Source organism: Salvia miltiorrhiza, chromosome 2, assembly GCF_028751815.1.
Source record: "Salvia miltiorrhiza cultivar Shanhuang (shh) chromosome 2, IMPLAD_Smil_shh, whole genome shotgun sequence".
NCBI classification, from domain to species: Eukaryota; Viridiplantae; Streptophyta; class Magnoliopsida; order Lamiales; family Lamiaceae; genus Salvia; species Salvia miltiorrhiza.
In genome coordinates, this window is record NC_080388.1 from 22,143,234 (window position 1) to 22,215,322 (window position 72,089).

The 72,089-nt window shown below is 40.2% G+C and overlaps 4 protein-coding genes across 7 annotated transcripts; 2 read left to right on the forward strand and 2 right to left on the reverse strand.

Annotated features, from left to right (window-relative positions):
- Positions 1-7,648: 7,648 nt before the first annotated feature.
- LOC131011577 (protein METABOLIC NETWORK MODULATOR 1) lies at positions 7,649-12,377 on the forward strand. 4 transcript variants are annotated; one of them, XM_057939347.1, is made up of 3 exons: positions 7,649-9,485; positions 10,752-11,827; positions 11,919-12,377. In XM_057939347.1, exons 2-3 carry the CDS (start codon positions 10,808-10,810, stop codon positions 12,042-12,044), a joined length of 1,146 nt encoding a protein of 381 aa, XP_057795330.1. In that variant the 5' UTR covers positions 7,649-9,485; positions 10,752-10,807; the 3' UTR covers positions 12,045-12,377. The 4 variants fall into 4 exon arrangements, with proteins under 4 accessions (XP_057795330.1, XP_057795329.1, XP_057795331.1 ...); XM_057939346.1 differs by having other exon boundaries at positions 7,649-9,004; XM_057939348.1 differs by having other exon boundaries at positions 7,649-9,004; positions 11,928-12,377.
- A 1,851-nt stretch (positions 12,378-14,228) lies between these two features.
- LOC131011578 (DEAD-box ATP-dependent RNA helicase 41) lies at positions 14,229-19,013 on the reverse strand. Its single transcript, XM_057939350.1, has 2 exons — positions 18,653-19,013; positions 14,229-15,896 (listed from the first exon to the last, which is right to left on the reverse strand). Exons 1-2 carry the CDS (start codon positions 18,678-18,680, stop codon positions 14,380-14,382), a joined length of 1,545 nt encoding a protein of 514 aa, XP_057795333.1. The 5' UTR covers positions 18,681-19,013; the 3' UTR covers positions 14,229-14,379.
- A 12,922-nt stretch (positions 19,014-31,935) lies between these two features.
- On the forward strand, positions 31,936-37,547 carry LOC131011579 (DEAD-box ATP-dependent RNA helicase 32). The gene is made up of 8 exons (XM_057939351.1): positions 31,936-32,442; positions 33,247-33,522; positions 34,481-34,804; positions 35,198-35,389; positions 35,521-35,676; positions 35,870-36,294; positions 36,543-36,706; positions 37,016-37,547. The coding sequence occupies exons 1-8, from the start codon at positions 32,074-32,076 to the stop codon at positions 37,354-37,356; spliced, it is 2,247 nt and encodes a 748-aa protein (XP_057795334.1). The 5' UTR covers positions 31,936-32,073; the 3' UTR covers positions 37,357-37,547.
- Positions 37,548-55,558: 18,011 nt separating this feature from the next.
- LOC131008136 (uncharacterized) lies at positions 55,559-56,380 on the reverse strand. Its single transcript, XM_057935031.1, has one exon. The coding sequence runs from the start codon at positions 56,378-56,380 to the stop codon at positions 55,559-55,561; it is 822 nt and encodes a 273-aa protein (XP_057791014.1).
- Between the last annotated feature and the right edge of the window lie 15,709 nt (positions 56,381-72,089).

The following is a 72,089-nucleotide window of genomic DNA, read 5'->3' on the forward strand; positions in this document are numbered from 1 at the left end:
ATCTTCCAGGCAAGTTTAATAAAAAAACTCTTGTTATTAGAGAAAAAGAACGAAGACCGAGACTTTTCTTAGCACGAATAGCACAAACGCGAGACCAACTAACTGGACAAGTAGGACGTTTGTCAATCATACCAGTCCAAAGAAAATTACGACATTTTTTATCCAAGTCGTAAATAAGAGACTTAGGCCATCGATAAATCATCATCGAGTGAATGACCGAGCTTTGAATCACCGATCTAATCAAGCAAAGTCTACCAGCCATAGAAAGCTGCAAACCCTTCCACCGAAAAAACTTTTGAATAATCTGATCATAAGTAGCTATGAAGTATGTAGCCCGAAATCTACCAGTGAAAATAGGAATACCCAAATAAGTAACCGGTAATCAACCCACAGTGAAACCAAGCTCCCGAGTTACATTCCGCTTCATAGGGATCGAGACCCCTTTAGCAAAGAAAACATAGGATTTCTCAAGGCTACAAACTTGCCCAGAAAGACCCCCATAATAATCCAGAATCTCCTTAATTTTGCGCGGATTCTTCAACGAGGCCTTACAAAAAATCAAGATATCATCAGCATAAAGGAGATGAGTAGGAAAGTGAGCAGATCTGCAGAAACTCATAGGCTCAAGATGTCACGACTGCACACAATTCAAGAAAACGTGACTAAGCACATCCTCAGCAATACCAAATAAAATATGGGAAAGAGGATCGTCCTGACGAACCTCTCTAGAACAAGCAAAATAACCGGAGAGCTTCCCATTGTAGAGAATCGAAATCCTCGCCGAGCTGAAATAATAGAAATCCAACTGATAAAAACTTCATGAAAACGGTTCCCCTTAAGAACCTGAAGAATAAAGTCCCAACTTATCGTATCAAAAAGCTTTACGAATATCAATTTTGCAGGCCATATTGGAACCACGACCAGATCTGTTCATACAATTAAAAACCCTCAGATCCTAGCACAATACAATCATAAATAGATCTGCCACTGATGAAGCCAAACTGATTAGGGAAAACCCCTTCCGAAGCCACGAAACTGGGCGGAGAAGCGAGAATCTTCGAGATGATCTTGAAGAAAAAAATTGACAAAATAATAGGCTGAAGGTCCGTAACAGTCTCCACCGACTCCTTCTTAGGGATAAGAATCAAGCTGTTAACATTACAACCAGCCGAAAGATAAGAATTCAAGAAAAAAACATGAACCGCAGTAACCACATCTCCCTTAATAATAGACCAACCACTCTGAAAAAATCGCCCCAAGAAGCATCCATGCCAAAAACAGAGGCGGTAATTTTCTCCTCTTCAGGAATACGCGTGAGACAGACATTCTTCTCATCCGTGACCCAAGGATCAATAGCGGCCTCCAACTCCGCCAAATCAACACTACACTGCCGATCTTCAGTAAAAAGATTAGAGAAGAAATCAGTGATGTGTTCCTCAAGAACCGAACGATCATAGACCACCTCATTACCAATTTTCAGATGGCCAATAGGATTAGCCCTGCCACGAAATTTAATCATATTATGGAAGAAGTTCGAATTACGATCTCCATCCACTAGCCAATTAGCCCGACTTTTCAACTGAAGCAGACTATTCTTCCTAGAAAGAAGAACATTGAGGGAAGCTTGCAAAGCAACTTCTTCATCAAAAAGATCATCCGTGTATCCCGAAGTAGAGATGTGAGTCTAGACATCCGAAAGAGAACGCTGACTATCTTGAATAGTCGTATCCACATGACCGAAAACAATTTTGTTCAAATACGCAAAGCCCCACAGAGACGGCGCAATTTAAACATCACACGGTAGATAGGGCAAGTAACAACAACATCCTCGTTCCAAGAAGGTGCCACCATGCCATGAAAGTCCGGATGCAAAACCTACATGTTAAGAAACCTGAAGAAACGCTTTCCAGACAAAGAAGCCAAACGACATTGAAACATCAGAGGCGAATGATCAGATTATAAGCGAGGAAGAACATGAGTGTTGATGGAATCCCAAGAGCTGGCAAAACCCGAGGAGAAAAGAGCTCTGTCTAAAACAGACTCAATGTGGCGGGGGAGAAAACGACGACCCGACCAAGTGTACTGCAAACCAGAAGTGGCAGACTCCAGGATCCCAATAGCAGCAATAAACTCATAGAAATCCTGATAACAACTACGGGAAGGCCGAACACTGTTAATTCTCTCGCTAGCTCCTTTAACCGCATTGAAATCCCTAATAAAAATCGTATTTCCATTAATCAAATTCAGAAGGTCATGCCAAAGCACACGACATTGGACCTGATCGTTCGAACCATGAATCACCGCAGCCCGAAAAGAGAAATTTTGCCACAAACAATCCACCATAACCGTCTGAGGAGATGAAAAGACAACATTAGTGCCCACCGAAAGATGAGCCAGAACCCAAATATTGGAATACTGCGGCAACCTGCAGTTCTGATGACGAGGCATCATATATTTAAAGAAGTCCAAAAACTCTTCTGGATATTATTAAATCTAGACTTAGGCTTAATAATATCAAGCACCAAAGGAGAGAATGAGCGACATCACTCCTTAAGTAAGCGTTTAGATTCGTCCGTTAAACCACGAACGTTCCAAACGATCATATTCATCAAAACTAAAAGGAATTCGTAGAATGGGTCTCACCTAACTCCACCTCATCAGCCCAGCTCTTAGTCACAACATTGTTCATAGCCTACAGACTATCACGATCACCACGTTCCACCACATAGGCACTCGGCTTATGCCCCGTATCCACAGATTTGCAAAGTCTTGCTTTGATGCTTTCCTCCTGTTGATGCAATGCTTTATTATGATTATGCACTACTTGTTTAGTTTTAGGAGGCCTTCCCCGTGGCCTTTTGACCACTGAATCCATACTTTGCTGCCCAATAGTTTGCTGGAGTCGTTCAGTTTTTATATCATTCTCAATAACCGTCAAATTCTTGGCACGAGCATCCACCTTAGAATTGGATTCAGAAACCTGAAGCTTATTCTTGCCAATCAATTCGGACCGTCGCTCTCCACGCTGCTCACTCTGACCCTCCGCAAGGCCTCTAGCTTGCTGCTGAACCGGCGTTGGAGAATGCGCATGCACCTTCGGAGTGATGGATTTGTTGTTGGACAAATTACCAGTATCACGCTGCTCAAACTGACCCTCCCCGACTCCCACAGCCAGCTGCTGAATCATCGACGAAGAAGAATGATGCACCGGCTGGTGCACCGGTTGTTTGAACGTGTTGCTGTATTAAACCTTACCAACATCCTGAGCAGCCATAGCTTCCTCCTCGGCATGACGCGCCGGAGACTTCTGACGCTCAAGAAGAATCTCTGCCAAAAACTGCTGCTCTGGAAGAACCTCCACCGAAGGCACCAATCTTGAAGCTGGCGAGCGACGCTTAGAAATGAATTTCTTGAGCCATTCGACTGTTGGTCTGATCAGGAGAGGCCAACTGCTTGTCCTCAAGACAATCTTCAACAATTCCTTCCTCCAAGTAAACATCTTTTTGTGCTATCACCAACGGCGTATTCACCGGTGTCAAAATTTTCTCAAGAAGATCCGGTCCAGAAAGAGGATGAACCGGAGACGATTCCAAATTGTCATTCAAAACAACAAACTAATTTCGACCAGAGAGAGGATGAATCGGAGGTAAATCCACATTGTCATTCAAAACAACAAAATGATTCTCCTGTGAGATAGCGCGACTAACCCACCCACCGACTGCCATTGCTCCTTAGGCCTCTGCTTATCCGGCCCCTTAACAGCCGCTTTAGGCCGCTCTGTTAACTGCTCATTCTCCTTCTCGCGAGCTTGATCTTGAGAGATCATTCGGCACTTATCCACCGAATGACCAGTAATCCTGCAACGAGGACAGAAGAGCAGGAAATTCTCATAACTAAATTCCATAGAGAAAGAGTAATCACCTCCGTCGATAAGGATCATTTCCGGCAGCGGGTAAGCTAAATCAATTTCAATGAGGACTCTGGTGTACTGCCCAACCTCCCCACTCATAAAAGCATCGTCCACCCGAAGAGGTTGCTCCAGAAGATTGCAAAAGCCAGCTATAATTTCCGGATGCCAATATTCCACCGGCAAATAATATATGCGCACCCAGACCTGAGCCAAAGAAAAAACAACCTTGTAAGGTCGAAGTTTCAGACCCAATCAAGAATACGAAGCTGCCCAAATGACATATTCCATAAAGCCTTAGAGCGAGCAAGAGTTTTATCCTCATTATTCGAAATTTCAAGAGTTTAAAATTATTTAAGGCCATTATCTTAGGGCTATTTGCAAAAATAGGCCACTATTTTTCAGACTTGCAAAAATAGGCCAATTATTTTAGTTTTTTGTATTTTTAGGCCACATGTGTACCCAATCAGGCTATTTTGGGCCACATTTTGACCCCAAAAAGTGGCCTATAAATGCCGAATTGAGTTCAAATGTGGCCTAAAAATGCTAAAAACTAAAATAATTGGCCTATTTTTGCAAGTCCGAAAAATAGTGGCCTATTTTTGCAAATAGCCCTAAAATAATGGCCTTAAATAATTTTAAACTCAAATTTCAAAGTATAATAGCTCTTCCCCATCGTAATGAATTGCCAAGGAGCCGAAGGCTTCCAAATTGAATTCAGTTTAACCTTTAGCTCAAGAGAATTCTGGGGCTTATCACCCTTATTGAGTAACAGCCTGCCAATCAGAGAAAATTTAAAAGTTGCAACTTGATGCATGTATAAATCACATGGAATAGTCAGAGAGAAGGACTTCTTTCGTTTTTTTTCAAACTAAAATTTTATTTCATCAGTAAGACAGAAGGACTCCCCATGCTTAATCGGCTTTAACGCATGATAACGATGTAGAGGGACGTCGGGCTTGCGTAGCGGCTTCGGTGCAGTGATCGCAGCATAGGAGCGTTTCGGAGAGGCAGTGTGCGCCGTCTCCAACTCAGCCCTAGAGGGTTCATCATCAATAATAGGTTCCTTCCCGGTCAACCTTTGGCGCGGCGATGAACCATGATTATTTGTATCAGAAGAGCTTCACTGATTAGGAAGGTCAAGGGCATGCAGAGAACCGTCTGCTGGTGAAGCGGTGGGTTACAGCCCTCAACACCACCCTGTGGAGACGAGGTGGCTAGGGTTTGAGGAGAAGCATCATTACGTGGTCGCTCAAAGTTGGATGAAACGTTCGGATGATTAAGACCGCCAAGGTCAAGCGTAGCACGGTAGGAGGTGTCGGAATCCATGGCCGGCGTCAAGAACAGCGGCGCAAGAGAACTAGGGTTTCGAATGTTTTCTTGAGATAGAGGTCATGCTTTTTTTAAAATGCATCAAAAAAAAATATGGAACATTTGTAATAGGACATCCCATTATAAAAAATAGGGCATAGAGAGTAACATTTAATTGATAAAAGTAGTTGAAATTAATAGTATAATTTTAAAATATACTCCCTCCGTTCGTGAATTAAAGCCCCATTTGGAGTTGGGCACGGAGCTTAAGAAAGCTGAAAAAGGTGTTGTAGGTAAAAGATAAGGGTAGTTGTTTACTTTTTGCTAATCTTTACTTAAGAGAATACTTTTATTTTATTGACTTTAAGCTTTCCATTTAATTTTATGTTTCAATTTAAGTCTTAATTTTATGTTTTATTGATTAATTAAAGACCGCCTGATTTTCAGCCCCCCCCACATCTCCATCTTCATCCACCGCCCCAGATTTTCACAAACCAGTGAGGGTTTCGATTTTCATCCTCAAAAATCAAATCTTGATCAAGAAAGCCAGCATTTTTTGCCAGCTTCCAAGAATCAGCATAGGTCCAAGACCGCTCCTGCCATGGCTAACATCAATGAAATTCAAGATTTTTCCGAGGCGGAGCCGCCGCAGTTTGGTAAGCAGTCGGTGGTGAGGCAGGGTGTGGTGCTGTTGATTATGTATTTGAGTCTTGGCGTGGTGATATACTCTCTTAGTAGGGATGATTTCAAGGGGAGTGAGACACATCCTGTTGTTGATGCTCAGTATCCGGCAGCAACCACGGCGCCGCTTCAGCTACCGGCGACATCTGCTCCGATTCAGAGAGAGGGAGACGAGCCGCTTCAGTATCCGGCAGCAACCACGGCGCCGCTTCAGATACCGACGTCGTTTTCTCCGATTCAGAGATAGGAAGGTGCGGCGGCTCGGTTTCAGCCAGCAACCACGGCGCCAATTCACAGAGATCAGAGGCCGGGGTTTCCGGCACAATCAATTCAGTTTCACAGGGATGATCCATGGAGTAACACAACAATGGTAGAGAGAGAGAGAGGCGACTGCAAAATGAATTGGAATTCTCTAGAATTCCATTTGAGAGAGAGACTAAATTAATAGACATAAATTTATTTTGCATTAATTAAGGATGAATACTTAAATCTATAATTAAGTAGGTTAAAAAATGAGAATGGATAATTAATAGCAAAAGGTAGTTATTTTAGATAAAGTAGGAGGGTAAAATGGTACAAAAAGGCAAATGGGGCTTTAATTCGCGGACAAATATTTAGAGACAAATGGGGCTTTAATTCGCGGACGGAGGGAGTATCATTTATTTAATTGAATTTAATTAAATTAATTATAAAAATAATTTATATAAAAAATATTTAATGTCATTACCATAGAAATAACATAAACTAATTATAAATTATAACGTAAAATATTTTTCCACAACTTTTATTTAAATATATAAATTATAGAGTGGATTTTGAAAATAACTTATTTCTTTTAGTAAACTTAAAATTTGTCTACTAAGATAAAAATTTTAAAAAATAGTCACACTTATCATTTTACCCTTGCATATAAAAATTAAAACATTACCTTTTAAAAAATTCGCGCATTTCACAACCAGTCGAATTCACAACCACGATTTATTTTGGTTGTGAATTCAAGTAGTTGTGAATTTGAGTTTCAAAATTTGAATTCACAACTAAAAACATTAGTTGTAAATTCACAACTAGAAATATTGTTAGTCGTGAATTCAAGTTTTAAAGCTTGAATTCACAACTACGAATATTATTAGTCGTGAATTCAAGCTTCAAAACTCAAATTCACCACTACTTGAAGAGTTGGTTGTGAATTCGAGATTTAAAAATCGAATTCACAAATAACACTAGCAATTCAGTCGTGAATTCATCAAATTGGTTGTGAATTCGAGAATTCACAACCAAAACAACTAGTTATGAATTCGAGTTTTAAAACTCGAATTCACAACCAACACTAACGATTCAATTGTGAATTTATCGAGCTGGTTCTGAATTATAGTTTTAGATGTGAATTCATAGATCTGGTTTTGAATTCCAGAATATTAAGTTGTGAATTCATAGATGTGGTTGTGAATTCAAAAACATTAAGTTGTGAATTCATAGATCTGGTCGTGAATTCAAGAACATTAAATTGTGAATTCATAGATCTGATTGTGAATTTATAAGTTTAGCTGTGAATTCAAAAACATTAAGTTGTGAATTCATAGATCTGGTTGAAAATTCAAAAATATTTAGTTATGAATTCATAGATCTGGTCGTAAATTCAAGAACATTAAGTTGTGAATTCATAGATCTGATCGTGAAATCAAGAACATTAAGTTGTGAATTCATAGACCTAATTATGAATTCAAAAATATTAATCAATTATTCAAAATCTCAATTATTAAAAAACTCACTTGAACTAAAAAATCTAAATAAAATTTAATGGACTTAAATTTTGTGATAATTTTTTTTAATTTCCTCACATTTAAAAGTAAAGAAGTGGCATCGAAAATTGCTCAAAAAATCCACTAACTATCAAAACTAAGCATATCAAAATGAAAATGTAAACTCCAAAACTTTTTTCTTTCAAAAAAAAATGTGAACTCCAAAACTAAGCACACGAAATTTGCTCTGAAAATCCACTAAGCACATGAAAATGAAAACGTAAACTCCAAAAGTAAGCACACGAAATTTGCTCTGAAAATCCCCAACTATCATCCACCACCTTCAATTTTAATTATTTTGCAGACCTCTCCAGCGCACATCAACCGCAACTCGGCGAAGTGGATTGGACGTGCCGCTGGAATTTGGATGGTCAGCGTCGTCGTCGACGCTGCGATGGAAGAGATCGGCTCGATCTGGGAAAAATCAGCGAAATCGTCGTCGGGATTGGACGCGCCGCTGGTATATGGATGGCCAGCGTCGTTGTCGACGCTGCCATGGCGGAGCTCCCAAGTGGATACAGCAGCGAAGTCGAGATCTGGCTTCTCTTCGCCTGACATAACTCGGAGGAATTGAGGTGAAGTATGGTGAAATTTGTGAGCAGCGAAGATGTGTGTGTGTGTGTATGAGAGAGAGAGAGAGAGAGAGAGAGAGAGAGAGAGAGTGAGTGAGAGAGCGGAGCATAAGAGAGAAAGAGAGACGAGAGGAGAGAAGAGATTTTGGTGTGGCTAATTTTTTAATTTTAATTTTAGGGGCAGTTTAGTCATTTAGTATAAAAATTAGTTATTATTTAAAATTTTTATTTGAATAACAAATTGACTAATTTAATATATTAACTCTAAATTATATGGTGATCGTGCAAGACACGGGTGTACATTAATTAATGTAAAACGATTTTCTAGAAAACTATGGTACTCTCCTGAAATTAATAATAAAAAAAAAAAAATGGCAAAACAAGATGTTTATTTATCCTTTTGAGAGAGACGACGACAGAGACGTCAAACCAGAAAACTGAGTAATTAAAAAATTAATTATGAAAATTCAACAAAAAGAAAGAGCGTCTGCTTCAGATTTTTAGATTACATTACTTCTCCGCAAAAACCCTAAACTCAACCCTTCTCCCCCAATTTACTGAAATAGAATCGGTCGAATAACCGGTATATCAACGATTCCGGCCGATTTGTTGAAATATAACCAACTCCGGCGATAATCGAAGCAGTGTTGTGTCCGAAGATAACTTTCGTGGCTTCGGTGAACTCTCAGTCTGCTGAATTCGGGAGGAGAGTGGCAGCAGTGTGGATTTCTAAGGTCAGTCCGGTTTTGAATTGACAAATTTGTGTTTGCACGTGTTTCGGTAATGGAAGTAATGGGGGAATCGAGTGCTTTATATGATTTCAATGTTTGTTTTTGTGAAGAAGGTTTGCTGTTTGGGAATAATTTCAGTGGAATGATGGTGACTGTTGTTGATTACTGATTTTGTGCTTCGTTTGCTGTTTTTGTTAAATTTTCTGTGTTTGGTAGTTTCTGGTTGGTCAGGGCGGGGAGTCTGAGCTAGATTTTGGAAATGCCGGCCCGAAATCAACCGGGCCTACCTGACCCGGCCTGATAGGCCCGGCGGGCAATTTTTATTTTAAAAAATAATTTAGAAAAGCCTCCGTTAATTCTTAGGTCTAAATCTAATTTAAACTCCTCTACCTTCCCACCCATCCAAGCCGCCGATACAATCAATCCCCACCGGCTGCTGCAACTCATTTGACGCCCCTCCACCCTCCGTTTCCACCGCATAAAGGTCAGAACAACACTCCAAATTAACAATTAAATTTTATCTAAGTTTAACCCTCGCAAAAACACGTGGGAGTTTTTCTGTGAGGATGTTCAAATTCCAACTTTCTCAGTTTCTCTTCTGCATGTTCCATTGGCAAGTTCAATGTGTATTTCATATGCAGTTTCGCTTATTTACTACTCTCTCTCTCTCTCTCTCTCTCTCTCTCTCTATATATATATATATATATATATACAACTATTTATTTTTTTGGTTGGGGGTAGGGGGACGGATTAGATTGAACCCTAGACCTCTCTGTCAATGCAAGGTCTTCACCATGTGGATGTCCCCGAAGGGACATATAGAACTATTTTATTAGTTAGATTTCAGGTGATTTGTTTTAATCTTTTATTAGGGCCTTCAGTAGATGTTTTAGAAAATGGAAGTCCAACTCATGTCAGTTAATTTTGCTTCTTCAAGATGGAAACACAGTGCTTAATTAGGATTGATTTGGAGATAGTAATAGAATACTTATGTTATTTTTCAAATAAGTAAATTTTTAATTAAGGGCCAAAGTGGTCCACTGGCTGCTGGAAATACCTGAGGCGGCCTGCGTATAAGAAATATGGCCAATCAGTATGCAGGCCGGCCAAGTCCAGCCTGAATCTACTGCTTGGCCTGATGGATTCGTATCGAGTCAACCCGGCCTGGCCTAATTGCCGGCTCTACTGCTATGCTCATATGCACATTTGTTGGGCCCATCTATATAAACATGAGAAAATAAATACTCTGAAGGCCTCACTTGGAAACAATTTATGTGGTGAATTTTTTTCTTGAAGGTTGATATTTGATTGTAATTTAAAATTTGCCCTGTATCTTTTGTCCGAAAACCTGAAAGGGTAGATTCTTTTCAGCATTTTGACCTTCAATTTATTCAGTTTGTTCTAAATGTATATCTGTAGAAATTAAGAATATAAAGTACACTGGAAGCATTTACCTTATTAATTTCACATATTACTGGCCCGTTCAGCTTATTTGCTTCAATATTGTAACCATAAATTGTTTTGTTGCGTGCTTTGGCTGAAAAATATTTAAAATTCTGGATTAGATGGGAATGTATTAGCACTTCCTGAAATTTTTGCTTAAAGCTAACCTGCTACTTATTCTGCTGTCCAAGAATAGTTGACTCAACCCAGTTGCTTTGTGTTAACTGTACCATCAACCTTCTATGCATAAAAGTCTTGTATAAGAACATTTAACCTAGTAAATTTGATAAATATTTCTGTTTGGCAGGAGCCAGGACTATACGAGAGTTGGCTAGCAGGTGAAACTTCATTATATTTCTTAGGATGAATCAATATAACCAAGGGGAAGGCTCAAGTGGCCTTTCTATCCTTCCATTAAAGCGTAGACGTGGTCGTCCTCGCAAAGATCCGAGCTTAAAACGTGCACAAGCTGCTCATGCACCACCTGGTTTTGAAGGAGCTAAAGAATACCATCCCCAGAGAGCTGATGGAGTCAACAGTATGGTGGGCCAGGCAGTAAGTGGTGTTGTTGAGGCCACATTTGATGCTGGTTATCTGCTTACTGTTCGAATTGGAAATTCCACTACAAAGTTGAGGGGAGTTGTTTTTAAGCCAGGACATTATGTTCCTGTCACAGCTGAAAATGATGTTGCTCCTCATCTTCAAATGATTAGAAGAAATGACGTCCAGCTCCCTGCTGAAAAACATGGCTGGTCCCGTCGCCAGAAACTTGCTATCCAAGCTGGAGCTCTGGTGCCTTCAAAACGCAAAAGCAGAACCCAACTAGCAGCTCCCTCTGTCCCCCCAGTGGGTGCAAGAGGCAGTGTTGTTCCTGTTGTGCTTCAACCCATTAGTTTTCAGAATGGAGTGACCTCTAACCAAATGCCTTCAGATACATCCAGGACCCCTCATGTGATGTCTTTCGGAGACAGAGATGTGCATATGGTTGAACCATTATCCATGTTGCCTCCGGATAAATCTATACCTGTTAGCCAGTTATTTCTAGGCACACAGCCCCACACGAGGCATCAAAGTTCCCAAGGGACTGAGCAGAATGACAACAATCCATTTATTGGAGGTGGCACTTCTGAGGTCGGACAAGGAGGAAAGCTAAATCCAACTGAATCAACTGAGAATGAGAACACTGGCTCTTCAGAATCATCAGATACTCAAACTGATAGTGGCAAGGAAGCAACTAAATCATCAGCAGAAGATTCAGGCGCTGTCTCGAAGCAAGACACTGGAAATACTAATGAGCCCTTCTCAACTGAGTCTGTGCAGAGTGCTTCTGTGACAAAACCCTTCTTCAATTATGGAACTGGCAGGATGACCGAGCTCTTACAGGTAAGGAAAGCAGCAAGTTGCTAACATCTTTGTTAAAATGATTTGAAATATAAATTGTGCATGGCTGCTTAAACTCAATGCCCTGTGTTAGGCTGTACAGGAGAATATGAAAGAGAACCAGGTGCAAATTGCTGAACATCCACCTTCCGGTTCAAATAAGGATGCCGATGTTGAAACTGACCCGAAACTAGAAGCTAGTGCTACTGCTGCTCCATGATCGATATGTTTAACATGTGTACCTGATTTCCTTACTTGTATAGCATAGTTGTATTGGAACTCTCAGAGCAACGCAGCGGTCAACATCCCAAAAGTGTAGAGCAGGTGATGGGGTTTTTAGTGATGACATTTAGGGGATATGTTTATTTTGTGTTGTAGATGCACAGCCTTTGATGACCATTTTGTAACTTGCTGTCCAAAGTTTCTTCCTTCTTTTCTTTCGCTCTCATGACCATTCTATAGCTTTCATCTTTTTTGGGGAAGTATCTTCCTTCATATTTTGGTGGCATGCACGTCTTTTGTGCCATACCCATATATTTTTTCCCAAGATGAATTTGTTTGTTTTTTTTTTTTTTTTTTTTTTTCCGAATCTAGGATGAATTTATATACATGTATGTTTTAATTCTCCTGTGTACGTATGGACGTTATTTTTGTGTGTGACCTCTGAATTGAAATATTGAACCATAAGCAGAAATAAATAACGAACTCAAAAAAAAAACTTATAGATATTTTGAACATAAACAATGGACCACAAAGGTGACTGCAGTCTGCAGTGGCAGGTAATTTTGTATGTATTGGGGAAAAGAGAAAAGCTTTGTGAATTAATTTATTTTGTTAAACTCTCTATTTAAAGCAACTGTTCTAAAGCTTAAACTTTTAGTTTAAAATTGGAAATATACAAAATTCGTCTTCTAACTTTAAACGGTGGTAAAACTAGTCTGGCAAAAAGCCTAACCTACTACATACGTTATTTGGTAATCTCGTTCAACATTGCATGTGTGCTATTAGTAGGGATGTCAATCGGGCCAGCTCACCGGGTTTTCGGACTAGCCCTATCGGGTTCCGGGTTAGTCGGGTGCGGGCTAATCGGGTTGTAAATCTTCAACCCTAACCCTAAACTTTCGGGTTTCGGGCTAGCCCATCGGGCTAATCAGGTTAAAGGCGTAAAAATAAACTTATCATTTGTATTTTATTATTCCTAATGATCTAATGTATAATGTATAAAATATACATAGATATTAAAGATATAAATTATATAGCAAAGCATGAAATGCAAAAATATAAGATATTCAAGATTACATATTAAAATGAGATAGTAAAATTTAACATGTATCAATGCACTAGAATCAATCTGAATAATTAGTGGATTTGCCATGCACGTCTCATTGACAGAAAGAAAAAAATGATATCACTTTAAAATGAGATACTAATAATTAATTTCTAACTAATGAGATACTAATAATCAATTTCTACAAAAAAATCCGTAATTAATTTCACTTTTTTTAATGAGATTGCACACACACACACACATATATATTCTAACTAATTAATTTCACTTTTTTTTAATGAGGCTACATATATATATTTAAGCAAATACCATAGATCTAAACATAGCAGAAGTTGTAACTGGATGCATCAGTCACAATTCCGTCAGCCCACCGGGCCAGCCCATCGGGTTTTCGGGCTAGCCCTATAAGGTTCCGGGTTAGTCGAGTGTGGGCTAATCGGGTTGGAGGTTTTTTCGGGTTGCGATTTTTCAACCCTAACCCTCTAATTTTGTCGGGTTATTCGGGTCGGCCCACGGGTTTCGGGCTGCATTGACATCCCTAGCTATTAGCCTATTATGTAGAATTTTACTTTTATTTATTTTTTATTTTTTCCCAGCAGGTAGGATTATATTTAAAGGATTGAGGAAGTTTCTCATTCCAAATATGTTTAGAGTCATTTAGGAGGTAGTGCTAATCGCTGTCATCAAAGTAACCTAACAATTACCGATTCGCAAATTATTGGGTACACTCCAGTCGGAAAGTTTACATTTCTTCACAATAATGTTTACTTTTATTCATAAGAACTTTTACTTTTAGTTATTTTCACTCATTAATACTTATATTCTTAACTATTTGATCAAATAATCATTATAATAATAAAAAGTAATTATTGTTTTAGTCAAATGTAATTTTTATAAAGTATTACATTTATTCACGATAAGTGTTACTTTTATTCATGAGAATTTGCACGAATAAATGTATATCTTATGCTTATTAAAAGTAACCGGTCGCATACTATGCGACCGTGTGCATGCAAGACCAACCCTTACCAATTAATTTAGACGTCGGATTTAATTAATTTAGAAATTAAACTTGATTTCATAATTAATCAAGTAAAACTAAACGAATCGCGCCACTTTGAAACAAAATATCGTATTCTATTGAACATCAGTAAACCAAAAAGATGCAGATGAATGCAATAAAACATAATATTTGTCCAATCTCCTATCAACATGATATACATAACCCTCAAGCATAAACCTATCAAAATATTACAGAAGGAAAAGACTACCTTGAGTTAGCATGCTTTCTTTTCTTTTGAGGCTTGCTGGCTGAGAAAGAGCATCGTGAATTCGCAATAGCGAGCTCGCGAGGAATCGAAGCACCGTTGGATTTCAAGAGTTCAACCAACTCCGGAAACAGTTTCTTGTCCTCCTCATTCACAAACACTATAGCTGCGCCATCCTCTCCCATCCTCGACGCCCTCCCAATCTGGTGCACGTATTCTTTCATGGAATTCGGCATGTCAAACACGATGACCTGCCTCACGGACAGCAGGTCGATCCCCCGTCCCAACACTCCCGTGGCTACGATCACACTGAGCTCTCCAACCAAAAATGACCTCAATACATCTCTTCTCTCCTTCATGCTTTTCTCTCCATGTATTGATACAGCTTTCACCCCAGTTTTTATTGTTATAGCTTCAGAGAGGAGATCCGCCCCGAGCCTAGAACCCACAAACACGATAACCGGGGGCTTGAAATGCTGCTTGCTTGTGAGTATGTCGAAAAGCTTTTGCTTTTTCTTGTTTGATTCTACCCATATCGCTAGCTGTTTGATGGCCTTGCTAGGTTTGCTGGGCTTGCCAACTGATATAACAGTGAGATCTTTCACCATCGAACCAGCCTCCTTCTCGACTTCTTTTGAGATTGTTGCGGAGTACATCAATACTTGGGGCCGGGACAAAGCCAAGAAAATCTGCATGACTTGCTCACGGAATCCCCTCTCGATCATGCAATCCACTTCATCGATCACTAAAATTGATACAGAATCCAATTCAAAATTATGCTTGGTGAGAAGATCAATAAGCCTTCCTGGTGTCCCCACAATCATAGACACTCCCTGCTTGATTCGATGTACTTGTCCCGCCATGGTGTCACCACCGACGACCAGGGCAGTTTTAAAAGGTAAACCTTGACCGAGTAACTTAGCTTGTTCCTCCACCTGTATACAGAGCTCTCTAGTAGGTGTTAGGACCATCGCTAGTGGAATTTGTGGGTTGTTATTTACCTTTGCACAGTAAGAGATAACTGGAACGAGGAAGGAACAAGTTTTCCCAGAGCCGGTCTCAGCTGATACGAGCAAGCTCTGACCTAATAGTGCAGACGGGATTGCCTGCATTTGGACAGGAGTTAGCATTTCATATCCTGCTGTTTCTAGATTTCGAAGGAGCTTCTGAGGAAGATTACAAGAAGCAAATGACAGAACAAGGTCTGGCGTATTATCTCCCTGTACGGATATTTCGAGCTTTCTCCTGAGCAGCTCAGTCTGACTGTTGCTTAGATGTATTCCATCCCGAACATAGAAGCATTCATCTGTTGCTGGAAGTTTTGTAGATGCTGGTTGAGCACGTGAAGCCTTTGATTTTGCTGACTGGCTGAGAAGAGACTGCTTACACTCGAGACTGCAAATATCATCATCAGTCTCATCACAAATGTATTCACCATAGCGGCCGCATACAACACACACAGGCTCTCCAGCCAAAGCTTCTCTTTGATCCCAACATCTTTCTTTGACTTCAGCCTCTGCACGAGGAGAACACTGATTAAGATGAGCCAATAAACTCACGAGATACTAACCACCCAATTCTCACAAACCCATAAGGTTGCGTTTACTTTGATGGATAAATTTATCCATGGAAAATGATGGATAACAAAAATTTATGCCTTTAAATGTCTCATTTCTTTTCCAACATTTGACACAAAAACATTTTTCCTTCCTTATTTTCACTTCAAGGGTGGATAATATTATCCCTCCATTTCTTTTCCAACATTTGGTGTGATAATATTATCCACCTTTGAAGTGAAAATAAGGAAGGAAAAATGTTTTTGTGTCAAATGTTGGAAAAGAAATGAGACATTTAAAGGCATAAATTTTTGTTATCCATCCTTTTCCATGGATAAATTTATCCATCAAAGTAAACGCAGCCTAAGGAAAAAAACAAAGAAACCAAGATATGAAGACTACCTGACTCTAAAGTTAATACGGCCGTACGCATTTCTATGTTGACAATTCAAGCTGAGAGCTTAAATCAAGAAGCATTTATAAGAATCCTTCTACCGTTTTTCTCATTAAGGCAATTATCGTGCATCAAGCGGATGTAAAAGGACCCCAGGCCATAAGCAAAAGGGTAATTTACACTATGCACTCTCCATATAGATCCAATTAGAATACTGCACTGTGAAATTGGGTAAATTACGACGGAAATCTGCCAGTGCTTGGCATTTAAAAGTTGAACGAAAGAACTTCAGTAGCATGCGTACACAATGGGAAGGGATGAAGGAATCTTTTTTGTTACAATGGAAACACTATTAAGCACAAACCATAGAATTGGAATGGCATGAGCTACCGAAAAAAAAAGAAAAAAAAAAAGAAAAAGGAAAGAGTGGCTATAACACCATCATGGTGGGTTCATCATTCAGACATGAATGAACTTTATCACTTTGGGGGAAGCCAAGGGAAGGTGAAAGTTTCATTTATTCAGAAGAGGACACCATCCATTTAGCTACTATCTTGAAATATTAGAATCATACTCCCTCCGTCCCACTATAAGTGGCCTCTATTCTATTTTGGGACGTCCCACTATAAGTGGTCTGTTTCCATAAATGGAAAAATTTAACCCTTATAAAAGTGTAGGCCCTACCACTTTTAACCAATTTACATCTTCTCCTTAATTTCCGTGTCGAAAAGTTTTGAGCCACTTATAGTGGGACGGAGGGAGTAGTTGCTAAAAGTGCAGTTGTTTCATGGCTGGTAAACTATGTTCCTTTAATGATATATGTTGCGAAAAACAACAAAGGTATTATTCAGGCCAGACGTCTAGTTCCTACAGCCTGGCACAAAATAGGGCTTGTGGCAGACCCTTGTTACCCCCCTACTAATTTAAATCCTTTATTATGCTTTAAGCTATTTTTCACATGTGAAAGCATCAAGTTTCAAGAAATGTAAATTACAAATTTCTGATCTCAGAACTCAGTTTGAAAACATAAAGCATCGGGCGTTTAAGGCACTGTTTAGTCCTGCTTCAGACAGACGCGTAGCAACATCGATTACACCAAAGGTGGGGTTGTTAGGCTTTGTGTAGCGCCTACCTGCCCGATTTTTGAAACATTGGTTTCTGTTTTTATCAGTACAAAGGTGTAGGGGTACTCATTACATGTTAAAAATCAGAACAATAAAATTGATATAACTGATAAATTTTAAGAGGTTTGTTTTTGCCAAAAGGAGTCCGTACATGTCTTGAAGGCATATCCCTCATTCTTTGTAAATACAAGCTCATTAATATCCTTTTTCAACCAGCTAATTACCATTACATACATGTCTATCTAAAGATCCTTACTCTGCTGAATAGCTTAAATTTACTTGTTTTAATGTGGCTAATCAGCTAATGAACTCTCAATTTTTTTTGCCTCAATAGGACAGGGAAATATGTAAAATCTGCTGATAACCAATTCCTAAAAATCTTCTGGTTGAAAATATGCAGCTGAATGGTTAGACAATAGTGGGACATGCTTAACATGCTACGTTCAATGGAGGAGGTATAGTGCTTCCATGTATTTGATGTCGTTTTCATTTCATGAAGAGATAAAGATTAAGAGGTTGGTTTCTAGACTTAAATCCTACTCTCCCCACTGAGAAACACTTACACAAATAAGCTCACTTAAACAAGATGTAATTTCTCACGACTAAAATTGTCAAACCCACTCAAGAAAGTGAGTCTCCTTTGGATAATCAGTTACAATATTCAACATGTTGGTTGAGAATTTTTTTCATCTTTGCACAAATTGTCACAAAATGAAGAAGAAACCTCAAAAAGGAAAGATGGAGCCAATTGCCAACAGCTCAGGCATTGCCATCAATGAATTTTTCGATCAGGTCAATTAGGATGGGAACATGTTCATGTTGTAGGTTCCATCAAAACCATATGGGCGAAAGTTGAAGTTAATCCATGCCTAACAGAGAACTACATAATTTTGCAAGCAAATATGGTTGCACTATCAAGATTTTTAGGAAGGTTACGTATTCTGTCAATCATAAATAAATTTAAGTATTTCCCAGTTACAAACAAGTTCAGAATTTTCCCTCAACACTATAATACCAGAATGTATGAAATTAAATAAATGAGAACAGCTGAAACAGTCATTACAAAGACCAGAGAAGTATATGGTGAAAGATAATATTAGCAACAAAGCAACTCACGAGATTATAAACAAACAAAAATGATTCAGAAAAAAAGGCCCTCCAATTTCCAGAAACTGCAAAACCCAAAAGGGATAAGCACCTGGGGATTGATTGTCATCAGTAGTCATTGAGATTTCCACATGGGGCGCTCAGAAATTCCCGATCTTCAGTAACCTTCAAGCTCAAATTTGGAATTTGAAGAAAATTAAATTTGAAGATGGAACTCTCCTGTTGCGTACGATCTTGACGATATTTCAGGAACTGCCGTTGGCGGTCGTGGGGGAAGTAAGGGGCTGGGATGCAGTAGGCGGCGCACTCTCGGTGCTGGTACTTGCAGGCGGTGGTGGTGGAGGAGGAGGGTTGCGGGCGCCGGCGGAGGCGGTGATGCTTTTGCTGTCCCTGAAAATGTCGTTAAATTGATAATTTGTGAGAGGGGAATGGGGTGAGGTGGAATTAAAAATTCAATTTAGATATTTCTCAATATTTTATAAATATCGTTTTGATAAAATTGATGTCGCGTCAATTGTTATATCAAATTTTAATTTTAAAATTTGTTACACAATTATGGAAAATTCTCAAGATTAGATTTTGAAAATAGCCTATTTGTTTTAGTAAAATTAAAAATTATCCACTAACATTAAAAATTTTAAAAATGGCCACTATTACCATTTTATCCTTTAAACATCACTCCTTTAAAAATTCGTGCATTTCACAACCAGTCGAATTCACAATCAAAATTTTTTTATTGTGAATTCATAACCATAATTTTTTGGTTGTGAATTCACAACCAGTCGAATTCACAACAAAAAATTAATTCACAACCAAAAAGTTTTTAAAATTTGAATTCACAACTAAAACTAGAATGTATTTTGGTTGTGAATTCATAGATCTGATTGTGAATTCAAGAATATTAAGTTGTGAATTCATAGATGTGGTCGTGAATTCAAAAATATTAAGTTGTGAATTCATAGATCTGGTTGTGAATTCAAAAAAATTGCTTGGGGACGAGGGGAGGGGTGGAGAAGTGAAAAAGAAAAATAAAAAAATGGCTTGGGGGTGGGTGGTCGGGGGTAGGGGGAGTAAATTTTTTTTTTTTTGGCTTGGGGGGAGGGGTTGGAGCAGGGTAGGGGGCAGTAATTTTTTTTTTTTTTTTTACTTTGGGATGAGTGGCTAAATTTTTATATTTTAATATTAGGGGTAATTTTGTACTTTTGCTCAAAAATTGGCCATTTTTTAATATTTTTATTTCAAGGGCTAGATTTTAATTTTACAATATGAAAGTGGACACTTCTATATATTAACTCAATTTTTAATGTCCATGCGAGATAATCCTCAAAAGTTATAGATGATTTATCAAGTTCCTATCTCATAATTTAGATGAGACGATGTTCATAGTTCAGTCTAATAATCTAGATAAGATGATGCTCATAATTCAAATTTAGCCTTTGAATCTCCATATAATGCTCAGAACTAATTTGTGACATTTCAAGATAAGATAATACATAGAATTAATCTCAAATTTAAATTAATTAATATATATAGTAACTATTGCATATATTATAATTATAGAAATAATATAAAACAATTATAAACTACGATGTAAAATGATACTCCCTCCGTCCCTGAAATGGCTTCCTCTTTGGGGACGACACGGGTTTTAATAAAAAGTTGTAAAGTGTATTGATAGTGGAGAAAAAGTGATATAATTATTATTGGAAGTTGTGAAAAGTGTTATAATTAGTATTGAGAGTGGTGAAAAGTGAAAAGTAAGAATAAATAAAATATTATTAGTGGTGGGGTAGGTTTCCAAAAATGGAAAGAAAGAAAGAAGAAGTTATTTGGGGGACGTCCCAAAATGGAAAAAGATGAAGTTATTTTAGGGACGGAGGGAGTATTTAATAGGTCACATGCTAGTCAAATTCATTGGTCCAATTGTCCTATCAACTCTTCCTCTTCTCCCATAATGTGTAAAATATACAGTTGCTTATCTTTATATTCAATATATAATTGGTGGACGTCGTATTCCATCAAATAATTCCTGCGGAATTATCAAGAACTAAGTAGTATAATGACAAGCAGGGTCGATCCCACAGAGAGCAGATAAACTCATTCAATTCCCTAAAATCTATAATTTTGGTGATGCCACCACGCCTTAATTTTGAAAAAATTAATTATAACTAAGAAAGCAAATTAAATCAAATAAAATAACACTAGAAAAGAATCAAAGAAAAGTAATTCGGCTCGAATAAATCCATATCAATTTAAAGCTCTGATCATCGACGCAAAGATTAATTAATCCCTATCAACCAACCAGTTATAGGATACCGTGAAAAGCAACGGACGTACCCCAATTCCTACTTACTGTGTCGATAAACAGCTCAAGACGCCAGACCTGCTTATTTCCCTTATTAAAATATAACCTAGCTGGAGACGTCAGACCTAGATTTAATATTCTAATAGCATTAAGATGAAGGAACCCAGTTTAAATAAATTATCCTAGATACGCTAGTAATAATTCATCCACCAATTTATTCCTACTACGGACATGGTAGCTTTATCACTAATCAGTCATATTCCAACAATTATGGATTGGGGGAACCAATCGATCATGGCGACACTTAGTGTTACCCCCGACCTAAGATCAAGGATTGTTAGTATGCAAAGAGAGGATGAGAAATTGGAAAAGTTGCAAGTAAAAATCCGTACCGAGAAGCTTGATTCATACCAAGAAGCCACGGATAGTGCATCGATGTTTGAGGGAAGAATCTGCGTACCCGACAATGAGAAGTTAAGAAATGAAATCATGAGCGAGGCTCATGACACGCCTTATGTAGCACATCCAGGAGGTATGAAGATGTACCAAGACTTCCAGTTGGGCAACGTTTACTATTTTTCAAAAATCTTAACTTCCAATTGTCCGAAACTGCCGAATATGGTAGACTGTGGGAAAACATTCATATCTCTTAAACCACTTTGAGTTTTTCAATCTACTTTTTTTTTTTAAAATGAAACTAGACTCAAAGAGGTTTCCAACGGTATAAGTCTTGAATCCAGGAGAGTTCTAAGATGAAACAGTTTATTCTTTAAAGACGAGGCAGTGCAGAAGTAGTAAGTTGTAGGTGTTCGAAATTTCTTACTTTTGATATTATATTGAAAATTTTAAAGTTTTGGTGATGGTATACACCATATTATTTCATGAAAATGCTACTGAAATATATATATATATATATACCCCATATATATATATATATATTTAAGAATTTTTGAAATTTTTCAAAAAGGATTTATGAGATTTAATTGTTACAATTCTTATAGAAAATGATTGTTTGGACTTTTTAAGGTTGAAAAGAAGGTTTGAGTGGAAAAACTCTTTTATATATATATTCCATAGCTTACATAAAATATTTGAGAATTTAGTTACAAGGGAAAAAGATTTTCAAGTTTCATAGAGTGACTTTTAAGTCATTTTACAATTCAGATAAATTGTGAAAATGTACTATGTGGAATAATTAATTGATTAATTTGAAGTATGAATGACTATGTGAATTATTTTAGTGTTATTTACCTATAGGATTGAGATTCTTTTTGGATAAGATATCCAATTACTTGGGAGGTCCAATTGGGCAAATAGTGGAGAAGTTATAAGATGAGATTAAGCATATGATGAAAGTATAAGTATTAGATATTAGTTAGATGAATTTCTAACTAGAGTTTATTTTGTCACATGACAATCTAAACCACGTGCGCCACCAAAGGTTCGAGTGACGGTCGGCGTTAGTACCACTCTGAGCACTACGTCATCGACCCTTGAGACAGGTGGGCTTTATTCTAACTCTATTATGGCAAGCTACCATGATAATGAGTTCAAATGCAATTTTATGAAAATGAAGCATGTTGAAGTATTATTGATGAGTATTATGAAAATTGTCAACTTGTCATATTTACTATTGATGAGAATGAAATGTGGTATGTTGCCTCTATGAAAGACATGATTATGATCACGATGCAAGATATCGGCCTTTAACTGATTTATATGACAGTAAAGGTTTTGTGCGCAGAGGTGATCGTGAGCCGTCTCTAGTCGGCCGGTCACGGTGATTTGATGGAGGCCTCCTTCTCTTCACCTAATATATATGATGATATATGAGTTCTCATAGTTGGCACATACCTTGAATATATATTGTCTGCAGACTAATGATATTATTATGATTATGCAAATGAGTTTATGACAGAAAAACATGAACATATATTTTTAATCTCGCTTAATCCTGTTGATGCATTGAAAAGGGCAAGGTTGACATATAGCTCTAACAGCAACATTGCAATTATTTCCGGCATGAGTCCACTGAGTGTTTTTTGGTACTCAACCCTGCATATATTTCTAAATGTGCAGGTCTTGCTTGGCGCGAGGATGGGTGAAGGCTGTTGGATCTGTCAATTGGTCGTGTCTTCTTATGTCTCACACTTATCTTTATACGTTTTGACTCTATAAGTAACTGAACTCCTTGCTATATGTCTTCACACATATAGTAACGTATCTCACTGCATAACTCTGATGAAACTCTTTTATTCAATCTGCTTATGTCTGTAATATCCCATAAGGGAGAATACTTTTCAAACCCTTGCTAAGTCTCCAATTGCTTATTTATGTTACACCCAAGTATGGAAATATTTTGGTCTTAAAATCTTTCTTGAAAATGAGTAAAGTTTGAAAATGCTTCTGCTAAAACAAGATGTATATTCTGTTTCTTTCACCATTTCTTTTATTAGTCGTATGATACTTGGTATACGCTATCACTGGCTATATCGAGCTGCGACACCCTCTCTGAACTCTCCCTCTAATTCATCTCTGCCCCGACCATCTCTCTCTCTAGCTCGTTCCTCTCTTCCTCGAAAACTGGACACAACAGATGCCGCACAACGCCGTCACCGCTGACCTCTCTATCGCCGACGGACTCACGGCGATGAACCGCTACTGCCGCCGGCACCATTCAAGGTAAACCCTAATTTCCCCCCTTTTTGTTTCCTTCTTTTCCTTCTCATTTCTCTTTCCTTAATCTCTTTTTTTCTTTCAAATAAAAACTGAAAATCTTTCCCCCCTCCATTTTCTCCCCTTGACAGATTAGTGACAATGGCGGTTTGCCGCCACCGGCGAGCCACCGCGGCTGCCACCTTCTACCCTCGACACTCACACACACAGATACACAGGGGCTCAGCTCCAAAATCTCACACAAAAGCTTGGGCAGAGAAACAAGAAACCCCCAAATTCTAGTTTACACATAGAAGCAATTAAGGTTTTCAAAATGTTCTTTCTCTCTTTTTTTTATAACAAAAATCAGATCCTGAAATCCTTGTAACTGTAATAGTTAGGAAATATAGTGATTATGCGTGCGTATGTATTTGTTGGTGTTTTGATGCTTGGTTATGAAATTAATGAAAGAAAGAAAATACTTGGTTTTAGGAAAAACATTGAAGTTGGTGGTGTTGATGATGATAGGTTGTCTCTGTTGATTGTTTTGTTTCCAATAAACTGTTAGAACTCAGAATAAGTATAATAAAAAATTAATGGAGTGAATAAAGTCATTACCTTAATCCGGATTAGGAAGAATTTTGAGGAGTCTATATATATATAAAAGTAAAATAAGCTCTATCCTACGTGGCGTAATAGAATCACTCCATTCTAATTTTCTTCAATTCTCATTTATTCTTATTTATTTATATATTTCTAATCAATTTTTACATTATAGCAAAATAAATCATATCCTACGTAGCATCGTATAATCACTTCATTCTAATTTTCGTCAATTCTCATTCATTCTTATTTATCTATAAATTTATATATATTATAGCAAAATTCTATTCTAATTTTCCTCAATTCTCATTCATTCTTATTTTTTCTAAATTTTTAATCAACAAATTTCTATATATCTAATTTCGAACCTATTATCAACAATCGTATAATCACTTCATAAAATAATTCCCGTCAAATTTCGACGGGTTAGACACTAGTAAGAAAGAAAAAGTACAATGAGCTAGGAGTGGTCTTTTTTTTTTTTTTTTTAAGTGAAGTGAGAGAGATAGCATAGTGGGTAAGCTAAAAGTTGGATAAGATTGAGTAGATATTTAGGAGTTAACTAATATAATAATCCAAGTGGATGGATAAGGGTAAAATCAATATTAGTACCCATGGTCTTTAATCATAGTATAAAAATGATCTTTGATAAAATATTAGTAATAAAATCCTTGATCACTAAAACAAATATCCAATTTAATTAAAAACTCATGAATTCATGCATAAGCAAAATCAATGTGATCCATATAAATATACTTAAAATCAGTAATAAAAAATTGGGTTATTAGCCTGTAAATACACGAACTTTTTGCATTTTCTGAAATTTAACATGACTTTTTTTTTCAGCCCACAAATACACGAACTTAGCGCCTTTTCTGATTTTTGACACCGAATCGGAAAAACGATAATTGACTGCTGACGTGGAGGCCGGAATACATGACGTGGACTAATCGGACGATATAAAAAACGACACCGTTTTGGACTAAGCTAAACGACGTCATTTGAACCTCAAATTGAAGTTAAATTTAAAGGCACGAAAATTAGGGTTCGCAGACACCATTCTCTTCTCTGAATTTCTATCGTCCATTCCTTGCTACTCTTATGGAGCAACGCATGTGCAAGTGTGGTTTGCAAGCGGAGTTGGAGACATCTTGGACGGACAACAACCTTGCAATGCGTTTCTTTCATTGTTCGAAAGATGTAAGAGTTGCTACTTTTATCTTGTTAATTCGCTCTATTTTGCTTTTATCTTGCTGATTTCGTTTAATTTTTTTCGCAGGCTAAGCCATGTTCGTACTTTGAGTTTATTGATCCCAAGCCCACCTTGATGCAAAGGAACTACATAGTTAAATTAAGGCGTGAACGAGATGCATTAGAAGCTGAGCTTAGAATTAAAAAATGGGAATGTAGCGAACTGAAAGAAATGGGTTTGACAAATTCAAATAGTTTCATTGATTAGTCGCCATTTGTTGGGGATTATTCAAATGGGTTTCACGATTTGTGTTTGGGAAGAAAACAAATAGGATTTTGTTTGGGAAGAAAATAAATTAGATTTAAACAAATGGGTTATGGGTTATACGGCCTCGTTTGGGAATTGCCAGCGATCGAATTTGGGTTATTCATATTTTTTTTAAATGCCAGCAAATTTTTCCAGATCAGAAAAATAATTAGCCATGTAAGCAGTAGATTACACGTCACTGTAGTAAGTCGCCGGATTCTTTATCGGTGTCAAAAATCAGAAAATGCGCTAAGTTCATGTATTTGTAGGCTGAAAAAAAAAGTCATGTTAAATTTCAGAAAATGCAAAAAGTTCGTGTATTTACAGGCTAATAGCCCTAAAAAATTTATCCAGCTTATACGTGGGAAATCCTTAAAATTTCTAATGAACTCATATTATATACACTGCGCATCAATCACATATAATAATAAAAATAATACATTGAATAAATGAAGCTTGTTTTATTAATGGATGCAGAACCATAATTAACAAAATTAGGGTTTTAATCAGTAATTAAAAGTCGGGGCATGACAAAACTAATCAGCCAAACAAGGCCCTTATTTCGAAAATAACTAAGCAGCTATCAAAACAAGCCCAAACAATTTGAAAATAACATGGGCTCGAAAATAACAAGGCTGAAAATAAATAAATAAAGTGTTGGGAACTTAATGAAATATCCTATTCCTAGTTTTGATGATACCAAAATTAATAGGCTTCACTTGTAATAGACTAGAACTGTTCGAACTCAAGTGTTAGAGTTCTTTTTCTAGTTTAGTCGTTGTTCTGAAGACTGAAGACTGAAGACTGAAGATGCCGACTGATGTAACGTTTAAGCCAAAGTCAAATACTGATATTTGACTTATCAGTCGAATGATCAATTTCGACTGATTACTTAATGCGCGCCACGTGGATTCAGCGGACTGATACTAAAGTCAAGTATCAGTTAAACATTCTTCCACAGACTGAACCTTTAAAGTTTAAAGGAAGCCACCCACTCCAGAAGTACAGCCGCATTAAATGCAGAGATCTCAGGATCGTCCTTTCTCTGCAGAGGCCATTCCTTTGGTGATTACCTTTTCAGAGATGTCCTATCTCCTGCTCCTCAAAGTAGCTGTTCTCACCAAACAAGGAACCTCGAAGATTGAAGCCTCAACCCAAGTTCAATTTACTCTCTAACGGAAGAAATCTTGAAGACCATCTCTGCCAACGGATCTATTCAAGACGTATCCTATAAATCGCGCTCGAGGATCACTTCAATCTTCACCGATTCAACTACACAAGCTGAAACGTTGCCGAATTCGTTACTCAGCAAAACCAAGCCTCCTCAAAGTTTAAATCGAAGAAGAGAATCACAAAGCCAAAATCAGTCACTGCTGATTACATATATTCTCTTAGAACTTAGGCAAATATTGTATATCCAAAGCCTAAATAAAACTGACTACAGAGAACTTGTTCTTTGTGGTTTAGTTGGCAAGTTTTCAAACCTCTTTTCAACGGACCGAATTGAGAGTTTGTGTTGAAAAGGAGTTCAGGCCAGTGTCCTGTCTCCGTGAGATCTTAGTGCTCAGCGTGCGCTAGGAGTGAGAAATCCAACCCAGTGTGTTGGTACTGAAGATAGGCTCTTCAGTTGTTTCGGTTTGTTGTGCACCCGTAAGCACATGTTCAGGTTTGTTGTGCACCCGTAAGCATACGCATCGGTTTGCTGTGTACCCGTAAGCACATGCCAGTGAAGTTGTTGGTCTGATCAACCGACCGTGGATGTAGGAAGTATTTTCCGAACCACGTAGAAATCTCTGTGTTATTTACAGCTTTCAGTATTTACCTTCTTACTTGTGCTCCTACCTACTTAAACTGAAAACTGATTAATTGCAAAGAGAAACTTAACTGCTGGCAACGTGATTAATTTCACAGGCTATTTCGAAACAAAAGTTTTCCGCTGCGTGTGTTATTAGTCTAAGTGATCTATCTTCAGATAGTCAGTAAGATTCATAACATCTCTCTGTTTAACAAACTCCACTGAAGCCTTACGTGTATCAGTTAAAGTCTTTGACTTAATTGATAACTCTTTACTGAAGAGTATTCAGTATCAGTCGTCAACCTTGTTTTGACAAAACTCTTTTCACTAAAAAGGTTGAGTCAGTTTGTATTTAAAGTTTCATTTTCAAAAATAGCCTATAGGTGTATTCCCCCCTCCCATACGCCTATTCGAGACCCTCCGGACCTAACATAAAGTCTTCAAACTTAAGCTCACTCGCACGTAATAAGATTAATCAAACTTGAGCCCAATTCGCCAACTCCACCATCTCCAATTAGCTTCTTCATCAACTCTTGCTTTCAAACTTCTTGGACTAAGACCATCAAGCTCTCCTTGAACTTCTTAGCTCGTGCTCTTGTAACTGGACCAACAGGAACATGCACCGGGTCTTGCATTAATGAACCTTGGGCTGCATTATATTTGGACTGTGTTTCTCCTCGTTGTAAACATCCCTAATACGATCCCAAAAAAATTATTTTCTTTGGCTTATTCCCGTTTCTGAATCTTGAGATATCTCCACATACACACGACAAAGATGTTTATCTTCATCAATTGTGTAATTAGGCTGTCGGAAAGAAGTCATGGAAAATGAAATAACAGCTAAAGAAAGACAAGTTGGTACAAGATGGAAGAGGGTTATTGTGTGTGAAAGTATGAAAAAATAGCTCATATATATAAAGGATGATTTATTGATAAGGTATAAATAATAAATGGTGTAGATTTAATGAAATCTGGTTGGACGGTGGTGATTCAAATGTGTAGATTTTCAGATAAGATTGATTAAATCGAAACCGCATTATTTGATATGTAGGACCAAATGTTTTATCTTTTTCTTTATAACATGTGTAGGTACTGCTCTTTATCAGATGTGTAGGTACTGCACTTTATCTTTATCACATGTGTAGATTAGTGTTGTCAAATCAATGCTTTCATACAGTAGGGGAGTGATAAGGTGGATGATGTAGATTTAATGAAATCTGGATGGACGGTGGAGATTCAATATTTAAGATTTTCAGATAAGATAGTATTGGAGAATTTTTATTATTTAAGGCGTACACGATTTCAATAACCACCACACCTATTTCTTCTCTTTCACTCGTAAAATAGAAAATTAAAAAATATGAATCATCATAATATTGGTTCTTCTTCACTACTTTCTCATTCAAGTTCAAGCTCATCTGATGATGAGCTTGAACAATTAATCAACGAATATGATGTTGAACATTAATTGATGAGTCAACATATTTTGAATAATAATCTTATTGTAGCTCAACTGGCTGAATATCAAAATGCTATAAGAATTCACGGAGATTCAGTTCTTGGTCACAAGGTAATCCATCGTGACCAAGAAGCAACAGCTCATCGTCTCTTCAACGACTATTTTTCTGAAAATCCAACATTCAACGAAGGAATATTTCGTAGTTGCTTCCGAATGTCTCGAAGTCTATTCCTTCGCATTGTTAATGCTGTCAAAAATCATAATGATTTTTTCGAGCAATGCATGGATTGCACAGGAAGATGGGGCTTGTCCACACTGCAAAAAATAATAGCTGCCTTTCAAATATTGGCATACGGGGTACCAGTAGATGCTATTGACGAGTACATAAATATTGGTGAATTCACTGCAATTAAATGTGTCAAGAAATTCTGTCGTGCAATTGCGGAAATATTTTCTGGTCAATATCTAAGATCTCATAATGCTAGTGATGTTGCTAGACTACTTTATATTGGTAAACAACGTGGATTTCCCGGAATGTTAGGTAGTCTTGATTGTATGCATTGGAAGTGGAAAAATTGTCCAACAGGTTGGGCAGGCTCGTATGCCGGTCGTAGTGGCTTTCCAACAATTATTCTTGAAATCGTTGTTGATTATGACCTTTGGATATGGCATGCATTCTTTGGTATGCCAGGATTCAATAATGATATTAATGTGTTGGAAAGATCTCATCTTTTCAGTGACCTTGCTAGAGGTATCACTTCATCCACACATTATGTCATACAAGAAAAAGAGTATAATGTTGGCTATTATTTAGCAGATATATATACCCCAAGTGGTCCACACTTGTACAAATTTTTCATGAACCACGCTCTGTCAAAAAAAAGTTTTTTGCAATGAGACAGGAATCGTGTAGGAAAGATGTGGAGCGTGCATTCGGAGTTATTCAAAGCCGATTTGCAATTGTTGCAAATCCAGCCCGCTACTGAAAAAATAAACATTTGCATAATATAATGAAAGCGTGCATTATCATGCATAATATGATTGTTGAAGATGAACGTGACATGTCTGCACCAATTGAAATTGCAAGAGAAGTGCCAATTCTAGATTTTGAAACAATGCTAAATGAAACAAGTCATTTCCAAGAATTTCTTGGACGCTATAAAAAATCAAAGATAGAGTGGCTCACTTTGCGCTTCGTGATGCATTAGTCGATCATATATGGGAGGAGTTTTCTAATTTAGAAAATTAGTTGGTTTTATCATGTAATTTATGCTTTGTTAAATATTATGTAATGTTTAATTCTAAGAGTATTATGTAATTTCAGTTTTTATGTTGTTGAAATAAATTAATCGTTCTACAATATTTAAATATAGCACTTTATTAATCAATTTTTCTCAAAAATATTTAAATTAATTTATATTTGAATTTGAATTTTAATCACATTTAATTGAATATAAATATAATTATTTATAAATATATATGACATATAATGATTAAATTGATAAAATAATTTAATAATTTTTAAATTTTTTTTTGTTACAACTAGGGATGGCAATCGGGTACGATGGGTACGAATAGTGATTATCCATACCCATATCCACGAACTAAATGGATAGTGGTTTTTAACCACGAAACTATCCATTGATATCAAATGGTATTCAAACCCGCTACTCACGGATACCCGTTACCCGTCGCGTATCCGCGAACCCGCTATCTGGCGGGTATCCGTCACCCGCTATCCGTCGGATACCCGCCATCTACTATCCGCCGGATACCCACGAAACAGAATTTAAATACAAATTTTTAACACATTTAATAGAAATAAAAATCAATTTGCCAAACATATAATCAATTTGCATCCACTGTTGACAGATTATTCAATAAATAATATACTCAATTTGCCAAATATATACTCAATTTACTCAATTTTCAGATTAATTAAAATGCCAACATATGTAATCTTTAACAGATTTCAGTTTAATTGCTAGATTTCAATTTAAATGACTTACTAAATTTTAGTTTAATTAAATAAACTCAAGTTAAATACCTTTAGTGGCGTCTAGACTGGACTCTGAACGGCTGGGCAGCGCCGGTGCGCGGAGGACAGCGGCTGGGCGGTGCCGGTGCACGGAGGACAGCTTGAGAGTTGAGAGGAGGGAGTTGAGAGAAGAGAGGAGGGCGGAGGTCAGCGGCTGGAATGGCGACGGCGAATGGCGTTGCTGGAGGAGGGCGGAAGAATGGCGTTGCTAGACGAGGTCGGCGGGCGGCGAGTGGCTGCCGGCTGGTGGCTGGAATCGCGATTCGCGGGAGGGCTTAGGGGAAGAAACGACTGCGTTGTTGGACGAAGGCAGACGAATGGCGTTGCTGGACGAGGTCGGCGGCCGACTGGTGGCTGGAATCGCGACTGCCACAAGGATTGCTTAGGGGAAGAAATGGCTAAGCCGCTGAAGTTGAGCGGCTGTGTTAGGGGCTTTGGAGAATTAGGGTTTAGGTTTAGATGAATTAGATTATTAGAGTTTGGGCATTACTTCAGTTTTATCTGGGCTTATTTTAAGATATAATATGCTAGCACATAATCTTAAAATATATATTCAAAGCCTATATTTTTTGGATTTTTTTGTGGATATTTGACGGGTAATTGACAGGTAATTGGCGGGTATTTTTAGCGGGTAAACAGGTTTTGCGGGTATGGATAGTAAGTATCCAAACTCATACCCACGAACTAAATTGATAGTAAATTACAACCACAAAACTATCCGTGGATATCAAATGATATCCAAACCCACCTTAATAGGTTCGGGTTTTCGCGGATATCCGTTACCCGCGGGTAAATTGTCATCCCTAGTTACAACCAAAAAAAGAAAAAAATTCACTCGCACTCTAGCTCATAGGGTGAGTCAAATCCCTGATCTATTAGTTGGAGGAGAAACGTCTTACCAATAGACTGTGATTCATTGTCACAAAATAATTTAATAATAAAGAGTATAAAAATAAATATTTCATCATAGAGGGAAATATAAAGTTGATTGTTGAAAATGAAAATTTAAAAATTCTGCATTTCAACTCTACGAATTGCAGTTGGAGATACTCTAATATAATATGTATGTACCTATAAAGGCATAGTATGTACCTATAAAGGCATAAACCCTTTCCCCTCCAAAAATTCCTAAAACCCTAACCCCTTGATCGGCTGAACAATGAGAGAACCTAAATCCAGGAAATTCAAGCTCCAGAAACGCCTCACAGAAGTCCAAGAAATTGAGCTCCTCGAATCATGGATTGATTCGTGCAAACCCGACTCCGGCTCTAACCCGCTGTCCCTTTCTCCACCGTCGAAGAAGTCGCCTATCGGCAGGCTTCCTGACGGCTCCTTTTCTCCCTATGCCGGCGCCGACAAGTTTTTCCAACTGCCGCTATCGAAGAGGACCAAGGATGGCTTGGTCGCCTCTGGTTTCTCGAAGATGACCGACATTCAGAAGGCTTCTCTACCCCACTCCCTCTGCGGCAGAGATATCTTGGGAGCTGCTAAAACTGGCTCCGGGAAGACTCTGGCGTTCGTTATCCCGGTAAGTTATTAATCCATATTTCTTTAAAGACTAATGAATTCTACAATATTGAATTAAACAAATTTTCGTCGTTTTCGAATTATCTGATGATCCATTGATCCTTAAATGTAAACTGATAGTACTAGTTTCTTTATCTCACCTTTCAAACAAATAATTCTACTCTCAATAAGTGAAGAAATAAAAACATCTTGATTTTCCAGCTCAATCTCACGTGAAATCTCCCTTGGGATCTGACGCGTTCTGCAATAATGTGTCACAATATGTGAAAATACCCGACTTGTCTTTATTTTCTTGATTTTTGGTATGAGCTGAAGCCTGAAAATAATCCTATAAAATGAATTAAGGGATTCAAAGTCTAAAGGCGGTTATCTCTTAACCACTCTCATTTGTCTTTCTTTTTTCTTTTCTGCTTTGAGTTGAGATATTTGATCTAATCAAAAAGTGATTTTAGGGATATTCAAAGTTTAAACTGGTAGCTCTCTTATTCAGTTAAATTCTTGAAAAAATTGTTTGGGCGAAACAAATTACAAAAAAAAAAAAAAAACTTGCAGATAGGTAGAGGTTGACCATTCATTCTTGAAGGCATTCCAGCAAGGGGTCAATAATGTGTTAAACATGCTGTCTTTATTAATATCTAAGTCTAAGCTACGAAATGTCAAGAGCTACCTCGCTTTTTGGGTGGCATTATCTAGAATTTGCATTGATCTGTTATCTTCTATTTTCTTGTGTTTTTATGATATTTTTTTAGTTCACGAAAATTGAAGTCCATTCATTCGTGAAAATCTGTTGTGTATTGTTCATCAGGTTTTAGAGAAGTTATATCGAGCTAGATGGGGTCCAGAGGATGGGGTTGGATGCATAATCATGTCTCCTACAAGGGAATTAGCTGACCAGCTTTTTGAAGTTCTAAAAAACGTAGGAAGGCACCATGGATTTAGTGCTGGACTTCTAATTGGTGGTCGTAAAGATGTTGATGATGAGAAAGAGCGTATAAACGAGTTGAACATTTTAGTCTGTACTCCCGGAAGACTTCTCCAACACATGGATGAAACTCCAAATTTTGAATGCTCACAACTTCAGGTCTTTCTTTCGACAAATTTGCTTATTTTGATTTCTCTTTTCATCCATTGTGGTTTTATGTTGTGTTATAGGATTTACTGACGGTTTTATGTTGTGTTATAGGATTTACTGATGGGGTGGATTCTTTTTTAAAATTATTGGATGAAATGTCTTCAGCTTTGTGCTTGCCTCCGATGACTGTTTTGTTATGGAGCAAGTAAAAGTGAATAATGATTTTAGGTTGTTTCTTTCTCAACTCTAGGGGCTCGTTTGGTCCGGTTGGGTAGGGTGTATAATCTATATCTTGTTTGGTACAAAACACATGGCCCTTATAAATAAAAAGCCCGAAATATTATAAAGATTTGGGTGATTCTATATACCATCTGGGGAGATGGTATACGTAACCAGTAATAACTTTATATTATATATCACACCTTATCCCATGCCACGTACCAAACGAGCCCTAGGTGTCTTACTTCTAATTAATTTTTGTGTCTTCAAGTTTTTCTTGTAGTTGCCTACTTGTGTGTGCTATTTTCATTTGTTTTCCCTCGCTGTTACCTTTTATTAGGTAACATTTTCTGCTGTAATTTTTTCCTCATCTCCATTGAAACTTGTGCTGTGGATTCAAGCTTCTCACAATTTTGCAGTGTTGATCATGTGTGTGTAATGCACCATATTCTTACATTTATATTCTCTTTTTGGTACTAAAGATATCCAACAGTTTTACTTGTATTTAGCTAGGTTGTGGGGATGATTAGATGACTAAGAGGTACTCTAGTTATTGTTTAAATGAGCTTTTGCCTTTGTTGTGCTTATGTTAGCTGCCTGCATAAAGTTTGGGGTTTGTTGTGCTTATGCTAGCTGCCTGCATAAAGTTTGGGGTTTCTGATTGCTGGGTCCATTTATTTTCCCATTTAAGTCAATTGTGGAACAGATGTCAGCAGTTTCTGACTTAAGTTTCCTTGTCGGTGAACAGGTGTTAGTTCTTGATGAGGCAGATCGTATTCTTGATGTGGGATTCAAGAAAGAATTAAATGCTATAATATCTCAATTACCAAAACAAAGACAAACCTTTCTTTTCTCAGCCACGCAAACAAAGTCTGTTCAAGATCTTGCAAGACTCAGTCTAAAAGACCCAGAGTATCTTAGCGTGCATGAGGAGTCTACTACTGCTACTCCGAATCGTTTGGACCAGACTGCTATGATTGTTCCCCTTGACCAAAAGCTTGACATGCTTTGGAGTTTTATAAGGACACACCTCAATTCAAGAATTTTGGTGTTTCTTTCGAGCTGCAAGCAGGTAACTTTTCAATTTATTTCTCAATAGGTAAGTTTTCAATTTATTTCTCAATAGTTAGAGAGCTGATAGTTGAAATTTAATTGTGTCACTAAATTTTCAGTATCTAGACATGCGATTTTATGTCCATCGCTATAGTTTACAAAAGGTCATTTACCTCTTATTACCAGGGAGATGCATTGAATTTTGTCTAGTTTTTATATGTATCATCTCTATCCCCTCTTCGCCCGGGATTTATGGTTGCATAGTTGATATTATTTTGCAGTCTACCATTTACATATGTACTCCAAATCTTAGTTGATTATAGATTACTGAAGCTTATCTGCATTTATAATAAGTTAACGAGCTGTCCTTTGGACCTTCATTCTTTTTTGGTTTATTTTTGTATCAAAACAGGTAAAATTTGTGCATGAAGCTTTCAAGAAACTCCGACCAGGAATTCCGTTGAAATGTCTTCATGGAAGGATGAAGCAAGACGGACGTATGGGAATCTATGCATCATTCTGTGAGCAGCGGTCCGTTTTGTTTTGCACTGATGTTGCATCTAGAGGCCTTGATTTCAACAAGGCTGTTGACTGGGTTGTTCAGGTTGGACTTCGCCACATCCCCCAAAATTATATTCCAAAGTCTATTCAGCAATTCAAGTTTTACTACTTTTCAGTAATAAAGTGCACTGTTAGAGTTCTGAACCATAGATTTGATTACGTATGCACTTCCAGGTAGATTGCCCAGAAGACGTTGCTTCTTACATACACAGAGTTGGGAGAACTGCTCGTTACCATTCGGGTGGAAGATCTGTCTTATTCCTTGCCCCCTCAGAGACAAAGATGCTTGACAATTTGCAAGAAAAAAAGATTCCTATTCGGATCATTAAGGTCTGTCATGTTTTCCAATGTTCTCCGAAGTTGATTACATGAGTTATCCACTGGTCTCTTTAATTGACAAAGCAACTGCTTTTGTTTTATTTATTTTATATAAATTGGGTTAAGTAAACCAAATTGTTTTCCTATGTCCATTGCAAATTTGCAACTCATGAAAATGACTAAATTATTGCATCATTCCTTGCAGGCAAATACAAAAAGATTGGAATCTGTTTCTGGTTCATTGGCAGCTTTGTTAGTCAAGTATCCTAATCTACAGAGTCTGGCTCAGAGAGCCTTCATTACTTATTTGAAGTCCATCCATAAACAACGCGATAAAGACATTTTTGATGTCACTAAACTTCCAATTGATGAATATTCTGCATCAATAGGTCTTCCCCTGACTCCCAGAGTTCGGTTTCTAAAACAAAAAGTTAAGGGTAAAAAAGTTTCTGAAGATCTTGCCCTGGTGCCAGAAAGCCATTCTGATGTAAATCCTTCTGAACTCTTAAGAGGAACTACGAATGCTGTGAGGCCGGAGAAAGCAGAAATTGAATTGGAAGAGAGTTTTCTTTTGGAAAAGAAAGCACAGCCTTTAGGGGATGAAAATGTAACTGATATTAGGGATGATATGTAAGTTGTCGTCATTATTTTGAATTATGTTCACATGTTTGAATTTCATTACTTCTACTTCAGTTCAAAAATTATAACGGGTGCTGTTCTGGTCGTGGGTGGAGAAAGTCACTGTATTCTTGTCTGCCTTTTCTTTTCACATTACTTCACTTGAGAAATATTACATTTAAAGGTATTCTTGCTTTATAGTTTTTCTGGTATTTTTCATTTCATAAGTTTGAGGTTTTCGTCTCTGGTTGTTACTGTAGGTCTGCTACAAGGGTCTTAAAGAAAAAGAAGTTGAAGATCAATGTGCACAGACCTGTGGGTACTAGGGTTGTATTTGATGATGAAGGCAACACCTTACCACCTCTTGCAACACTAGCTGACTCCAATACTGGATCTGATTCCGTCAAGCTGGACAAGGACAAAGGTAGATCTGATGCTTCCATGTGTTTTTGTTGCCTTGCAATATGCTGTTTCGAAGAGAAAAAAGTTAATATTCTTATTTGGCTTTCCAGTTTTACAATTCTAAACTATATGCTGGGGTATATCTAGTTTTGGGCTAAGATTGATATCAGGCCTTATGCTCCTCCAAGGCTTCCGATATTTTGCCCAGTTTGTGTGGAGATTCAAGGATGGTTTGAACATCCGTGAAACTTCACCTGAAAAATTCATGAAAACAATTAATTAATGTATAAATTTTTTCGAACTCTATAATGGTCCCTGTCCCATCTTGCAGTAAGTCAACGATATGCAGAGTTGAGAGAAATGATGAAATTGGTTGACAAGGAAGATAAAGCCTTGGAACACAAGCGTCGGAAAGAAAAGCGTATCAAGCAAAAGATGAAGTTGAAAAGAGGTAGAGAAGATGATGATGATGATGCAGTTAGTGAAGATGATCTATCTGGTTCAGACGGAGAAGCGACTATAAACAGACCAAATAAAAAGGGCAAGAAATATTTCAACAGTGATAGTGATAATGATGACGACGAGAGGAGGAAAGGCGAGAACAGCACAACTCCGATTACACTGGCGGAGCAAGAAGAACTGGCTCTTAAACTGCTCAGTTCAATGCAATAATAGAAATGAGGGCCGATTTTATAATGATTGTTGTATGCTGTGAGAAGTAGAAATTTAAACTTTATATTTTCCTGCCTAAAGAGTAATACTATGCTCAAGGCAACAAATTTTGTGGTGCAGGTTTCCTTTGTAGAAGGGTGCTTCATTATTAACGTTACAAAATTAATTTAATCTTTGACTGTATAGTTTTACACTATTATTTAACAACTATATATAGGCAGGAGACCTCATGGTTAACTATTGAATTATGTTGGATGTTTTTCTGGTCAAGATGAGACCTTTCGGAGGCTTTTAAGCTTTTATTATTATTATTATTATTATTATTATTATTATTATTATTATTATTATTATTTGTTCTAAGCTGCTCGTTATAATTTATTTTTGGTTCAGACACATTAAAAGTGGCGTGGCTTCCCCTTTGTTAGACGATGGAATTAGCATGTGCCTTAAGATTTGATCATTCAATCTCTTGAATATTTAACTAATTTTTCTTTTCTCCGTATATATCACTAATGTTCTTTTCAACTCAATCATAGTGTAGGCACACGATTTTTTACTAAATATTTATTGATTTTATATTTTATTTATTTTGAAAATCTTATGAAATTTAATATAAATATGATATATTATTGATAAAGATATTACCATATTACAAAGATAGAGATCAATTTCTTTGGCAGCAAGTCAAATCTTAATATTGATATATATCAATCTTCAAGAGCCAATAGGATCGTGTCACGTCAGCCCTAGGCCCATAATCATGTGGGCTCGGGCCCAAAGTCTGACTCTTCCTACAATTATAAATAGGGGGTCTCTATATCAGTTCTAAACACACCAAATCATAATTCAAGAGCTCAAGAATTGGAGAAGAATTCTCGACAACAAACTTCTCTCCAATATTCAAGGTGTCCCATCAAGGTTCAAGGCGTTTTTCGTGGAAGCAGCCCAAAGCTCAAGTCAAGCTCAACGTTTGACTCAGAAATAAGGCGAAGGCCCTCTGCATCAACGTTATAAAGCACAAAGCTCAAGATTCAAGGATTCTTCGTGGAAACAGCCCAAAGCTCAAATCAACCCCAACTTTCTATCCATAAATAAGGCGTAGGCCCTCTGCATCAACGTTCTAAAGCCCAAAGCCTCAAGTCAAACCCAACGTTTATTCTGAAAACAAGACGAAGGCTCTCCACATCAACATCATAAAACTCAAAGATCAAGTCCAAGAAGATTGGAGGCATATTTCTCCAACAAATCTCAAAGGCTACTCAAAGACCATCAAGAATCAACTTGAAGAGAAGAATCAGAGGATCAATTAGAGATAGCAACCCGCACAAATACATTTGATCTACAAATATTAAAGTTGTAACCAATTTTGTATTTATTAAATTAAATGCATAAATTTGTGTTTACACATAGTTATCTTTTTAATTTAACAATGATCACTTCAAACACCACCAACAACAATACTACATATAATTATTTTATTATTCTCAAACAAAAAGCTAAAAAAAAACTTACATTCCATTTTTGAAGAATAAAGAATCAAGAAGAGGGACCTACATGTTCTCCCTTATAATAACAGAAATTTAGATCACCACAAGCTTCAAACGATGCACCAGACAACAAAGCCCTACTTCCAATTAACAAATAAGCATACTCTCCTCACGTGCGACATTGCAGTAAATTGACCATAGGAAGAATGCTTGAGGAAGAAAATAAAATCATATCGCGGGAACGAATGCTTGAGAAAGAAAACAAAACCTAACTCTTATGATTTTTCTCTAAACGACGTCGTTCATGATTTATGTAAAAAGACGTCATTTCAAATTTAAACAAATTAATAAAAGAATGCAAGAAAATTTGTCATATCAGCAAAATAAATTGACATGTGTGCAATACTTTACACGTCACTGCATGTAAGTCGTTGAATTACTTGTCGGTGTCAAAAATAAAAAAATGCGCTAAGTTCATATATTTGTGAGTAGAAGAAAAAATCATGTTATGTTGGAGTTAATTTTTAAACTCATAAACTTCCCTAGTTTTATGGGATTTAGTTATATTATTTTGCTTTCTTCACGTGTTTGTTTTGTAGGATTTTGAGGTTGCAAAAAACGTTGGTTGAATATCTCTACAATGGAGTAGCTTAGAGATAAAGGAGAGAGAAAGAAGAGTGTAGGTAGTTTGTTCCTACAAACATGGAGACTTGGTCTAACCCTAACCTCCTCAACGCCCACTTTGTGTAAACCTAGTTGCCACGTTTTGAAGCTTGTGGAGTAAGTTGAAGAAATTTATAAAAGCTGAGGAAGAGTCCTCATAAGTTGTGGAAGCTGAGAGAGAAAAAGTCTGTCTCTCGTATGAGTGTTGCTCTGCATGTTCAGTTGACATATCATGTAACACTCGTTGTTTATATAAGGCTTCAGAGATTAGCTTTTGAGCTGAGTTTTGTAGTTTAGTGTGAGAGTGTCTGTTGTTCATTACCTTGTCCTTGTAAAGGTAGTGAACTTGGTTTGTACGTCATTCTCATTTTAGTGAAGTCTTGTCATAGGGCCTCTACAAGTTATGCTTTATAACTTGTAGAAAATTTATCTCTTTAGGGTACGTTTACTTTTATAGATAAATTTATCATTGAAAAATGAGGGATAACAAAAATTTATACCTTTAAATGCCTCCTTTCTTTTCCCACATTTTATACAAAAGAGAAGTTCACAATTTTTCCTTCCTTATTTTCACTTCAAGGAGGGATTAAAATTAATAATTGATCAAATTAAAATTCTAAAAAATATGTATAAAATTGTAAAAGATAAGGATAAAGATGTGGGTCCATGTTCAAAAAAGAAAGGTGTCATATTTTTGGTGGACACCCGAAATGAAAAAAGTGTCATACTTTTCGTGGACGGAGTGAGTAATTACTATGAATTATTAAACTCAAATTATAATAATTAATAATTAAGGGGTTAATGCCCATAAATCCCATAACTATTTGTGTTTTCGCATTTTGCATCAGTTTCAAAATTTCTGCCATAGTATATCCCAACTAAGCATCCGAGCGGTTTTTGCATCCGGCGAAGAATTCCGGCGACTTAACTTAATCTATGTGTCAAATTTTTTTATGACAAGATGAAATAAAGTCCACGTGGCTTAAATTGGTTGACGTGTCAATTACATGGATTATTTGTTTATCTATTAAATGATGTGGCTTCCAAAACCCTCAAAAGGATGTGGCTTCCCTTCCGGGGAGAAGCTGTCGGCCGGGTCTTCCCTTCCGGCGAGAAGCTGTCGGCCGAGTCACCAGTCGACCGCTCTCTCTCCAGCGAGATTGTGACCCTCAACCTCCATCTCTCTCCCAGCCCCAAAAGAAAACCCTAGATCCCCAAATTCCACCATTCTCCTTCAGTTACCGGCGACCGCACAGCTATAGAGCCGCCACCGCCGCCTAACCCTTGCCACCCCTCTGTTGTGGCTCTCCACTGCTGAACCCCGACCACCGTCGCTCGTATCTCGAGCGGTAGTGCCGCCCCCTTTATCTCCTCTCTAAACTCCGGCGAGAAGCCACCCAATGGAGCACCCCTGCCCTCAGATGAACAGCAGCAACAACTGAGCCACCGTCGTGTACCCGAGCCGTTACTCAACCGGCCCCTCCAGCTTCTTCGTCTCCTAGCCTCACCAGATCTAGCCGAGTCTAAATCGCCTTGACTTGGGCCGAGTCCCGAGCGAGTCGGGCCAGCATGAGTGTCTTGTAGTTCTTCTCCGACATTTCGCCGATTGACAACCATCCATGGGTGGAGGTCAAAACTGAAGGCAGAATGGAAAGAAATCGTCGGCCTCCCGTGGTGTACCACGTGCGTTGAGGACAGTACGCTTCTGGAATTATGCGAGAACAAGCCGCCCTGGGTCTTGGAAATCATGGCAGATGCAGCGAGGAAATTGGGGTTGGAGTTGATTGGGAGTGTTTTGGAGAGCGTGGAGGCCGCGAAAACAGAGAAACGTGTGAAGAAGACGAAACAAAGTCGTTTCATGTTTAATAATTTCAATTAAATATGAGGCAAAACGACGTCGCTTTGATTATCGAAATTAAGTGACACATAGATAAGTCCGGCTGCCAAGTCAGCTTCAATTTTGCCGGAAAACTACATAGAATGCAAAAATCGCTCTAATGCTTAGTTGGGATATACTGTGGCAGAAATTTTAAAACTGGTGCAAAACGCGAAAACACAAATAGTTATGGGATTTATGGGCATTAACCCCAATAATTAATTATTATTAATTAAATTATTAGAGTTTTGTTCACTAGAGAGTTGATCTTAGGAGATGATATATTGAATATAATTCCACATTTGATGAAGCTCTCTCAAGCTTTAGACGAAATAATGCTTATAACTCAATTTTAATTTTTTGTGTTTCAGATGAGATAATGCTCCCAAGTAAGAGGTGGCATGTTAAACTCCAGACGAGACGACTATAACTCAATTATGGTCTTTCAACACGAGTTAGTTATAGTCTTTTAAATTCATATAAAATAATGCTCAAAACTCAATTATGGTATTTCAAGTTCTAAATAAGATGATGTTGAGAATTCAATTACTCCCTCCGTCCTTATAAAAAAAATATCCATTTCTAAATGGTAAGGAATTTAATAAAGTAATTGAATGTGTGGTGAGTAAAGTAAGGATCCCACTTTATTGTGAATGGAAAACTTATCAAAAATAGAATGGACACGTTTTATGTGGACGGGCGAAAATGACAAATTTAAAACATTTTATGAGACGTAGGGAGTATGATCTTTCAAGTTCTAGACGAGATGATACTCATAAGTTAAAGTTGGTCTGTCAAGCTCCAGGTGAGATGATTCCATAACTTAATTATAGTTTTGCAAACTCTCAACAAGATGTTGTTCACAAGTAAGTTATTGCCTTTCTTTAAGCTCTAGACGATATGATACCCAAAAGTTAGATGTGGCATTTCAAGCTTAATAAGAGATGATATTTAAAAATCTAAAGCACAAAATTCAGATGTGATATTTCAAGCTCCAGACGAGATGATTTTCAAAAGTTTAGATCCACCATCTAATAAATTTTGTTTTATAGATTTTATTCTACACACCGTATGCCACGACTTTTATGTGAAGTATTAGTCATATTTTCTTAATGACTATAACGTTCATTCGTGCGATGCACGACGAATATCGAAATTAAATGACATGTTTAAATAATAAAAAATATTAAATAAAATTTAAATATAAACAAATAAAAATATGTTTAATAATAAAATAAAATAAAATAAAATAATCTACATCAATTACTCAATAAAATCTTGAATTTCAAACGTATATTTTCAACTTTGTATAAAGTATAAAGATAATTATAGTTATTAAATAAATTTAAATTATTTGATAATGAAAATTGTATTACACATCATCATCATCATCATCATCATAGAGTATTAAGCGTCATAATAAATAAATTAATATTTTCATACAAAATATAAATAAAAAGTTGTAAATGTTAAGGAAGAGAGAAAAAATAAAATATTTTAATTTTTAATTTTTTCATAATTTTTTTATTTTAAATTCATTTTTGATGTTTTTTTATACCATATTAAAGATCTTCTCACAAACTTAAATTTAAGATGTAGTATATTAAGTTTATTTTTCATGTATTAAATTTGATGATGTTTAAAAAAAATTAGAGAGAAAAATAGTGAAAGAAGAGAGAGAGAGAAAAAATGGAGGGAAAAATTGAAGGGAAAAACTCCTCTTTTATATATTATTATATGAGGTATTGGCCTGTAAATACTAGAATTTTTCCAATTTTCTAGTTTTGCACATGAATTTTAAAATCTACCTATAAATACCCGAACTTTGTATTCTTTCTAATTTTGCACCCAACGAATTTTAATCCACAAATCGTTGCTAACATGGTAGCCAGATTGACATCTCAAATCTACAATTTCATGTTCTAAATCTCACATTGACAACAAACTTCTCTGTTTCGTTATGAATTTCAAACTTTCCTCTCAATCTGACTGCCATCTCATTAACGATTTGAGGGTAAAAATTCGTCGGGTGCAAAATCAGAAAAAATACAAAGTTCGGGTATTTATAGGCAAATTTTAAAGTTGAGGTGCAAAACCAGAAAATGCAAAAAGTTCGGGTATTTATAGGCTAATACCCCTATTTATATAGATATAGATTAGTGTGTAACCCGTCGAAATTCGACGGAAAACCGCTTTATATAGTAATTATCATTGTACATTATTTTCTTTATAGCATATGAAATAGTCTTTATATAAATTATTTTTAAGTTTTAATTTTATTTGACCAAAATAAATTGTTGGTACAGTTCAGGCTATTATAATCTCAACAACTTTCGCCAGTTATATACTCCCTCCGTCCCCCAAGTAACTTCCTAATAGGGGACGATACATGTTTTATGGAAAATTTGTTAAGTGTATTGGTAGTGGAGAAAAAATGTTATAATTAGCATTGAAAGTGGTGAAAATGTATTATAATTAGTATTGAGAAATGTGAAAAGTTAAAAAGTAACAATAAATAAAAGAGTTAATTGCCGCTAAATCCACATATTTTTTGGTTTTGGGGTTTTTTACTATGACCAAATTTTTTTACTTAAAAATACATGAATTGAAAAATTGATAGTGAATTTTTCCCGCATTCTTTTTTCCCCCAAATTAAATCCGAGCTGAGAGTTGGAAAGCCAGCGTGTACTAATCGTCCGATTATTGAAACGACGTCGTTTGACATTCAACTAAAACAACGTCGTTTGACATTCATAATTACGCATTCATTAATTTATAATTTACATGTATGATGTGTCTCGAAATAAATAGATAAAAGAGGCATCCGATTAATTAACTATAGTTTAATTAAAACAAAAAAAAATCAACTAATAATGACATAAAAATAAAAGTTAATTGTATTAAATTAATTTTCCGCCAAAATCAGAAGCTGAAATTGTTGTTTGTAAGAGTCCTTTTGCAGCTACAACTACTGCGATCACTATATATACCCATGGTGAATTAATTTCTGCCATTAATTAATGTGGAGAAAATCTAGTAACTTAAGATTTCTCCTGCATTTTTATCTCCTGGCGCCAAGAAAAATCCAAGCCCATCACCAATCTCTACGTACAACAACATTGCGCATGCTTTGGTTTGCCTCATAATTTGCATTCGTTGAAGCATGACTGGATAATAGATATGAGATGGATATATAGAGTATATTTTATCAACGCGGACAGGGGCGGAGCCAGGCCCCTAAAGACAGGGGGGGCAAAACATGATAAAAAGAGAAGAGACGTAATTTTTACAATAATTCCCTACGATTACTCATATTCTGAAAGCGACGTAATATCAACTCATTGTCAATTGTCTCAAAAATTTCTTTCTCAATATAAGTAACTAAATAATTATTCATCCAACGATCACCCATTCGATTTCGAAGCCGGCTTTTGACAATCTTTATGGCAGAAAAAGCTCTTTCCACTATTCAGTGACAGGAACTTATTCTTGAGGAGCTTTTTCTATTTGACTTGCCTCTTCATTCGTATTTGATGATTTTCTTATAATAAATCTGTCTATTGCTATTTGATGACAAATTAATTAAAACATTTAGAGTTAATAGCCGAAAAATACACGAACTATCACTGAATTTGCATATTGCACATGACCTTCAAAAATAGCTCTACAATACATCACCTTTTAATTTAATCGTGATTTGTACACGACGAAAGTTCCGATTACTCTTAAGTTTGACCGGCGATGATGTGGACAGTATTTAACATTACATGGTAGCCACGTGGGCAAAACAATGTTGTTTTGCCCAGAAATTAAATTTTCTTCTCTTCTCTCTCCTTCTTCCATCTTCTCTCAAATCTCTGTTCTCTCTCTTCTCTCAAATCTCATGCACACACTCACATACATGCACACCCTCTCACATCCTCACACCCACGTCGGAGTTCCTCCCATCCACGCCGTCTGCTTCCCTTCGCCGGCGATCGTCTCCCTCTTTCGGCCGGAACATCAGCCTAACAGCCACCGCCGCAGCCGCTCTTCCCTTTTCCAGATCTGGCGCCTCCCAACCGCCTCATCTCTCCCCCCTCTCTTTCTCGGCCAGGTCAGCACCGGCAGTAGCGTCGCCGCTGCTACTCCCCGCAAATCTGTTCATCCCTCTCTCGGCTCTTCCCATCAGAGTCCACCGCTGCGAAAGCTCCATCTCCCTCGGCCTCTCTTCTCTTCTGACGGCGACGAGGCCGCCGGTTACCTCTCCCTATCCCAGTGTCATCGACGTCCTCTTCTCTCTCTCTAATCTGTTTCTCCACCTTCAAATCTCCAATCTCTGAATTTTTGGGTGGATTTGATGTTTGTAGATTTACATATCTAGGGTTTTTTTGTGTGGCTGAGGATTTGGGGATTTTCATTTTGATTTGCAGATCTGTGGTGGTGTTGCGGCGGTGATGTTGTGGTGGCCGGAGATTCGTGACCACCTGGCACACCTGCAGCCGGCGGTTGGTCGGGGGCGTGAAGCAGCAACAATTTTTTCTTTTTATTTTTATTTATTTAAAAAAGCTTGACAAAACGACGCCGTTTTACATGATTACCGGTGCGTCCGCGTCTGCAAATTCCGGGAGACACGTCATCTAAGATTTTAGAGATGGTCAACGCATGTGCAAATTGCAATTAAATCAAAAGGTGGTGTATTGTGGAGCTATTTTTGAAGGTCATGTGCAATATGCAAATTCAGTGATAGTTCGTGTATTTTTCGGCTATTAACCAAAAAATTTAACAATACTATGTAATAACAAAAAAAAAAAGTATTTAAAGTAGTTGATTTTGTATACCTTGTAATCCTCAAGTTGAAAAATTGATTGTAAAGATGAAAGAATTCTCAACTTGTTGATGAATATTTTTTTTCCATTTTTATTACAGTAGAAGACAGACAGAGACAGAACATAACCTAGAGTGAAAATACGGTAATTTATAAGAAGAGAATACCGTTTCATATTTTCTTTTGATAAAAGGAAACTTGTGGAAAAAGATAACCACAATTTCTCTTTCATATATATCTTTTATTTATTTATTTGTATCTTCCTCTCTGTAAGGTGTATGACCAAAAAAAAAGAAATCAAATTTTATTAAGTCCATTTGCCAATCACACGTGATTGCCCCTTTTTCCTCAAATTTTTGGTGGGGCAAAAATATACATATTTTTATAATTATACATATATACATATACTAAAAAAAAATTTAGGAGGGGCAATTGCCCCACTAACCTATAAGGTACGTAGCTCCGCCCCTGAACGCGGATGAGGACAATAGACATGAGAAGAAGTTGGATAATTGTTTTGAGCACACCAACATTAATATTCTTTTTCAGTGTGAATTTATAATTTTTTTCGATAAATTTAAAACTAAAATGAATTAATTTTTTAATGAAATAAATTGAATGAGGAAAATGACATAAGATGATATAACAGTTTAAGATTTTTTTTTTTAAGAAAGTAAATGATTTTTTTAATAATTCAATGAAAAATGAAATTATTTTGAATTGACATTTTCTCATTCTTGCTTTCACGATTCATAAAAAAAATCGATCATCTTCATAAGTTCAAATTGTAATAACGAATTTAATTGTATTCTAAATTTTTTATTCCTGCTCAACTCGTATTTTCTACTGAAAAATTATGAAGTTGATAACAAATGTAGTAAACCACTTGTCTTGATTGAGAGCTGCTACTCTATAATGTCCTCAAAATTTTAAAGGTGAAAATTTAAACTTTTATGTTTGTGCATGCGAGTGACAAATAACTTTTAATAAACTAATTTGATCGCATATAATATTAATATTATGAATTATTTTGTTTAAACAATTATAATTTAGAATATTTAGATATTTTTGCCCCTTCCATATCAGAGAATATACACTCATATAGTCATATTGAGTAATGAAATTCAATTTTCGGCCACCCATCTGAAAAATACAAATTATGGTTATTTTTTACAATTTTGGTCCAAAATACCCTTGACCCCGCGAATCCTACTCTAGTTATCCCAACCTCGTACACATGACTCTCCCTTTGTCTCTTAAATGCCCCTTGCCCCCGCGAATCCTACTCTACCCATCCCAACGCAGTTGTTAAATCTGTAATACATACATTTACTAAATACTCCATACATCCCCTAGAAACATACATTCGCCATGACCACTCAATGAGGCCCTTCACAGCTCGAAGAACATGCGGATTTCTCCTACTAGCTCTTGATTTATCTGAATTCCCATGTCGTTTAGTCTTTACCTCTGCCTGCACCACTAAAACAAAACAATGGTGTTGCGGCAGTGTGGGGGAATCATGTAAACAACGAATCAAAATTTGTCGACTTATCAAGACCAAACTTTATTCCTCAGCAGCAACAACATTATGAATATTAATACAATGAGACCAATTTTCCGTATATGGAGGTTCCAGCATTCATCCTAAAACACCTAGTGGATGGACTCGAATTTATACGAGGTCGTCCTAGGGTGGTAAGGTGACTCAAGTCGTCTCACAAGGAAGACTTAGCAGGGCTCTAATCGTGTTGCTCACAAGAAACTGAAAGGAAACCTAAACACTCTAATCGGGTAATTGGGTCTGTCACTATCTCGCTCTCTAATCACCAAAGCATAAACAGAAGGAGCAATACACATTAACTAATGCAGTAGAAAAGAACAACTTAAGAACACAAGGATTAAACAAGAAAACTATCAACTAGGGTTTCAATCTCGAACTCTAAACCAAACGAACTTAAACTCATGATCAACAATAATTAATTATTATCTAGGCAAGAAACTAAATCAAGCATCAAGTTCAAATCCAAGAAAACTTCAATCACCATAAAAGAGATTATTAAATATTCACCAATAAGATAAATCCGGAAGCAACAATAGCAATCCAACGATTCACGTAAATCATCAAGATCCAACGTCGACAATCTCAAATCATCACATTCATCAAAGCATAAACGAAGGAATTCAAATAACCAATGATGCAAATAAACTAAGAGAATCGAAATGAGTTCTTACTAAACGTAGCAATCCATGGAAAACCAATCCGATGAAATGTTAATTGACATCCAAAGCGATCCAATGAATCCACAAACGAAAGTAAATGTTTGAAACTCTAAAAACCTTAGGAAAAATGTGGAAAATCGCCCTAGAGGCTGCTGTGTTCGAGAGTATGAAATAAAACCCTAAAAATCGGTTTTTATATGCTGAAACGTAACTGCCGGAATTGCACAGGGGCGGCGGCCGCCGTGAGACGGCGCCGCCGTGAGGGTGCTTCGCAGTTTCCTTCAAAGAAGAGCACGGCCCGCGCCGTAGGGCTGCGGTCGCCGTCTGAGCGGCGGCCGTGAGTCTGCTTCCGAAAATCGCTCGAAACGATGCTGAAAATGCTAAACGACACACGAATCCTGCACACGACAATAATACACCAAAACGATCATCGAGCACGTGAAAAATAAGGCAAAGGGGTATAAAAAATGCTCGAATGCACGGTAGAAACACTCGCAAATACTGCCTAAAAATGAGGTAAACAACCCCCCCACACTTCAATCCTTGCTTGTCCTCAAGCAACAAACACAAAATCGAAAGGAAACCCACCAGCGATTCTTCTCACCAAGCAACACAAGCCAATCCAAGTCCTTCAAGAAATCAATGTCCCCCAATCAAGTGTTCAAAGCTAAGATTTAAAAGTGCAACATCAAGGTGATACAACTCAATCCGATCAGACCCAATTCTCCGCTAAGGGTGAATTTCCTAATGCAATTTCCTTTACAATCATGTCTCATTCCTTTTTCATATTCTTTCACTTTTCACATTACACTTCTCTTTTTTTTTTTGGGTCAAGTTATTTTCGCTCTTAATAGATGGGCCATAATTCACGAGATTGCACTTTTGGAGGTGATCCAAAATGTTCTCGTGTGGTTTCCCATGCTCATAATGAAATCATTAGAGGAGCAGAGACCCAGACTATCAGAAACTCAACAACCAACCAAACAATTCAAAACAGAGACAGATATTAGGAAATTGCACTGAAAACACTCCCCTTAGCTTCTACCGGACAAATCACGTCAAGAGTTGCTCATCAGGGTGTTGCACCAAAACCTTAAACTACTTACACTTCGTTGGGAACAAATCAATCAGGAAAACAAGGACAACAAACCAAACAGACACAATCCAGAATCGCCAGTGAATCACCATCAATCATGTGATGTACTTAAAAACATGCAAGAAAACAATAGGAGGGGACCATTCGCCCCAAGACAAGCAAACAGGACACCACAACCAAGCATGCAACGTAGTGATAACACATCAAAAACTCCGCATGCAGCACAATCAACAACACCACCAAGACAAAACCATAAAACCCCCACAACGCATAAATAACGCCCCTCCCCCACAGAGAAAGACGTGCACTGTCCTCAAGGCACAAAAAGAGAAAGTTTAAGAACATCCCTGGATAGGAGTGTAGCCAACACGGCGACGGCGGTAGAGAGGGCGGCGACCACAACCTGTAAAACGAGCAACCATAAAAACCCACAAAAGAGGACAGCATAAAACAAGAAAGAAAAGAAAGCAAAGAAAATATGTACAAAAGTGGGTAAAAGGGACGCTCAGTTGGGGCCCCGAGGGGGGCCCGGGGGAGGGTGCCAAAACTGGTCCTGGTTCTGCAAGGAGAAGGGGGCCCACTGCCTATCGAGGTCGGCGATGTAGTAGTTGGTGTTAGTGAGGCCCTGGTTGGCGTCGGTGAGGCCCTGGTTGTAATGGGCAAACCGAGCATCATATGCCGACACTTGGTCACGCAAACGCGTGACGTCCTCGCCGATGGTATTGACACGGCCATAGATGTCGCCCAACTGTTGCTGCATGGGCGTCACTTGGCCACCAAGCTGGTCCAGATGACCATAGATGTCGTCGATCCTGTTGTAGATGCCGCCCACCGAGTCCTGCACTGTATCGAAACGGGAGTAGACCTCCTGGCGGAACTGGCCAAATAACTCGTCAAAGTGGGCCTGAAACTGCTGAAAGGCATTGGAAGGGCCGGCCTCAGGATCATAAACGAAAGTAGGTGGTGGCACGAGCTCCTCCTCCTCAGCATCATTGTCCTCATCATCGTCATCTAAAACATGGCGCGCCGAGGATGACGTGCCCTCGCCCCGGTTAAATTGCTACAAGATTGCACAAACCTTGGGGCGTTTGGCCTGTGGAGTGATGGTGAAATCAGAGGCCACAAATGTCTTTAGCTCAGAGCGATCAATCGTCCTTGTCTCAGAGGCGCGCAGGTGGGCGGGGACCTGGGTCGGCGGGAAGAGGCGGAAATGGAGGGCCAGGGCGGTAGAGATAGGGGTCAGGGAGGGCTTGAAACCCCCGTACCGGGCCATGCTGTGAAGCTGGTTCCAAATGATGGTGGTGGCGTCAATCGTCTTCTTGCGCTTTGCACACCATAGCATATAGAGTTCGGTCGCATTCACTTTGTTCGCCTGTTCCTTGCCCACAATGCAGAAGGACAAGAACTTGTGTAGCACGCCGATGTCGGCGTCTATGAGTTGATTGCTCGGGGCACCCTGGCCGGTCCAAGTGGGCAAACCCGTAAATTCTTTCCAAGCTTTAGCGGGCACCCACATATCCGGGATTCCCTTCAAACGCCTCGGGTGAAACCCAAAGACTTCATTCATGATCCGGTAGGTGACGACGCATGGCGTATTGAGCATGCGACAATGAAGCTCGGACTTGTCGGCGGTCATGTTGAGAGTGCAAAGGAACTCCAGATGTAAAGGGAGCAAACCCGGCGGCGTCGTTTGTGAGAACTTGAAGAGTCCCAGGTTCTTCAAATGTGTCTCGATGGCTTGGTCGAGCTTCAACCTTCGGAGCAATGGCCAATCGAGACAGCGAGGTTGGGTGACTTGCTTCCCTTTAAGTGCCTTCCACCGAGTACCCTCCCAATCTTCAAAGATGGCGAACAGGGCATTGTAGACATGGCGGTTGTCCGTTGGTGGCGTGGGAGGACGAGGAGGGCGGATAGGCGAGGCCGGCTGACGGCTAGAAGAGGCCGGAGGGCTAGGTGGGGCCTCATCCTCGTCGTCGGCGACTATGAGGTGGCGGCGGCGCTTGTAGGTGGTGAGATTCGCCATGGAAGGAGGCGGACGGAGGCAGCTGTGGTGACGGCGACGGCCGTGCAGACGGCGGGCTGCTATGGAGACAGCGGCGGCCGTGAAGACGGCGGCGGCAGTGGAGCACGGCGGCGGCCGTGGTCTGCTGAAGGTGGTGGCGGGGTAGCGGCAGGAGGCGGGCTGCCGGGCTGCTGCTGCTGTGCAGGGCGACGGGGAGGGAGGTTGGTGGTGGTTGGAGGCGAAGGGAGAGTGGTGGCGGAGGTGAGTATGGGTGGCGGTGTTGGACGGAGCTGTGTCGGCAGCTGCGGCTGTGGGTGTGTGGCGGAGAGTGGCGGTGTTGATGGTGGGTGTGGGCTGGGCTGTGGTGGCTGAGGGTGGTGGAAGTGGTGGTGGTGGTGAGGAGTTTGGGAAGGAAAGGAGAGAGGCGTGGGAGAGAGAGGCGGGAGGTGGGTGTGAGGCAGCTAGGGTTTGGGTCTTTAAAAAGCGGATGGGCCGGGCCGGGCTGAGTTGGGTTAGGGCTGGGCTGGGTTTGGGGAGAGCGACGGCGGCCGCTGTGGCACGGCGTTGCCGTGACCTCCCTTCGGGGTTTGTGGGATATGGCAACTTTAAATGTGGCGGCGCCCGCCGTCCCCCCCCCTTCGGCGTTTTGTGAATTGGTTGAAGATTTTGGTGGTGTGCAAGTGGCGGCGCCCGCCGTGAGGCGGCGGCGCCGTGAGACGGCACCGCCGCCGCCCCCCCTTCGGCCTTTTGCTGATTTTTGCTATCCAGCAGCCAAAATCACATCCTTCAAGCTCGGGGACAGTCCGGTAAGCCTATTTCCTGCAACACCACAATCGAACACCAATGAAAACCTAACTAAAACCAGCAACAATAGGATACAACACCTCAAGGACTCACTCCACACAAAACAAAAAGGAAAATAGAAGAGAAGAAACGTGGGTTGCCTCCCACGAAGCGCTCTAGTTAAGGTCGAGAGCTCGACGGTATTAAGCTTGTCAAAACGTTGGATCGTGGAGTGCTTGGGACTCCACTACAACGGCAACCACTTCATGCTCCAAGTAGGGCTTCACCCTATGCCCGTTGGCGGTAAACGTCTCTTCATTGTTCTCCTTGCTTAATATCACAGCGCCATGAGGGAGAATCTCCTTAAGAATAAAAGGGCCACTCCAACGAGACTTGAGCTTGCCCGGGAAGAGTTTCAACCTTGAGTTGAACAAAAGAACCTTCATTCCGGGTTGGAGATTCTTTGGCACAATACGGCTATCATGCAACCTCTTGACTTTATCTTTGTAGATCCTTGCATTCTCGTACGCCTCGTTGCGTAATTCATCGAGCTCTTCCATTTGCAATGCTCTGTGCTTCCCCGCGGTTGTAAGGTCGCAATTTGTGGCCTTGATTGCCCAATATGCTTGGTGCTCAACCTCCACCGGTAAGTGGCATGCTTTACCGTAGACAAGGCGGTAGGGGCTCATTCCCAGGATTCCTTTGAAGGCGGTGCGATACGCCCACAAGGCATCATTGAGCTTAAGAGACCAATCCTTACGGGAGGGTTGGACCGTCTTTTCCAGTATGCCCTTGATTTGCCGATTACTTGTTTCGGCTTGCCCCGAGGTCTGGGGATGGTAGGGTGTGGCTACCTTGTGAGTGATGTCGTTTTTCCTCATAAGCTTCTCAAAAAGCTTGTTGCAGAAGTATTTGCCTCCATCACTGATTATGGCCTTGGGGAATCCAAACCTACATAATATGTTCTCCTGCACAAACTTCAAGACGACATTAGCATCACATGTCCTTGTGGGGATGGCTTCAACCCACTTGGACACATAATCGACGGCAAGCAAGATATACTCAAAACCGTAAGACATAGGAAAGGGGCCCATGAAATCTATGCCCCACACATCAAAAATCTCCACAACAAGAATGCTCGTGAGGGGCATTTCATTCTTGCGCCCAATGTTCCCAACTCTTTGGCACCGATCACAAGCAAGATAAAAAGAATGAGCATCTTTGAAAAGAGTGGGCCAAAACAAACCGGATTGGAGGACCTTATGAGCCGTCTTTTGTCCACCAAAATGCCCACCACAATGGGCTTCGTGGCAAAGCCTCAACACTTGTTGTTGCTCCACATCCGGGATGCATCTCCGAATCACCTCGTCCTTTCCCAACTTGAAGAGGTAAGGGTCTTTCCAATAATATTGCCTGCAAGTAGCCAAAAACCTTTTCCTCTCTTGGGATGTTAGATCGGGTTTAATTCCCCACAAGCAAGGTAATTGACGATATCAGCAAACCAAGGCACAGAGGCAATTTCATAAGTATGTTCAAACGGGAAGGACTCATGTATGACATCTTGACTCGATTCAACCACATTATGCTCAAGTCTAGATAAGTGATCGGCAACGGAGTTTTCACTCCCCTTCCTATCCTTAATCTCAAGATCAAACTCTTGCAATAATAAAATCCAACGGATAAGGCGTGGCTTAGCTTGGGACTTGGTCAACAAATACCTTAGTGCCGCATGATCACTATGGACAATTACTTTAGAATCAATAATATAAGCACGAAACTTGTCTAAAGCAAAAACCACATCAAGTAACTCTTTCTCAGTGGTGGTATAATTCACTTGAGCACTATTCAAAGTCAAGCTAGCATAGTAAATTACACGCAACATTTTATCAACACGTTGACCAAGAACGGCTCCCACAGCGGAGTTTGATGCATCACACATAATCTCAAAAGGCAATGACCAATTGGGTGCAACAACAACAGGTGCCGTGCTCAACTTAAGCTTCAGCAATTCAAAAGCATGCATGCAAGTTCCATCAAAATCAAAATTCACATCTTGAGCAAGCAGACGACATAAAGGTTGGGTAATCTTAGAGAAATCCTTAATGAAATGCCGGTAAAACCCGGCATGACCTAGGAAACTCCTTATTCCTTTCACATCAATTGGCGGGGGTAATTTTTCAATCACCTCCACCTTAGCCCTATCAACCTCTATACCATCTTTTGACACAACGTGGCCAAGAACGATGCCACTAGTCACCATGAAGTGACTCTTTTCCCAACTAAGAGTTAACCCACTCTCTATACACCTTTTTAAAACCAAGTTAATTTTACCCAAGCAATCACTAAACGAATTACCAAACACGGAAAAATCATCCATGAAAATTTCAACAAAATCACCTATCATTTCTGCGAAGATCGACATCATGCACCGTTGGAAGGTCCTCGGTGCATTGCACAGCCCAAATGGCATCCTCTTCCACGCAAAGGTACCAAATGGGGTGGTAAACGCCGTCTTGTCCTGGTCCTCCGACGCGATTGCTATTTGGTAATAACCTGACAAACCATCAAGGAAACAGTAAAAATCATGACCAGCTAAACGATCCAACATTTGATCAATGAAAGGAAGAGGAAAATGATCCTTTTTTGTGACGGCATTTAGCTTCCTGTAGTCAATACACATACGCCAACCCGTTACCGGACGGGTCGGCACCAACTCCTTGTTGTCATTGAGGATAACCGTGATACCTCCCTTCTTGGGTACCACATGCACCGGGCTTATCCACTCACTATCGGCGATAGGGTAAATGATCCCTTCCGCTAATAGTTTGAGTATCTCCTTGCGTACTACCTCCATGAGGACGGGGTTTAGTCTTCGTTGACCATCCCTCTTAGGTGTTGCTCCATCCTCGAGGTGAATCCGATGCATGCATGTGGCGGGGCTAATGCCACTAATGTCGGCAAGGCCCCAACCAAATGCCAACTTGTTGCTCCTTAGCACTTCCATCAACGCCATTTCTTGCTCATGCGTGAGCTCGGCGGATATTATCATGGGCTTCTCCTCTCCTTCTTCCAAGTACACGTATTTGAGGTGTTTGGGGAGATCCTTGAGTTCCAATTTGGGCTTTTTGCACTTCGTGGCATCGTCAAGCACCACAGGCTCATCAATGGAGAGTTTGTCTCTTTGTTCTCTCTCTCTTTCCTCGGCTTCCCGAGCAAACTCCTCCATATCCGCCGATCCTGCAAAGACCTCCACTATCTCTTGTTCCTACACATAAACCATCTCGGCGAGGCCATCAATAACATCTATATAGGAGCATTCATTAGTAAATGAAGATGATGGCAAAGCGCGACTATGATGCACAGAAAAAGACACGGACTCTCCTAACACGGTCATTTTTATTGTTCCATTTTTCACATCAATCAACGTGTTAGTGGTGGCCATGAATGGTCTTCCTAGCAGTAAAGTATGTTCCTTGCCATTCTCATGCACTTCTCCTATTTCAAGCACAACAAAATCGACAGGGACGATTAAACCACCCACTCTAACTAAGATATCCTCAATGACCCCACGAGGATACCTAACTGATCTATCTGCCAATTGCAAGCACATTCGAGTGGGTTTTAAATCACCTAACTCTAGTTGTTTAAAAATAGAGTACGACATCAAATTAATTCTTGCCCCCAAATCAAGCATACCCGAGGCCTCCTTACCATTCCCTAAAGCAATATTGATAACAAAACTACCTGGATCTCGTTGCTTGGGTGGCAAGGGCTGTTGCATGATGGAATTGGCAACCTCGGACACAAGAACCTTCTCGTTGTCAACAAACTTCCTCTTCTTAGACGCCAGCTCCTTGAAGAACTTCACATAGGCTGGGACATTTCTGATCACGTCCAGAAGTGGCAAGTTGACATTCACCTTTGCCAACATGTTGTAGAAGTCGGTGAATTGTTGATCTTGCTTCTCATTCCTCAACCGACCTGGGTACGGGATCGGTGGTCTGTAAGGCTTAGTGGCCTTGTGAAGCTTCACCGAGGGCTCTCCTTGCTGCTTTTCTTCTCTCGGTGGGGGTACTTCTTTCACCATCTCCTCCTCACAAGTTTCCTTAGGGGGCTCGTCAGTAGGGATCTCCACCTTGTTGTCCACCTTTTTTCCACTCCGTAGGTGATTTATGCTTAATTGTTCTAATTTTAGGGGTTTGCATGTGCATATTTTAAATTAAATCTTCTGTAAATTAGTGCGTTTTATGGTTTGTTTGATGCTTTGCAGGAGATTTAGGTTTATAGATGGAATAATGCAATTTTGGAGATTTTTGGGCTAAAAATGGTATTTTTAGCAGACATCGACATAGCAGAGCTAAGTGCCAGAGTCAACTTCCAGCGCTGACCATTTTCAACTCAACTCATTCTTGCCAGCGCTGACCATTTTCAGCTCCGCCCATTCTTGCCAGCGCTGACCATTTTCAGCTCAGCTCATAACTGCCAGCGCTGACCATTTTCAACTCAACTCATTCTTGCCAGCGCTGACCATTTTCAGATCCGCCCATTCTTGCCAGCGCTGACCATTTTCAGCTCCGCCCATTCATGCCAGCGCTGACCATTTTCAACTCAACTCATTCTTGCCAGCGCTGACCATTTTCAGCTCCACCCATTCTTGTCAGCGCTGGCCATTTTCAACTCAGCCCATAAATGCCAGCGCTGATTACTTTCCAGCTCCGCCTATTTCGCCAACGCTGACTACCTTTCCCAAGCATAATCATAGGAGTTCACTTTCCAGAGCTATGTTTATTCTTTCCAGCTCCGCATATTCTTGCCAGCACCATTACTTTCCAGCTATGTTTATTCTTGCGAGCACCGATTACTTTCTAGCTATGCTTATTCTCATCAGAGCTAGGTCTATAAATAGGGTTTCATTTCTATTGTAAAATCATCTATCTTTTGCTATAGTTTTAGACTCCATCCTTGAGATCTCTTGGCATCCGAAATTTAGAATTTATTGCTTTCATAGTTCTTTTTCATAGTATTGAAAATTCATTGTTTTTAGTTAGTTTTCGATTTAGTTAAGTTTTAGTTATTTATTGGATTGTGATTGCGTGACACAATTACACGTTCAAGACATTTACGGTATTTCGTATTTCAATTCAATTTATTTTCGTTTAATCATGTTTATGTTTTTAGTTCATGTTTATGCTTTCTTTTTAATTATGCAATTTAAATTATGCACTTTAGTTTCATGCCTAGATTAGTTTTATTTTTAATTTACAAGTACTTAATTTCTTAAGTTAGATTTTATTTAAGTTGTTTTAATTCTGCCTAGGGTTAATAATTTAATTCGCCTAGTAATTTTACAATTTGGTTTTAATTCAGTTTTAAGTTTCAGTTTTAGATTAATAATCAAACTCTTTACTGCTTTCTTTTATTACTTTTTCCCACGATACTACTAGAAGCCCTTTAAGACTTTCCTTGAGAGATGACACTGGGTCAACTTACCATCACTAGAATGTCCTTGTTCTATTGCAAGTCAAACTAGAGGTGTTCTAGGTTGAGTCAAATTTTGGCACCGTTGCCGGGGATAGTTTTAGGCGTTTTAGTTGTGTCGTTTTTACTTGCTTTATTTAATTTCCAGTTTTTCTCGGTTTTGTTTTTACGTTTTTTCCACTCGGTACGCGTAATCTGTTTGTTCAGTGTTATGCATGCAGGGACGCCGTAGTCTTAAAGGCAAATTGGTGTCTCCAACTGACGATTTCTACTCTGGCTCTGAATCTGAACCTGAAATTCCAGAGCACATCGTAGAGACAAAGGAGGAAGAAGCCAGCCCTGCCTTCAAGGAGGAAGAGGCCAGCCCTGCCTTCAAGTTCTTCGCTGCCGAAGTCAACGCTGCCAGCTCTGCCGAAGTCAACGCTGGCAGCGGTGCTGAAGTTCGCACTGCTAATTTCAGCACAGACCAAGCCAGCCCTGCTAACTTCCGCACTGAGCAGAAAACCACCAAGGAAGAAACCAGCTCTGAACAGGACAAAGTTGAGCAGAATTTAAACGAGGAGAAGAAGGAGATGGCCCAGAACATAGAATACATGGGAGACTTCACCAGACCTGTGATTGGAGATACCAACACGTCGGCAATCGTGCTCCCCACTGCTGTGAGAAACTACAATCTCAAACCAAATGACTCGAGTTTACTGCCGGTGTTCCACGGGATGCCAAGCGAGGATGCTCTGCAATTCATCCGGGATTTTTGCACCCAAGTGCAAACAATTCCTTTGCTTAGTCTCACGGAGGACCAACTCAAGCTCAAGTGCTTCCCCTATGCACTTAAAGACCGGGCGAGGACGTGGATGCTATCTCTGCCACCCAACTCAATCACTACGTGGGGAGATGCTTGTGAAAAATTCATGCTGAAATACTACCCAAGCCATAAGACACAGGAGTTGAGAACAAAAATAATGGAGTTCACCCAAGGAGCGGACGAGCCTTTGCATGAAGCTTGGGAGAGATATGAAGAACTCCTCCGTCAATGCCCTCAACATCAATTCACTAATGTTATGTTTATGCAGTTCTTTTACGATGGGTTAGTGCAAACTGCCCAATTTATGGTGGATAGCACGGCAGGAGGTAACATAGCTCGGAAGACAGCAACTGAGTTAAAAGGGATTTTCAAAACTTTAGCTGAGAGCTCCCAACAAAAATCCGTCCGTGGAAGAAGAGTTGAAGCCAGCGCAGTGATGAATCAATTTGAAATACAACAACAATTGGCTTCAATCATGCGGGACGTACAACAGCTGAAGATGGGCAAGATGGAAACACCTTCCGTTCCGGTGCAGAATTCAGCTCTGCAGAATGCAGCGCTGCCGACGCCAGCTCTGCAGAATGCAGAACTGCCGATGTCAGCTCTGCCGAACCCAGCTATGCAGAATATGGAGCCTTGTGGTATTTGTGGAGATTTCAGCCACGGAGCTAATGAGTGCCATAGAATGGGAGAGTTTACTCCGGAAGGACAAGCCGAGGTCTATGCGGCACAAGGATTTCAAAGCTATAATCAAGGGCTAAGTAGACCATATGGGCAGAACATGAATCAAGGGCAACAGAATGTCAATGGAGGATGGAGAAGTCAACCGAATGCTGGATGGGGAAATCAAAATTTTGGGGGAAATCAATACCGTCGACCACCCCAAATGGGCTACCAACAGCAACCACAATATTTCCCTCCGCAGCAAAGCTCCTCTCAACCATATAGACCGCAATACCAACACCAACAATCAGCCCTGCAGCAGAGTGCACAGCCCATGCCACCACAGAAAACATCCCTAGAGGATACCTTGCAAGCTTTCATGGAGATTAGTAAGCAAAATATGGAGATGACTAAGCAGAATATGGAGTCCCAAGCATCTACCATAAAAAGGCTTGAAACAACTGTCGGTCAACTTTCCGGTACTTTGAATCAAATCCAACAACAACAGCAGCCCGAAAAGTTTCATGGCCAACCTGGTCAGCCGCATCAAGCTCTAGCTGTAACTGTTCTTCGTAATGGTAAGATGGTGGATAACAAAGTGGAAGTGCCAGCGCTGCCAAGATCATCCCTGACGAACTCAGCATTACAGAATCTCTCAAAGTCAAAGTCAGTGCTACTGCAGTCAGCGCTGCCGAATCCAGCTCCGCCGATGTCAGCGCTGCCAAGTCCAGCTCTGCCTAATTCAGCTCTGAATAGCTCTGCCTTCACAAGAGCAGAGATGCCGAGCTCAGCTCTGACCAGCCCTACCAATGGAGAGAAGGCAGATCAACAAAAAGATGGAGAGATGGAGGAAGAAAAGGAGAATAAACTTCATAAGTCTACCACACCCTATCGACCTCCGATCCCTTTTCCTAGCAGATTGAAGAATGAAAAGCTGGATAAACAGTTCGCCGACTTCTACGACATGCTTGTCAAGGTGAACGTGAATCTTCCTCTCCTTGATGTGATCAGAAAAGTACCGGCGTATGTGAAGTTTTTCAAGGAGTTGGTTTCCAACAAGCGAAAGTTCGGGGACAATGAGAAAATTTTAGTCTCGGAAGTAGCGACCTCAATCATGCAGCAATCCTTACCACCAAAGCAGCGCGATCCAGGTAGCTTTGTGATTAATATTACTTTGGGAAATGGTAAGAATGCCACGGGTATGTTAGATCTGGGAGCGGGAATTAATTTGATGCCTTACTCTATTTTTCAACAATTAGAGTTAGGTAATTTGAAATCCACTCGCATGTGTCTACAACTAGCTGATAGGTCCGTTAGGTACCCCCGTGGGATAGTAGAGGATATTCTGGTTAGAGTCGGGGGTTTGATTGTGCCTGTTGATTTCGTAGTGCTTGAGATTGGGGATGTGCATAAGAATGGTAGAGACCACACTCTACTATTAGGAAGACCCTTTATGGCGACCACTAACACTTTGATTGATGTTAAACATGGAACTATTAAAATGACGGTGTTAGGGGAGTCGGTGTCTTTTTCGGTGCATGAAAATCGTGCAATGCCTTCTACGAATTTCATAAGTGAATGTTCATATATAGATGCTATTAATGGCTTGGTTGAGAAGGTATTTATTCAGGAACAGGAGTATATGGAAGCTTTTGCTGGATCGGCCGACATGGAGGAATTAGCTAAGGAAGCTGAAGAATCAGCGCTGCCTGAAGAGTCAGCGCTGCCGCAGCCAGCTCTGCCGATTCCCGCGCTGCTACAGTCAACTCTGCCGAGCTCAGCACCCTTCAGCCATACCGAGCTGCCCTTTGATGAACAGATGGAAACCAAGAGGTCAGCGCTGGAACTAAAGGAACTCCCTGCCAATCTCAAATATGTATTTTTAGAAGCAGGTGAGGAGAAGCCAGTGATCATATCTTCCACGCTGACTTGGGAGCAAGAGGCAGCGTTGCTCAAGGTATTGAAGAAAAACAAGGCAGCTTTGGGATGGAGCCTGGCAGACATTCGTGGCATAAGTCCAGCCACATGCATGCACAAAATTAACCTAGAGGAGGGAGCAGCACCCAAGCGAGACGCTCAGCGACGATTGAATCCTATTCTGATGGATGTCGTGCGCAAGGAAATCCTTAAGCTGCTGGCCGAAGGGATCATCTACTCTGTCGCTGATAGTGAGTGGGTGAGTTCCGTGCATGTCGTGCCAAAGAAAGGAGGAATGACGGTTGTGCGCAATGACAAGATGGAGTTGGTACCGACGCGTCCTACGACGGGATGGCGGATGTGTGTTGACTATAGGAAACTCAATGCCGTCACCAAGAAGGATCACTTTCCTCTCCCTTTTGTTGATCAAATGTTAGATCGTTTAGCTGGGCATGATTTTTATTGTTTTCTTGATGGTTTATCAGGATATTACCAGATCGCGATCGCCCCGGAAGATCAACTCAAGACTGCCTTCACCACTCCTTTTGGGACGTTTGCATGGAAGAGGATGCCGTTCGGGTTGTGCAATGCACCCGGGACGTTTCAACGATGCATGATGTCCATATTCTCTGAAATGATTGGTAAATTCGTGGAGGTTTTTATGGATGATTTTTCGATTTTTGGGCAGTCCTTTCATGATTGTTTGACGAAGATTGATGTAGTGTTGCAAAGGTGCATTGAAAGTGGCTTAACCTTGAGTTGGGAAAAGAGTCATTTCATGGTTACACGTGGTATTGTCTTGGGTCATGTGGTGTCTAAGCATGGACTAGAGGTCGACAGAGCTAAAGTGGAGGTAATCCAAAAGTTACCACCCCCTATTGATGTTAAAGGAATTAGGAGTTTCTTAGGTCACGCCGGTTTTTACCGACGTTTCATTAAAGATTTCTCTAAAATTAGCCAACCTCTATGCAAACTGCTAGCTCAGGACATTCCGTTTAATTTTGATGACTCTTGCATGAATGCCTTTGAAACATTAAAACTAAAATTGAGCTCTGCCCCGGTGGTGATTGCGCCTGATTGGTCATTGCCCTTTGAAATTATGTGTGATGCGTCTAACTCTGCTGTAGGAGCTGTGCTAGGTCAGCGTGTGGATAAGATGTTACGTGTAATTTACTATGCTAGTTTAACTCTGAACAGTGCACAAGTAAATTACACCACTACTGAAAAAGAGATGCTTGCGGTGGTCTTTGCCTTAGATAAATTTCGTGCCTACATCATTGGGTCTAAGGTTATTGTTCATAGTGACCATGCTGCGCTGCGATATTTGATGACTAAACCTCAAGCTAAAGCTCGTCTGATCCGTTGGGTTTTACTGTTGCAAGAATTTGATGTAGAGATCAGGGATAGGAAAGGGAGCGAGAACCATGTAGCTGACCACCTTTCACGCTTGGATAATCATCGGATAGAGTCGAATCTTAATTGCATTCCTGAATCTTTTCCTTTTGAGCAAACATATGCATTAACCTTTGACAAGTGCAGCGCTGCAGAGTCCAGCTTTACCGAGCCCAGCTCCATCGAATGCAGCGCTGCCCAGCCAAACGCAGCTCAGTTCATCCCTGCGAGCCTTGCCGAAGTCAGCGTTGATAAGCTCAGCGCTGTCCAGCCCAGCACTGCCGAACTCAGCGCTGCTCAGTCCAGCCCTGCGAGCGCCGAGCCCTGGTATGCCGATATTGTCAATTACTTAGTTTGTGGTATTCTACGACCTGAGCTGACATCGCAGGAGAGAAAGAGATTTTTAGCTCAGTGCAGACACTACTATTGGGAGATTCCTCACCTCTTCAAGCTTGGAAAGGATGATGTCATTAGACGGTGTGTGCCGGCAGAGGAGCAACAACAAGTGTTGAAGATGTGCCATGAAGATCATTGTGGTGGACACTTTGGGGGGCAGAAAACAGCACATAAAATTCTTCAATCAGGTTTGTTTTGGCCTTCCATTTTCAAAGATGCACACATTTTCACTCTTGCATGCGATAGGTGCCAGAGAGTAGGAAATATCGGCCGCAGGAATGAGATGCCTCTCCAAAGCATTTTAATTGTTGAAATTTTCGATGTGTGGGGCATTGATTTCATGGGGCCATTTCCTACTTCGCATGGGTTTCAATATATTTTACTTGCTGTAGATTACGTGTCCAAGTGGGTTGAGGCTATTCCCACGCGAACATGTGATGCTAATGTGGTACTTAAGTTTGTGCAAGAGAACATTCTTTCTAGATTCGGATTTCCTAGAGCCATCATTAGCGATGGAGGCAAGCACTTCTGTAACAAGTTGTTTGCAAAGCTCATGAAGAAGAATGGGATCACGCACAAGGTAGCAACACCTTATCACCCGCAGACCTCTGGCCAAGCCGAGACGAGCAATCGGCAAATCAAGGGAATTTTGGAGAAAACGGTTCAACCCTCGCGCAAGGACTGGTCCGCAAAGTTGAATGATGCTCTTTGGGCGTACAGAACTGCCTTCAAGGGCGTGCTTGGGATGAGTCCGTACCGTCTCGTCTATGGCAAGGCCTGCCATCTGCCGGTGGAAATTGAGCATAAAGCTTATTGGGCGATCAAGGCTGCTAACTATGACTTGGACTCTGCTGTGAAGCAGCGCATGCTACAAATGGAGGAGCTAGATGAGCTACGCAATGAGGCGTATGAGAATGCGAGAATTTACAAGGACAAAGTGAAGCGACTCCACGATCGCCGCATTTGCCACAAGAATCTTTGCCCTGGAATGAAGGTACTCTTGTTCAATTCTCGACTTAAGTTATTTCCAGGAAAGCTGAAATCCAGGTGGAGTGGTCCATTTTTACTCAAAGAGGTGTTCGAGCATGGTGCGGTAGAGCTGTTGAACGAGCACACAAAGGAGAGTTTCCGAGTGAATGGCCATCGAGTGAAGCCGTACTACGAGCACCAGAGCTCGCCTATGGAGGTGGAGTCTCAAGCTCTGCACAACCCTAGCTGAAGTTCAGCTCTGAAGTCGGGCTGAAGACTTTAACTCTAGCGCTTGGTGGGAGGCAACCCACCTTTGGTTTGTTTTTTTAATTTTTATTTTTCTTTTGCTTTCTTTGTTTTCGTTGATTGTTTTGAGTCTTTCCTCAGTTTTGGTTGCCAACGCCGACAAAGGGAAGAAGGGAGCCAACGCTAATAATAAAAAAAAAAAAAAAGGGATAGCTGAAGGAGTCTGTTGCCCAAAAGATTGAGAATACACCAAGTCTAAGAGAAGGCGTTGATTTAAAATGTGTGGGCCAAAGCTGATTAAGGTGTTTAAAAATTGATAAAAGAGAGGGGAAGGAGTCAGCGCTGGATTAGAAACTAAGAAAGGGCCAACGCAGCTTTGGCTAGGAAATTATTGAAGTTTAAAAAGTCAGCGCTGGCCAAACGTCGAATGGAGCGGGCTAGCAAAAGAAGGAAAAGTCATCAAAAATTGCCACCCGCAAGCGACGCCATCGTAAAAAAGACCACCCGCAACCGCCCAGCGCTGCCAGCCACTCCCGTCAGCGCTGCCAAGATCGCCCAGCCACGCCCCCGGCAGCGCTGCCACCCGCCAGCGCTGCCACCCGCCAACCGCAGCCCACTCCCGTCAACGCTGCCAGCCCGCTCAGCGCACCCGACTGCGCAAATGCCGCCTGATGCCGACAACGCACGGCAGGAGGTAACAACGCCGCACGCCTCGGTCAAATTACACTAGCACCACCACCCGCACCCGCCCAGCGCTGCCAGCCACTCCCGTCAGCGCTGCCAAGACCACCCGCCAGCGCTGCCACCCCGCCAGCGCAGCCCACCCGCCAACCGCAACCCACCCCCGTCAGCGCTGCCAGCACCACCACCCGCACCCGCCCAGCGCTCCCAGCCACTCCCGTCAGCGCTGCCAAGACCGCCCAGCCACACCGCCACACGCCAGCGCTGCCAGCCACCCCGCTCAGCCACATGCGGCAGCGCTGCCACCCGCCAGCGCTGCCACCCGCCAGCGCTGCCACCCCGCCAGCCACGCAACGCCCAGCCACACCACCACATGCCAGCGCTGCCGCATGCCGGGGCTGCCCTCTCCTCGCCCAGCTCTCCACCCGCAAAGACCACAACCCCAATGAATCCCTCTACGCCACCATCATCCACAAGCTCGCCCTCGCCAACAACTTCGACGCCATCGAGTCACTGATGCAGCAAATCAAGGCCACGCGCAAATGCCGCCTCTCCGACAGCGCTGACCATCTAGCCCGCTGCGCTCTGCCAAATTCCAGCACCTTCACTCTCCATTTTCAGCGCGGCATCACGCCAGCGCTGCCAAATGCAAGTGCCTTCGCTCCCAAAGATTCAGCCCTGCTGCCACCCTGCCCTGCTGCGCCCAACACCCGTCAGCGCTAAACTGCCCTAGCGTGGTGGAACTCGTTAGGCGACTTGATTTCGAATTTGGCGATGGCGTTGAAAGGCGGGGCTGACGGCGCGCATTAGGCGATATCCAACTGCTTCGTGGTGTCGCTCTTCAACACGCTGGTAGGGCTGGGATTCTCTCTCGTGTTGGTGTCATTTAAGGTTTATCCGGCGGGATATGCTATTCCCAAAGATTCGGATATGTATGAAACCGTGGAATTCTTGATGGGAGTCAATTACTTTGGGGATTGGTTTGTTAGCAATTTACTTCTGTTTTCTGTTTTTACTCACTATGTCGTGCAGAGTCAGCGCTGCCTTTCTATTCTGCAGCTATCAATGCTGCCACTCTCCACTTGCAACAGACAAAGCCCTTTCTTAACCGCTTCTCACGATGCTTCAGTTTTTCAATACCGATAATCAGGGACGTTTTCTAAACTATTCGTATTTCTTTTCTTCCCTGAGGACATGGCATGCTTTTAGTGTGGGGTGTTTTCTTGTGCTTATATTAAAAAAAAAAAAAATTTGGCGAGATTAGTCTTCTATGCTTAGTTTTTGGTCTTTGTCTCATGCGAATTTTTATGAATTTGTGGAAGAGAAGATGGTTTTCGATGTGCATTTAGGGTTTGTGAATGAATGGTGGTTATTCTTGTTTTATTTTTAATATGCGTCTCTTGATTATGCAAAGAATTATGAGTTTTGTTGCAACATGATTGTAAGTTAGTAAAACGTGATTTGTCCGGTAGATACTAGAAGGAGTATTGTCAGTGTGATTACCTACGATTGTATCTTATCTTTGAAATGTGAAAAATGTTGGACGAAGTGCCAACTCTGAAAATTCCAGCTCTGAAACATCTGGCCTGTTCTGAAAACGTGATAGCTCTGAGTCTCTGCTCCTCTAGACTAAATCTATGAGCATGGAAAACCACGTGAAAAGACTTTGGATTACATCCAAATGGTTTTATTTCATGAATTATGGCTCAACTATTGAAAATCTTAAGCACAAAAAGTGTGAAAAATGGGGATATTGATTATAAAAGTGATCACATTAGGGAATTCACTTCTAGCAGAGAATCGGGTCTGATCGAATTACTTGCATTACTCTTTTGTTGCGTCTTAAACTTTGAGTTACTTGCATGATCAAGAGATGTGTGTTGTTGATAAAATTTTGAATTGACTTTGTGAATGTTTGGATGGAAATTTGCATTGTTGAAATCAATCTCTTCCTAGGATTCATATGGATTTTGCTTGAGGACAAGCAAAAGGCTAAGTGTGGGGGGGTTGATTTATGCTTAATTGTTCTAATTTTAGGGGTTTGCATGTGCATATTTTAAATTAAATCTTCTGGAAATTGGTGCGTTTTATGGTTTGTTTGATGCTTTGCAGGAGATTTAGGTTTATAGATGGAAGAATGCAATTTTGGAGATTTTTGGGCTAAAAATGGTATTTTTAGCAGACATCGACATAGCAGAGCTAAGTGCCAGAGTCAACTTCCAGCGCTGACCATTTTCAACTCAACTCATTCTTGCCAGCGCTGACCATTTTCAGCTCCGCCCATTCTTGCCAGCGCTGACCATTTTCAGCTCAGCTCATAACTGCCAGCGCTGACCATTTTCAACTCAACTCATTCTTGCTAGCGCTGACCATTTTCAGCTCCGCCCATTCTTGCCAGCGCTGACCATTTTCAGCTCCGCCCATTCATGCCAGCGCTGACCATTTTCAACTCAACTCATTCTTGCCAGCGCTGACCATTTTCAGCTCCACCCATTCTTGTCAGCGCTGGCCATTTTCAACTCAGCCCATAAATGCCAGCGCTGACTACTTTCCAGCTCCGCCTATTTCGCCAACGCTGACTACCTTTCCCAAGCATAATCATAGGAGTTCACTTTCCAGAGCTATGTTTATTCTTTCCAGCTCCGCATATTCTTGCCAGCACCATTACTTTCCAGCTATGTTTATTCTTGCCAGCACCGATTACTTTCTAGCTATGCTTATTCTCATCAGAGCTAGGTCTATAAATAGGGTTTCATTTCTATTGTAAAATCATCTATCTTTTGCTATAGTTTTAGACTCCATCCTTGAGATCTCTTGGCATCCGAAATTTAGAATTTATTGCTTTCATAGTTCTTTTTCATAGTATTGAAAATTCATTGTTTTTAGTTAGTTTTCGATTTAGTTAAGTTTTAGTTATTTATTGGATTGTGATTGCGTGACACAATTACACGTTCAAGACATTTACGGTATTTCGTATTTCAATTCAATTTATTTTCGTTTAATCATGTTTATGTTTTTAGTTCATGTTTATGCTTTCTTTTTAATTATGCAATTTAAATTATGCACTTTAGTTTCATGCCTAGATTAGTTTTATTTTTAATTTACAAGTACTTAATTTCTTAAGTTAGATTTTATTTAAGTTGTTTTAATTCTGCCTAGGGTTAATAATTTAATTCGCCTAGTAATTTTACAATTTGGTTTTAATTCAGTTTTAAGTTTCAGTTTTAGATTAATAATCAAACTCTTTACTGCTTTCTTTTATTACTTTTTCCCACGATACTACTAGAAGCCCTTTAAGACTTTCCTTGAGAGATGACACTGGGTCAACTTACCATCACTAGAATGTCCTTGTTCTATTGCAAGTCAAACTAGAGGTGTTCTAGGTTGAGTCAGTAGGACTGTGACAGCTTGAGCTTGATGAGGCTGCAATCCTTAGCCATGGAGCTTCCCTGGTTGTTGCTGCTGTTGCATCTGGTTCAAGGTCCCTGAGAGTTGTCCAACGGTCGTCTCAAGGCGCTTGATTGTAGCAGACTGTGACTCCATGTTCTGTTTGGTCATCTCCATAAAGGATTGCATGGTGTCCTCGAGGGACGGCTTCTGCGGTTGAGCTTGCTTCTGAAACTGTTGGGGGGCAGTCTGGAATTGCTGCTGCTGCTGAAAATTCCCTTGTTGCATAGGGAATTGTTGATACTGCTGATACTGCGGGGGCTGCTGCTGCTGCTGATAAGCTTGAGGGTAGTTCTGCTGCTGAGGAAATGGGACCTGCTGCTGAGGTGGGTAGAACTGCTGCTGGTTCTGATACCCAAATTGCTGAGGAGGACGACGGAATTGATTTCCTTGATTTGATCCCGACCCTTGGCCAGGCGCTTGGTTCCTCCATCCAGAATTCTGCTGAGTTCTCCACCCTGAGTTGGAATTTTGTTGCCCTTGATTAAACATGGGCCTCTGTTCAAATTGAGGTCTCCCTGGGTATCCCTGGGCAGCATAGACCTCTGCCTCCCCTTTAGGTGTGAACTCCCCCATTCGGTGTCACTCGTTGGTTCCGTGGCTAAAGTCGCCACATATGCCGCATCCTTCCGCTGGCGGTGCCTGAGCTGGCGGTGCTTGAACGGGTGGAGGCTCCACCTGGTTCATTCTTAGATGCTGAACTTGCCTCATCAAGTCTGCTACTTGCTTCTGCAGCTCATTGTTTGGGGCTACAGCATTGGCTTCAACCCTCCTTCCTCTGACTGATTTTTGTTGAGAACTCGCGGCAAGTGTGTTGAAGATCTCCTGGAGCTCATCAGCTGTCTTTCGGGCAATGTTGCCCCCAGCGGTACTATCCACCATAAACTGTGCCGTCTGAATCAATCCGTCGTAGAAAAACTGCATCAACATGACGGGTGTTAACTGGTGTTGTGGGCACTGGCGGAGGAGCTCTTGGAATCTCTCCCAAGCCTCGTGGAGAGGCTCGTCAGCTCCTTGTATGAAGTTCATTATCTGGCTCCTAATCTCCCGTGTCTTGTGATTAGGGTAGTATTTGAGCATGAACTTCTCACATGCCTCTCCCCATGTAGTGATGGAGTTCGGCGGCAAGGACAATAACCACGTTCTCGCCCGGTCCTTGAGTGCATAAGGTAGGCACTTGAGTCTCAACTGATCTTCGGTGAGGTCCAACAGTGGGAAGGTTTGCACTTGAGTGCAGAAGTCTCGGATGAACTGTAAGGCGTCCTCACTGGGCATCCCATGAAAAAGCGGCAACAGGTTTGAGTCGTTGGGCTTCAGATTGTAATTCTGGACTGCTGTGGGAAGCACTATCGCTGAGGTGCTAGTGTTCCCGATGACCGGCCTGGAGAAATCTCCCATGTACTGTACATTCTGCTCCGCCATGGCTTCTTGGTGAGGATTGGGATGAACTTTTTCTTCTTCTTGCTCACGCCCTTCGCCGTTCTCTAACGGATCTTCTAAGTCAACTGAGCGTGAATCCTCAAAGTCTTCCAAAATGGGGTTGGAAGTGATTCTCTCTTCACAGTCTTCCTCTCGAAACTGTGATTCCACAAGGTTTCTCGAACTGGACTCGGACTCCTCCTCCAGGCTTGAAAGGATATCACGGGGTCGATGTATGTTGTCGTAGTAAGGTGCAAGCTTTCTCTTCAAACTTCTACGTCCTTGCATACACAACACGAACAAACAAATCAAACGCACCGGAGGGAGAAAAAAAACCGAGTTAAAAGAAAGAAATAAAAATAAACACGGAAAACAATGCAACACAATCAAATGCCTAAAGCCTTCCCCGGCAACGGCGCCAAAATTTGACTCATCCTAAAACACCTAGTGGATGGACTCGAATTTATACGAGGTCGTCCTAGGGTGGTAAGGTGACTCAAGTCGTCTCACAAGGAAGACTTAGCAGGGCTCTAATCGTGTTGCTCACAAGAAACTGAAAGGAAACCTAAACACTCTAATCGGGTAATTGGGTCTGTCACTATCTCGCTCTCTAATCACCAAAGCATAAACAGAAGGAGCAATAAACATTAACTAATGCAGTAGAAAAGAACAACTTAAGAACACAAGGATTAAACAAGAAAACTATCAACTAGGGTTTCAATCTCGAACTCTAAACCAAACGAACTTAAACTCATGATCAACAATAATTAATTATTATCTAGGCAAGAAACTAAATCAAGCATCAAGTTCAAATTCAAGAAAACTTCAATCACCATAAAAGAGATTATTAAATATTCACCAATAAGATAAATCCGGAAGCAACAATAGCAATCCAACGATTCTCGTAAATCATCAAGATCCAACGTCGACAATCTCAAATCATCACATTCATCATCATCACATTCATCAAAGCATAAATGAAGGAATTCAAATAACCAATGATGCAAATAAACTAAGAGAATCGAAATGAGTTCTTACAAAACGTAGCAATCCACGGAAAACCAATCCGATGAAATGTTAATTGACATCCAAAGCGATCCAATGAATCCACAAACGAAAGTAAATGTTTGAAACTCTAAAAACCTTAGGAAAAATGTGGAAAATCGCCCTAGAGGCTGCTGTGTTCGAGAGTATGAAATAAAACCCTAAAAATTGGTTTTTATATGCTGAAACGTAACTGCCGGAATTGCACAGGGGCGGCGGCCGCCGTGAGGGTGCTTCGCAGTTTCCTTCAAAGAAGAGCACAGCCCGCGCCGTAGGGCTGCGGCCGCCGTGGCACGGCGGCGGCCGTGAGTCTGCTTCCGAAAATCGCTCGAAACGATGCTGAAAATGCTAAACGACACACGAATCCTGCACACGACAATAATACACCAAAAAGATCATCGAGCACGTGAAAAATAAGGCAAATGAGTATAAAAAATGCTCGAATGCACGGTAGAAACACTCGCAAATACTGCCTAAAAATGAGGTAAACAGCCACCTCCACCCTTCCAGATTTCCTCGCCCTCCATCCACATCCCCGTCCTCTACTTCTCTATCTAGGTTTCACCGTCTCCCCCTCCACCCACGACTACACAGCATTGCGCCTCTAGAGAGATAGGAATAGGGCACCAGTGGTTGCGGTGCTTGGGAATGACAAAACGAGGGCAGCACCACCACCTCCGCCACCAATACCCTAGATTTCCAAATCGCGGTCTCCTGTCCGTCGATTCCCGACGACCGCATAGCAGGAAGGCCACCGGCGCCGAGCCCAACCCAAAGCCCCCCTTCTCTCCACACTCCGGCTACAACAATGGCTTCTTGCCCCAAATCACTCAACAATCAACAATCACCTTCAACAGCAAATTTTTTCTTTTTCAGCCCCAAATCACTCATCAATCAGCAATAATCTTCAGCTCCAAGTTCGAGTAGGACCACCCGGCGGCGGCGGCTGGGACTGCAGGGTGAAGAAGCAAGTGAGCGGCGGAGGAAGCTTGGCAGAACAACGTGAAGCTTTTTCTTTTTTCTTCTTCTTTTTTTATTTAAAATATTTGACAAAACGACATCGTTTTAGGTGTTGTAATGTAACAACAAAACAACGTCGTATTCCTACATCGGAAAATCGTCCACGTCAACAAAATTCAACAGCCACGTCGCCACCGATCAAGGTGGTAGTCAACGCGGGTGCAATTTGCAACTAAATTAAAAGGTGGTGTATTCTGGTGCTATTTTTGAAGGTCATGTGCAATATGCAAATTTCGTGAAAGCTCGTGTATTTTTCGGCTATTAACCCTAATAAAAATTATGTGTTGTTAGGTTCGGATGGTCTCGAATAGGTGTATGG

Coding starts and splice junctions, on each gene's coding strand:
- LOC131011577 (XM_057939347.1), top strand. CDS start 10,808: ATGAATCAATATAACCAAGGGGAAGGCTCAAGTGGCCTTTCTATCCTT. Junction 11,828..11,918: donor GGATGACCGAGCTCTTACAG/GTAAGGAAAGCA, acceptor GCCCTGTGTTAG/GCTGTACAGGAGAATATGAA.
- LOC131011578 (XM_057939350.1), bottom strand. CDS start 18,680: ATGACTACTGATGACAATCAATCCCCAG. Junction 15,897..18,652: donor TGATGACAATCAATCCCCAG/GTGCTTATCCCT, acceptor CTCCTCGTGCAG/AGGCTGAAGTCAAAGAAAGA.
- LOC131011579 (XM_057939351.1), top strand. CDS start 32,074: ATGAGAGAACCTAAATCCAGGAAATTCAAGCTCCAGAAACGCCTCACA. Junction 34,805..35,197: donor TTCTTTCGAGCTGCAAGCAG/GTAACTTTTCAA, acceptor GTATCAAAACAG/GTAAAATTTGTGCATGAAGC. Junction 35,677..35,869: donor TTCCTATTCGGATCATTAAG/GTCTGTCATGTT, acceptor CATTCCTTGCAG/GCAAATACAAAAAGATTGGA.
- LOC131008136 (XM_057935031.1), bottom strand. CDS start 56,380: ATGGTGAAAGAAGTACCCCCACCGAGAGAAGAAAAGCAGCAAGGAGAG.